This window comes from Phyllostomus hastatus, unplaced genomic scaffold (assembly GCF_019186645.2).
Source record: "Phyllostomus hastatus isolate PE091 unplaced genomic scaffold, TTU_PhHast_1.1 phas_scaffold_78, whole genome shotgun sequence".
Classification (NCBI taxonomy): Eukaryota; Metazoa; Chordata; class Mammalia; order Chiroptera; family Phyllostomidae; genus Phyllostomus; species Phyllostomus hastatus.
In genome coordinates, this window is record NW_025334041.1 from 97,850,065 (window position 1) to 97,922,153 (window position 72,089).

The 72,089-nt window shown below is 38.4% G+C and overlaps 1 long non-coding RNA gene across 2 annotated transcripts; it reads left to right on the forward strand.

Annotated features, from left to right (window-relative positions):
• Positions 1-949: 949 nt before the first annotated feature.
• Positions 950-53,514, forward strand: LOC123811747. 2 transcript variants are annotated; one of them, XR_006784431.1, is made up of 5 exons: positions 950-1,084; positions 11,912-12,013; positions 29,889-29,936; positions 35,716-35,810; positions 52,834-53,514. It is a non-coding gene; the product is annotated as an uncharacterized LOC123811747 (long non-coding RNA). The 2 variants fall into 2 exon arrangements; XR_006784430.1 differs by lacking the exon at positions 52,834-53,514 and adding an exon at positions 47,562-48,173.
• The last annotated feature ends 18,575 nt before the right edge of the window (positions 53,515-72,089 follow it).

Here is a 72,089-nt window from a genome sequence, read left to right on the forward strand (position 1 = left end):
TGCATTTCTCCTAGATTTGAAAATAGATCTAGGGCAGCAGAGTTTACTTTAGGTGAACTAAAGTCTTTACTAAAGGACTTTCAACACACTCATCTCTTTTAATGTAGTGAAAGGAGTGGAAGTTATGGTTAGGGTCATCATCCCAGATGTGGGATTCCCCCTCCCAGGCATCAGACTGTGTGTCCACTCTTTGGAGCAGTGAGCAGGGCAGGCCTCCCAGAGCTGCAAGAGACAGGCCACAGTGTCGCCTGTGAGCCAGGGTGGCAGGGCCCTTTGCTGAAGGCAGAGCTGCCCAGAGAATGCCTGGTGCTCCTGAGCCCAGGTTTTCAGCTCAGCTCAGCCTACAAGTGGATTTAGAAGGGTTTGCTACTCCACTGGCTGCACAAGAGACTGAGGGGAGAGGGAGGTAGAGGCGGCCTGCACAGCAGAAATGCCCTTTTTCCCTCACTGCCTTTATTAGTTAAATAGACTTCGTGTACCACCTGAAAGAAAAAGCTGTACTTTATATAAAGTATATATTCTTTCTTTCTTTATTCTCTTTATGCATCTGTTAATTAGAAAATAGTAATCTTCTCAAGTTATATTGCTAGGTAAAAGTAAAAACCAACACCAAAATCTGTCTTCTCTAAGACCCTAATTTGGTAAGAAAATCTTACCTTCTGGTAAATACAAGATCTGACTGAAAGACTTCTTACTCCTTCCTCTGCGCAATTAACAGCAAACACCTTGTCATAAACATTTTTGAAAGGTCAGAGATGGCAACAATTTGCTAAAGAGATAAATAGTCAAATAAAACACTGCCCTGGTAATTCCTGGCCTTCAAAGAACAGCATAAATCTGATCAATAATGAGACACACAAAAGGGATTGTGGGATAAAGGGTGGGTCCGATTTGAGATATTAAAAACTTGCCTAAGTCATTTTTTTCCTCCAACACGTCTTATGTTGCAGCAGGCACTGAAGCCGTTAATGGTAAATTCATACTTACAATGTTAGAAAAATAAGATTCTGATGAGGAAACAAAAGATTGTTTTAGATTGAAGAAGTAAATAATAGTAAGAATAAGGACTTTTGCAAAAGCCAAGGTAAGAACGTTTTCCCTCTGTAATAAATCAAGTATTGAGCTTGAATTCTGAATGTTACTTTCAGTTGTATTTCTCGACTTTTACCCTTATCCTAGCACAAATTACCAGAGTTCAAAGGACACTAATTTATTCTAAAATATACGTATATATTTTAAGTGTGCCTAAGAAAGAGCATGTTTATTTATATATTCCTATTTATTGCTGCTGTCTTAAGAATAAATTTAAGTTCATATACATTGAAAAGGTAAGTTTCTTTTTTAAGCTTTTCATTGTAAATTTTAATTTTTTAATGAAGGCTTTCACTTCCAGTTCTTACAGAAGATTTTGTATTCCTGGCAAAAGTATGTTATCACTTAAACTGCATTACACATTGATTATCTATTGTCTGCTCATATTAAAAAGCCTCTATTGTCACTTAATGTTTACTAAATAATCAATAAAAGTACAACTGAAACCAGAGTAAACTCAAACAAATAAGTGGGCTGAAATTCAAAGAAAATTGAGACCATACCCACTTTAGAAGGGCAGCCTTTGTGAGAACTCCTTTCTGCCTCACAAAGCTAATTTATCTTTTTTAATGCCATCAAATGTAATAATGGATGACATGTTTTACAGCTTCAGTGATGCAGCAACTTGTCAATAACACAGGGAATTTAGAAACCAATTCATCAATTCATGATTTTTTAATTGGACCATGGATGGTTAATTTTAAGTCATTAGACTCTCCAATAATAAAACCCTAGAAAGAGAGAGTTAATTAATACAGAATTGGGTAGCTCTCCCCTGTCTCTTCAATGAAAACCCAGAGTTCCTCTTCTGCCTCAATAACAGGTGGCACTTTTCACTTTGAGCACTTTTGGGGCAGGTTGGGGATTAGTTGAGTGGAGTGGGAGAAAATGAAGGAGAAAAAAAAAGAGGGACCTATATGTAAGTATATATAATTATATATGTGGGTTATTTATACTCATATTTATTTTATACTTTAAGTATATATAATTATATATTTGGGTTACTTACATTTGTATTTATTTTACACATTCTACATATTTACTTACATAAAAATATAGATTTTGTTATATGTATGCCCACTTCACAAATGCCTCTCCTTCAGACACTGCCCACAGTTTCCCTTACTTCTTTATTCGGATGGGAGTTAGGGTGGCTAAAAGATTTTCCCATGTCTCAGTTTTGCACTTATTGGTAAGGTTACACCCTTGCTCATATATTTGAGTATTGATATTCTATTATCCACTGAATGTCTTCACTGGAAGGGACCTTAGTGATTATCTGGTCTACTCCACTCCTTCACAGTTGGGGAACCAGAGGCTCGGGGACATTCAGAGACCTGTCCAGGGTCACACAGCCAGGTAGAAACAGAGTCAGCCATCCTCCCGACACCCACACCCAGCAAGCAGTCTACCCCACCACACTTCTCTGTCTCCTCTGCCCAATAATGTATCTTCTGACACTCACAACAGAGAAATTAATGAGTCTGCAAGTTAAAGATTCATTTTAAACAAATTGGTTCATTATTATTTAATTGAGACGGCTTCAGAGCAATAAAAGCCTTGCTTACCAAAACTAGATAAGCAGCTCATGAAACATTGAGCTCAAGAAATGGAAAAATTGTCACAAGTCAATATGTGCTGCCTTTCTGTTTGATAAATGCCACCCAATAGCTTCAGAAGTATCAGAAACTAATGGTGTCCCGGCCCTCTGTAGGCATACATTAATGGGATCAGGAGCATAAAATATAAACAATAATGTGTATATTGATTATTCCGGACACTTGAAGCCCAACAAACATTTGAAAGGTCAGTTATTCTGCTTGCATCAAATTACAGTTAAGTCATTTGCTTGAAGCTGGAAGCTTGGCTCTCCATGTAAATTTAGCTAGAGACCTATAAACTTAATCACGCCATACCTCTGGTAGCTCCCTTAGGTTGCCTGGCACGAAAAACATACGGTAAGTGCTTAACCCCACAAAGCATACACAAATAAAAAACAGCATACACACAGCCAGGAAAGATATTGTGTGGGTGAAATCCAGTCTATTGGCTGAATAAATATCATGAAACAGCATTTTACTCTGACAGAATATATTCAAAGGTTCCTGTAAGTCAGTTACTATGTGAGCTTACAAATGAAAATGTATGCTTTCAGGATGTTTCAAAAATATCCAAGTTTAGGAAATGCAATGTCATAATTATTTTTACTTTTACCTAAAAATTAAAATTTGGTTTGACCAGGTCACAATCCAATTTAGGTAATTTTTTCTACAATGAAAGATTTACTCCTTTTCAGAGCTCCTCTAAAACAAAAGTTTAAAATAGGCTATGTGGATTCTGTGTCGAGGAGTGGTCCCTTTGCTGGCGCTTTCATACCCAAAGGCTCCTCTCCTCCAGAGACAGGCTTTTACCCCTCAAGCTCGCTGGTGCTCCTACATCCGGACAAACTGGGTAGTAGGAGCCAGTTCACAATCCCACAGCCTCAGTTCCTTTCCTGGAGTAATAGGTCAGTCCCTCTGTAGAGTCCATATTCCCTTGCTGACTTTTTTTTTAAGATTTTATTTATTTATTTTTAGAGAGGAAGGGGAGAGAGAGAGAGAGAGAGAGAAACATCAATGTGCAGTTGCTGGGGGCCATGGCCTGTAACCTAGACATGTGCCCTGACTGGGAATTGAACCTGCGATGCCTGCTTCGTAGCCCGAGTTCAATCCACTGAGCTACTCCAGCCAGGGCCCTTGCTGACTTTTAAAAAGGACAAGAGGGACTTTGAGAGGTTGAAAGAAAGACTTGCAATTTATGGCCCCTTTACCAGAATAGACAAGGGTTGGAAGTATTCCCTCTCTCCTTTGACAAGGGCTCCAGTTATCCTAAGTGTGGAGAGCTCCCCCATTTGCTGCTAAAGATCATTGTCAGGGTAAGAACCAAGCTTTCAGAAAGTCTCCTCCTGAATAGGAGGTCAGAGTCGGTGGGGGGACTGAAGCAGGACAATGCTGTCTGTAGGAGGCCTTGCAAAAGAACTTATCCCATTTCCTCTGGCAGAAGATACTGCTGTGTCTGTCCAAGAGTGAAAATATACTTATCTTTAGGCTGACAGTTTTAACTCTAAGCATACTCAACTATTCCCTTTGAGTCAGGTCACCAGATTTGTTCTTAGACATTTTACATTATATGAATCTTTCACACTGATTCATCCCAGATTCTAAAACAGCCAAAAGCAGCCATTTTGAAAATCACATTTTCCTTACTCATGAATCATACCAGTTTTAAAAACACTTTTTAGACTCATATTACATTCATTAGCAATTGATAACCATTGTAAAATCATGTATTTGCAGTTTATATTAAAATATAATAATTATGATAATACAGCAGAATTAAAAACTCCAATGGAAAATAATGGTAATTTATCTGGGAGTCAAATGACTTGATTTTTTTTATCCTTACTAGATGATATTTTTTCATTGCCTTTAGAGAGAGAGGAAGGGAGAGAGAGAAATGTCGATGTGAGAGAGAAACATCGACTGGTTGTCTCCTAGACATGCCCAGACCAAGGATCATACTTGCCCTGCCCCAGGATCTTACATGTCCGGACCAGGGATCGAACTAGCAACCTAGGCATGTGCCTTGACCTGGAATTGAACCCACAAGCTTTCAGTTACAGGGCGACGCTCCAACCACCTGAACCACACTGGCCAGGGCCAAATGACCTGATTTTAATGTTAAAGACATCATTTTATAGCTTCCTAATAAAATAATTATCTATAAAAGAAATTGTTCTATTTTGAAATATACATAAAACCTTACATGAACCAAAGGAATTAATAAACACCAGTTTAACAAAAATCCAACTATTATACTTGGTTGAAAAGAAACAAATATCTCAAAGACTGACCTTTTGCTTCCTGCTTAAAGCAGATTTTCTGTGACAAGAGTTCCTGAGTGTACACTGTGTTCCATTACAGTAAAAAGCCTGCATTATTGTGCTCCTGCTATTTAAATTTTAAAAGACTCCAAAAACCTGATTAGCTTTAACATCTTTTATCATAATCAAAACTCAACTAAGTCAATCATACTAATATTTTGAGGGAAGAAAATTTATTATTTTCATTTTTGATAAGTAAGTTATATTCTGGAATTCAGGCCATAACTTCATTTTATTCTAAAGATATTGGATGCTAAAAAAAAGGCAGCAGCTTTTAATTGCATACACTATTTTAGCATTCAAGGTGTATCTCTTGCTGAGTAAACCTTTAATTACAAACATCTGCTGGCTAAGCATGCCCTAAAAAGTAGTTCTCTGTATTTCAAAAACTATTTTCTGCACTTTAACTTTTAAACCAAGACTTTGATGATCAATGAACAAGAGAGCTTTTAATTTGAGACACAAAATAAAAAAAATCCTACTTCCACACTACTTACAATAAATTCAAAGACTGTTCACACATCTGAAAATGGAGGATTATAATGACACTTTAGGACAGAGACCCATAAATTATTAAGTGACATAACTGCAAAATTCTACCAAGGAGATCTTCATATCAAAAATAAATAATAAAAGTACATTTATCATATTCTTTTTTTTAATGTTTCCTCAAAAGCTATGTTAACTTTTCAAAGCCCAGGTAATAAAGAGACAGACTACTTTTTCTCTACACCCAGACTAATTTTCTTTCTTGTGGAAGCCACACCGCAGGACCCAAGGCTGTGTGCCTCCAAGTACTCATCATGACGTTTCAGCTTCAGAAAAATGAAACTAGGCTATCGATGTTACCTGAGTTTCAAAGGACCATTCTCTGCCACAGAACCTAAACGCAAAGGATTTCTTTTTGACATGAGGCGTGTGGTGATGTGAAAGAGAAATGCAGTCCCTACTGGGACTGTGAACATGATCACATTTGTGCGACCAACTGCCACACTCCTGCTTTTCTTGTTCCCTGACAAGACTTGTTCCAGCCCTCTCTCCTGGGAAGCCTTTGACAGCAACTGCAAACAACAGAAGCCAGCAGGAACATGTAGGAGCAGGTGCTAGAGATTCCCAGGGCAGCCTGCATGCAGAGAAAGGCCCTCCTCAGGGCATCCCTGGGACATCCCACTTCGGAGATGCCCTCTTGCCCTCTACCACTGCAGGATCATGCGTCTTTTTATGCAGCACATGTTTGGAAAGATTTGTGACCATGCATTATGGCTTTTAAGTTGCTGCTGGTGAATTTTCTTTGTCAGCTTTTAAGGGGGCTTTGGTTGACTCTCCAAAAATATATAACAAGGATGGAAAAGGTTAGTCATTGGTTTCTGTTCAGATAAGGGATGTGGTAATAATGAAAGGCTAGAACATTTCCCTAGTACTCCATGATTCCGGGTTACTGCTTTCCACTTCCTACCACAGCTCAGGAAAGGGGACATTCCCAGGTTCAGGGGCTCTCCAGCACTGGATAGAAACACACCAGATAACACTTCCTGCACAAACAGGACAGGAATAGTCACGTGCTCCAGCATATTTGACCCCACGTCAGGAAAATTTGGCCCACTACTATTAATCCTTAATCTTTTCATTTATTAAACTCGCTTTGTGGTCAGGGCAAGAGTGCTCTGCACCATGGAGACAGTCACCTGTGCGAGTGAACAACCACACAGATGGCTGCTATGGCCTATTTCTCAAAGTGTGGTCCATGGGCCGCCAGCAGCAGCAGCAGCAGCAGCAGGAGTCACCTGGGAGCTTGCTAAAAAGTAAAATCCCAGGTCTACCCCAGACCTACTGAACAGAATTTAAAGAGCCACCCAGGTGATTGGCATGCAGATTAAAGTCTGAGAAGCACCGCACTACAGCTTCCTCCAGCAGCTCCATGCTCAGGGTTCAGTGAGGAAGAGGCTGCCCTATGCGACTGAGGGATTCGCTGCTCCAGGGGCACTCAGGTGCATTCTCTAAGCCTCAGACTCCTCACAAAGCACGGGCAAGAATCAATGAATCAATGCTGAGAACACCAAAGTCACGCTGCAGATGACTGGTGGGAGGAGGACTCAAACTCAGAACTCCTGAACCCTGCACTCTGCCCTTTCTGCTGCCTCACTTGGTCCCTAAGGAACGGCTGGCTCCCCCATGGCCATCTGGCCATGAGGTCTTTTCTTCCCACTGGCTTTATTGGTATAGTAGAAAGAAAACTTCCAATCTTCATTCTGCATTGCTCACTCCATAACCTTGAACACATCAACTTTTTTTAAACATAGGTTGGCAGCCAAAGGAAACAAAACATATTTTTAAAATAAAGTGAGTAAACTAAAAATAGAAAAGCAAGGCCATGGTTTACTAATAAGTAACAATACTACAAAAATATTCAAATTCTCATTTAATTTATAATCTAATTTCTGAAAATATATTCTAAGAACTTACTCCAAAGGAAGAAAATATTTCATGCACAAAAAATGACCATTAGGGTATTATCTGTAAACTACAGAAAAAAAAACAAAACAACCAAAGTGCTCTATGCTGAGAACATGGCTAACTAAATTATGAAATATTTAGCTATTTAAAATGACATTCATCAAGACTTGGCAACAACATGAAAAATCCTGGTATAATGTAAGAGAAAAAGCAGGTTATGAAATTATAATATATTATGATTCCAACTATGTAAAGATAGGTAGAGTTCTCCAAAAAAATATAAAACATTTGTGAAAACTAATAGTCTATCAAGATAATTGGTTATAGATGATTGTTTTCCAAACTTTCAATAGCTATTAAATAATTTTTTACTTTATTTTTAAAAAGTAAATATTATGAAAATAAAATTAAATGTAATAGCCATAAGACCTAACATAGTAAATATATATTACCATTAAATCTGGCTTTGAATTCCATGGATAATAATAACAAAAATAAACAATTTCTTGTTTAATTAGCTTGTTAACCTATATGGTTCCATGTAAAGATCACAAAGAGAGACAGAAACTAAAGTTGGGGTGTAGGGGCACACTCCACTTTTCTGTCAAGATGGGGACAGAAACAGCTCTCTGATGATGGTGGCCTTTACACACCGTCACCACACAAGGCTGCCCGCCTTATGCAAGGGTACAGATTCAGGTGGCACCCTCCAACAACCCTGAAGCAATAAGTTTTTCAGGGCACACACGCTAAGCAAGAGAAATCTGTATCCCATTTCAGGTCTAGGAATCAGAAGTTGAACCTGAACCCAATCCTGTCATTTCTCAGGTCTCAGCTACCCCATCAGTACAAAGGGGCATGTGTTAGTATCGCTCACCCAACGAGCAGGTCAGCCCCTCCTAGCCAAGAAGCCCCTCTCTTCCAGCCAATCCTGTTCCCACATTCGTGCCAAAGTGGTCATCTCAAAATCCAATTAAATCATGTCACCACATTACTATGCTGCTTCGAATAATCTATTTGCTTCCTTTTGCTCTTAGGATAAAGCCCAATTGTCCCTGCACAGTCCTCACTGCCCTGCAAGGTCTGGCCCTCCCACCACTCTCCACCGCAAATTCCACAGGGCCCTCACAAGAGCCTGTGAGCCCTTTGCCTTTGCCGGTGCTGCTCCCTCTGCCTGGGGATCTCTCTCCTCTCTGCCTTTCCCCAGCACACCTCAGCTCAGTCAGAACTTCCCCAGAGCACCTAGCAGGCCTGTCTGATAAAAGCTCACATTTCATAACTTCATATCTTTATTCCTCAGGCTTCTTACAGCAATTGTAATTTTACAATATTTCTGTGATTCTGCAACTAATGTCTCTGTTATGTCCCCCAACCTACTAAAATGCAGCCTCCATGAATTCAAGGGCTTTTTTTTTAGTCTCCCCAGTTGCTAGCCCATGACAGCCTTGAGAAATCTTTGCTGAATGACTGAATGAATATTATCCGTCCTCTCCTACCCCCAGACTACCACAGAGCCATGTAACTAGCAGATGCTCAATGAATCCAGCAGACTTGAATTGACTGCAAACATAACAATAAATATGACATTTAGATCCTTTTCCCCCACCAAAAAAAAGGTATTATGCCAGATCAACTAATAAAGAAAGTCAATGCAAAAGAATATTTTATAAATTCTAAATTACAGTATAAATATAAGGATCCACCTCCACCCTTTTTAGAAACAGTGACAGCATAAATATGTACAGAAGATACACAATACAGAGTGTAATTGTTACTGGCAAACTACAGAGCAAATTAGTAAGTTAAATTCTCTGGAAGGATTTAAACACAGTCAAATCCCATTGAAATATGGCTTTTTTTTTTTTAAACCAAGGTTTGGATAACTATAGAGTAGACCTGTCTGGGTCTCAGTTTCTTCATCACTAATGAAAGGATCCAGGAAAAGTCTTTAACACCCCTCAAACTCTGAGATTCTGAGGTCATGGCAACTAACAGCATAACAATGAAAATCAAGAAAGTCCACACATGCATGATGCAAAGCAAGTCTGGTCCATGGGCACTGACCAGCCCTCAGTAAAACCCTGAGGAAGCCCAAGTTTGTCTCCCTGGTCTATGCTCCTTCTCCCTCTGGAGGTACCTCCCTCCTCACCTCTGCCTCTCTTTGCTTTCTGAGTAACTGGCAGCAGGGTTAATTTAAGTCCATGTGCTCCTTTTCCCTCGAGCATTTGCCTTTGGATCATCTTTCTCAATGTGGTGAACGTTGTTTCCTGACCTTAGGAGAGAAGATTTCAGGCATGAACGAACTGTTGGAAGAAGTGTTTACAGACCAGGGACCCTGTCTGCCAGCAAAGCCTGCTTCCTTCCTCGACTTCTAAATGAGATCAGCACCTCTTAGGCCAAAGGGCAGGTGAGGGAAGAAGCTAAGAGAAGATGCAAAGCCCCAACTCAAATATTACCTCTTCTGACCTTGTTCAAATTCATTCATGCATATGATCACAAAAGTCCATATGGCCAAAATCTCTTGCAAAACTAAGGCACAAAAATACACTCTTGTAATATTAGAAACTATTTGTTATTAATTAACTCAAATTGACATTGCAACATAAATCATTTCTTGGTCACTTTAAACAATAAAATCATCTTCTGGGTATACAATTTATTAAAATTATTTTACATAAACTATTTCAAGCATTAACATGTAGGGCTGTCAAACCTCTGCAAAATGTACACTTACACTTAGCAAAATGTAAATGTAAAAAAGTACAGCTACATAAATAAAATCATCAATTACTTAAATACTTCATAATATCTTCTTGACAATTATATTATCCATTAAACAAGCAATAATTATGCTATAATTAAATAATAATATGCTGTAATATAGTATATTCAGTACATATAGTATATATTGCATTATCTTGACAACTAGTATCTTAAATAACTATTTTTTCAGCATTTGGGAAAATTGAAAGAAAAAGTAGATAAAACAAAGAATTAGTCAAAATAAAGCACAAATTTTAACTGATTTGTAATAATTTTGCTACAAAAGACTTCATCTTTTCAACTTTTAAATTCTAAACTATTATTTTATAATTCTGTGTTTATGAAACTTCTCCTAATTTCAGAATGAATTGTGTATACTAGAAATCATATCCTAAATATAAGATTTTAAATAGATACCTAAAAGTTTAAATGTAATGCAAAACAAGTTCATACTTCTAAAAACACGTAGCATTTTGATAGCACTCAATGAAAAGCAATGTCATTTCCAGCTCCTGAACTCCATCAATTGATACACTGTCTTCTATACAAGCGCAGTGTGAGCTCACTATACTACACTTAATTTATTTTATTATGATTAGACTTATTCATTTTTTAGGACTGATTATGCTATAGAGAGGGGAGAAAGAGTGTTCTGAATGAGATTTCTTTTTATAAAACAAGAGTTTAACTCATTAAATTCTCTATTTTGGGGGAAGAGGTAAATTTGTTGTTTTTATAATTGTTTAATTAAACCATATTTTTAAAAAATTCTGAGAGTTAAGAACTTCCTAAATCATTCAGCATTTTAGCTATGAAGTTGACAAAACTGTACCAAATGATATGCAATTTCCTTATTTTGTAGGATGAATTGTTTGGATTATAATTATAAAGTTCCTCAACCCACACTTTCTTCTATTGACTCAAGAATATCTCCTTCAGTTTATTTGTATTTGACAGACCACACAGTGTTTTTTACCCCAACATTAGTGTTCCACAAAAGTTTTAACGGTAGTTAGCGACTTTCATTCAGTGCTCTTTTCAGCATCTTACAGTAACGGGCGGGCGGATGAGAAGGAAAGGGAAGTAAAGCTTTGACAGATGGTACTCAGCGTTTGGCTCCTGCTGAGCTCAGCAGGACCTGTGGTTTCCAAGGTTAGGGCTGTCAAAATGGCTCTGTCTATCAAGTGAATAACAAAGTGTAGACTGCCTGTCTGTTTCCTATACAAAACTTAGATTTCATGTGCCATCACTGTCGGGCTTTCTGCTGATTTAATAACTTCCAAGGAGAGGAACTGAGGGTTCTGATGCAGACTCACTATTTAAGAAACTACTTGGAAAGGGAATTCTCAAGGGCTGAAAGAGGTAGGCTCAGATCTCATTTCTTTCTCTTCGGTTACTCTCTAAGATTTCACAGCTTGAAAAGAATTCAAAAGCCACCAAAGGTTCACTTTTGGCTAAAAGCTAAATGTGAAACTTTCAACATGAACTTAATGATGACTCCTTCTCAAAAGGGCAAAATGTTGTTATTAAGAATCCTCTGGGTGGTTATTCAACTAGAAATACTGACAATGAAAAGGAAAGTGTTTCTATTTGAAATACATTGATGTGTTAGAGCTTGTTTTCCCCCTTTCATAGCTCTTAATATTAACACCGCCTCCTCTCTTTCTTCACCTGCGTCAGAAGTCTTCAGATGATCAGAGAAGTGTCTGATACTGGAGAGAAAACTGAATTATGTCACCAAAATTTGCCTTTTGCCTTGTGCAGTTACAGCCATTTTTCTTGGTAAGTCTGCTTGTTTTTTTTTTATGCACATTTTGTGATTTCAAGATTGTGATTGACCTCCTGGGATTCTAATAAAAGGCCTAGTGGTGGATTTATAAACTCAGACTTTTTATTAATATGATGCTAAAATTAGGATGGTGGCAATGCCCCTAAATAAACTACTAATGATATTTCAATGTTTAACTTGTAATATAACATTTAAAGCAAAAACTCCTGATTATTATGTCAAAAAGACACAGTAAAATTAAGATGTGGCCATTTGAAAGGGAAAGAGTTGGCCACACTTTAAGCTTATCCTGTTACTAAGCACATTCGTTGCAATTTTGGACAAGCTGATATAAGTACACATCTTGTCTCTTTTTTGATGCTGGCATGAGAAGATACATCCACTCATGTGGTGATCATTCCCTGCAACATGCCAAGGGAAGACGTGTTTGCTGCCCCCTTTCTTCAGCTATCATTCCCACTAAATCTGAAGAATTTTCCTCTTCGAATACTTAGTTTATATAAGCCCCTTGGTGATAATGGAAAGGTTATTTGAAAGGATGACTATTTGTTATTCTTCCCAGTATATTTAGTTACTTTGAAGGTTTTTTTTTAGTTTTGAAGTATTTACCTTCTTTTAAAACTTTAAAAAATTTCAACCTAGATGTCTCCTCTCTGAGACACTACATAGCAGGTATTCAGTAAATGTTACTAAATTGAAATAAATAGGATATTAAATGTTTAAAAAGAAGAATTCTAAAATTGAAATAAAAGGGCACAACTTTTACATCAGATTATTATAAGAAATTATCAAATGCCAGTTTAGCATAAACCCTTTTCTAGTGTGCATTTTATCTTGGAAATGTGTAATGCTTTTAATCATCTCTGTAGACAATAATGATAATTAAACAGATATCTGAAAAAAGAAAAGTCCTAAATCAAGATCAAATTTTCTTTTTTCATTCTCTACCTCTCAGCTTGCTTTGTTCCATAAGGAAGTTTCTAACCTTCTTTCCAAAAGGCTATCCTATCTCCCCAAAGGAGTTTTTGTTAATAGTAGACTTGTTGAATTATATTTGCTTTTCATGTGTTTGCATTTTTTGAAGTCTCTGTGGGGTTTCTTCATGTGTCTCTGGGGAAACTATGTTTGTATAATTTCACTTGAATTTATAAACAATAAGGCCCTGAAAATTAAGTCCATGCTTGGCAGAAAGTCAGCAATCTTAGAGAAAGGAAACAGAACTAAAACAGATATGATGTTTGAGAACTGTTATCATACCCTTGCCCACCCATCAAAACCATTTTGGTTCTAACCCACAGCGCTGGCCCACAACTCTAGGGCCAAGAAGTCAAAATGTGCAGGGTTAATTAAGGTAACTGAAATGCTCTAATTACACTAGACCCTTCAGTTATTTCTTTTCACTTTTAAAAGTTTTTAATTGTGGTAAAATACACATAACCTAAAATTTACCATCTAAACCCTTTTAAATATGCAGGTCAGTTGTGTTAAGTACATTCCTATCATTGTACAGCCAATCTCCAAAACTCTTTTCATCTTGCAAAACTGAAAGTTTTCAAAAACCCCCCATTGTCCCCCTCCCCAACCCCTGTCAGCCACCATTCTACTTCTGTCTCTTTGAATTGGACCACCCTAGCTATCTCATACAGGTGAAATCATGCAGTAGTTGCTTTTTTGTGACAGCTTATTTCACTCAGCATAATGTCCTCAAGGTTTTTCCATGTTGCAATATGTGTCAGAATTTTCTTCTTTTCAAGGCTAAATAGTATTCCAATATATGTACATGCTGCATGTTACTTATCTACGCATCCACAGATGGACACTTGGGTTGCTCCCACCTTTTGGCAATTGTAAATAATGCTGCTATGAACCAACTTCAGCTGTTTTAAAATGTAATTGTTGCATGTTATAGACTAAATGAAGACTGCAGCACATGATGAATAAAAAATAGCATAAAATTACAATAATAAAAACAATAGCCAATGTTTATCCAGTGCTCATGCTCACTATGTGCCAGGCACCAAGCCATGCCCGTCATTGGTATTAACTCTTTGAGAGATGTACCATTGTTATCCGTATTCCAAAGAAGTGAAAACTGCAGCACAGGGCGGTTGGTTAACTAGTCCAAGGTCACTCAGCTAGCAAGTCACTGAGATGCAAATCTGAGAAACCGGAGGCAAGAGTCTGCCCCCTTGGCCTAGGAAAGAAATCACAGCCAAGTCGTGCAGAACTCCTTGACCACTGAAAATGGTGTGGCCTGGCCGAAAGGGCACTCGGGTACGAGCCAGAAAAAACATTTCTATCACCAGCACCTAACAAACAGACACTCTGGGCTCAGTGCTGTGAAAAGGAAGGTTGAACTGGGTGTCCTGTGATCTGTGGTTCCAACAACCCTCCATTTCAAATGAGACTCATATGTAATACTCTATTACTTGGAGTATTATTTTACCTACAAGTAGATAAGGATGTAATTTTATATTTTTAAACATGTGCTCAAGTCTCTAAGTTTTGATAATGAGTAGTTTTCTGATTCTCATTCCACTGTATCCACGTTGTTCCTTGTACCTCTCTCATGAAACTAAAAAGTAAGAATACAGTGACAGGGTACCAACAGAAATTATGAGGTTTCTCTTGCAGAGGGTCCCTAGGTGTGTCTACCCCAACAAAAGCAAAGTAGAGAACTGTGAACAGCATTCATTTGATACATATCCATCTAATGAGGGTCATATAATCGCCAACAGCCTGCCACTGAGGGGAGAATCTGAATGAATCCATGTTTCCCTCTTCATGGTCAAAATTTATGACTTCATCATGTCTCTAAAAGAAAGACTGTAGTATCCTCACCACCATAGTTTTATTGGCTCTTTTGGTTCTATGGTTATGAATTTAGGTTATAGATTCTTCTGTATTCATTTGCAGAGCACAACCCTAATTCTTGCTGTAGTGATTAAATTGGACCCAAGGAAACAAGGGAAAGAAATCTCTCAAAGAAAAAAATTGGAGCCTTTGAAAAATTCTAAGGTCCTAAAAAAGGGCACCTGAATGCCAATAATCTAATTTATAAAAAGTAGGTGCATGTTTGGAAACTCACAAAGAACACTTACTAGAAAAGGCCTTGCAAATCAGACTCAGGAGAAGTCTTGAGTTGTTGGAATTCAGTGCAAACCGAGAAACAAATCCTTACTTAGCCAAAGTCCATGCATTTCAGATACAGTTCAGATGAGCAATCAAGCAGATCTGCATTTTTTAAGTGACATCTCCAGGTAAAACACAATACTAACTTTTAAAAAGTGTTGTCATTTACTCACAGCCAGCATTTACAACAGGGTTGATGATTTTATTTTAAACAAAGTTATTACAACAGAAGCATCCTCCATATTCCAATTCATGAGTTGCTATTCGACAGACAGTAAACTTAGACACTAAATCTAGCTTCAGCCAACCTAGAGAATTCTGTGATACCCACTGACTACATCTTGCATCTGTGGTTTCAGAAGGTGCAAATTCTTTAAACCAGACAGAAGAGGGAGCTATCCATCTGGAAATTAACTGATCCTTTCAAATATGTGTCAAATAAATACAGAAGAAAATTCTAATATGACCTTAAGTCTTGTCTTGTTCGGTCTTGTATTTTATAGCAACACTATAAATTTTTTGGTGCATAAAAACAAAAAAAAAACTACCAGCAAAGACAAAAACATTAAACTAAATTAAAAAGAGGAAAAATATACAAAACATTAAAAGACCAACTAAAAAGACTCATATTTTGTGATTTGATCTCATGTTTTATAGCAAAATATAGAGCCAAAACACATTCCCAAAAAGGCCACAATAATATTCTTCTGCCATACATTTCACTACTATTTTCTTGTTATATCTCCTGATCATGAATGGAGCTCTCACTTTAAAATTGATAACATCTGGAAATAATGGCAAAATTGAAAAACGGTTGGGCTGCATCTGTCTTGAAAATGCTATGTAATAAGATTTACTTAATATATTTGAAAGGGAAAAATGTTTTGTTCCCCAATTTGTTGCAACATCTGAAAGTTCATGAGGTTATGACCCCTCTTTAAGAAATCATCTCCCACCACCTGCAAACACCCCAGGAAAAGCAGTTGGAAACAATAAAACACGTGCTAGTTAGCTGTTACCAAGGAAACGGTTCTGGTTCACCAATCTGAGCGCCTGCGCTTCCACAGCCTTTGTCCGAGGGAGACATACGCCAGCTGTTAGTGAATAGCCATTGTTATAGATCATCAGGAAATCACAGTCAGCAGGCAACCCAGCCCCACTGGAAATTTATTTCTCATATTTGTTCATCACCAGGGCAATCCTGTATCTTTAAAACATCCCCCTTAGGCTGGGTTAACTGAATAACACCCTATACCAGCAGGAGCATTTAAAGGAGGCCAGTTGCAAAATGGTCTTTTTGTGCAGCAAACAGGAATCTAACTTGGATTCCAATTGCATCACCCTCCTGTTCCGTTCACTTTCCACTGGGATTACAGAGCAAATATCTGAAGTCAGTACCCCTTGCTTTGATTGGCCATTTGCACACAGCTCCCCCTCCCTCGCCCCAAGAGCTTTCAGAGATCATTGGTTTGCCCCATGTTAATGGACTGTACAGAGGCAACCTGGAGCTGAGGGGATGAAACTCTGGGTCTTTGCCTCACCAACACACATACTTCAACCAACAGCACCACTTTTACCAATTTTATATTTTATGTTCTTTTATAATTTATAAATTCATAGATTTTTCTTTGAAACAAGATGGCATTGCCTTTTTAAAGTTTAAAAGGCAATGAGCTGCACATCCATCCAGTCATCAGACTCATCTTGATAGATTTCTAGACTTACGGTTTCCCAAGTGGCACATAAGGAGCTTACAGGTCACTATTGCATCTTAACAATAAGTAATAAGATGAATAAACTGAAAACTCATCTTGGATTCATCAGAGAAATGAGTGCACGGGATAAGATACCACCCCCAAATTGGAGAGACCGGTAAATACAGAGAACCACAACTTACTAGTGTAGAAACCCATGAGCAGAAACCTCCGCCAGGTGGAGGAAAACCTGAACTGCAACTGATGAATCGCTAGAGGCTCAGTGTGCACAAGTCTAAGAATTTAAAACTCCAGTCATAGAGGGGCCCCCACACTTGTGAGTGTTACTTCTGGGAGCTCAACCAGATCTTCACAGTGTATGTCAGAGAAAAATGTCCCCATGCTTCCAGCAAGACAGGGGGAAAGGAACCGTTTTCAAATACTCCAAAGCACTGTATTTTTCTTAACAAGGTGTACCCGCTGGTGAAGTTATTTTACCAGAGGTCTAAGCAACTGGGGTTTTATGAAAGCCCAAATGAACTGTGGGAAGTGAAATACTCAACTCTGGCTCCCTCTAGCCAACCTGTCCCACATAAAGTGTAGACGTGAGGGGGCAGAAGAGCACTGGTAAAGTTCACAGTCAAGGGAGACAGGCTCAGGCAAAGACTGAGGCCATACCATTCATGACTGTGGAACACTTCTCTCTCCCCACACCGTACCACCATATTACTAACGGCCTGTTTACCAGTTTCCTTTATCCAGTATATCACACCTAGCATTCAACAGCAGCAACAAAAAATGACAAAGCATACTAAAACGCAAAATACACAGTTTGAGGAGATGAAACAAACGTAAAAGTCAGATATTGCAATAATGTTGGAATTGTCAGACCAGGAATTAAAAAATAAATAAGCAAACAATCTATGATAAGGGCTTTACTGGAAAAAATAGACAATGTGCAAGAACATATGGTTAATGTAAGTAGAGAGATGGAAATTGTAGGAAAAAAAAACAAGAAGAAATATTAGAGTTAAAAAAACACTATAGCCTTTGCTGGGTTCATTAGTGACTGGCCACAGCAGAAGAAAGGATCTCTGAGCTTGAAGACATGACAATAGAAATTTCCAAAAATGAAAAGCAAAAAGAAAAATGACTGAAAAGATAAACAGAACAGAATACCCAAGAACTGTGGGATAACCACAAAAAGTATAACACACACGTAATAGGAATACCAGACATAGAAGAAAAGAATAAAAGCAATATTTGAAGCAGTAATGATGGAGTATTTCTGTAAAATTAATGACATTCCACCACAAAACTAGAAGCTCAGAGAATACCAGCAGGATACTTGAAAAACAAAAAACTATACCTAGGATATCATATTCAAAATTTAGAAAATCAATTATAAGAATATCTCCAAAAAGGAAGGAAAAAACTTCCTTACCTGTAAAGAAGCAAGGATAATAATTACATTAGGATTATCCTCAAAAACCATACATGCAAGAAGAGAGCATAGTAAAATGTTTCAAGTGTCGTGAGGAAAAAAAAACTGGAATTCTGTACCTGTAAAATTATCCTTCCTTCAACCATTAAGCATAGCATTATTTAAAAGTAGACTTGAATTAGTTGTAAATATATATTGCAAACCCCAGGGGAACCATAAAAAAGTTTTAAAAGAAGTATAATTGATATACTAATAAAGGAGAGAAAATGGATTGTACAAGATACTCAATTAAAACTACAAAGAGCATAAAAAGACTAGAAGAAAAAATAGGAACCAAAAAGGGCAAGAAATAAAAAAATAGCAAATATGGTAGATGTTATTCCAACTATACAGATAACCATTTTAAATATAGTTTAAATATATCAATTAAAAAAACAGACTATCAGAGTGTATCATAAATAAGACCCAAACATATATTATCTATAAGAAATTCACTTTAAACATAGAAATACATATAGATTAAAAGTAAAAGGGTGGAGAAAGATATATACCATGCTAACATCAATTAAAAGAAAGCAGGAGTAGTTATTTTAATTTTAGATAGAGCAGACTTCAGAGCAAAGAAAGTTATCATGGGTAAAGTGGGACAAAGGGGTGAATTCTCCAAGAAGTCATAACAATCCTTAATATCTATAGATCTAACAACAAAGCATTAAAACACATGAGGGAAAATCTAATAGAAATGCAAGGAGAAATAGATGCCTACACTATTGTAGCTGGAGACATCAGTGCTCTATCAGAAAGGGACAGATGCAGCAGCTGGAATCTGTAAGCATAGTTGAACACAACATCACCATCAATCAACTGTAAATAATTGACATCTGAATACCACTTCATCCAAAAACAGCAAATCACACATTCTTCTCAAGCTCACATGGATTATTCACCAAGATAGACCATATTGTGGGCCATAAAACACATCTTATCAAACTTAAAATAATAAAAATGTACTCTTGGACCACAATGGAATTAAACTAGAAATCAATCACAGAAAGATCATTGGAAAATCACAAAATACATGGAGATTAAATAACATACTTCTTAATAATACATGGGCCAAAGAATAAATCTCAAAAGAAATCTAAAAATATTTTGAACGTAAAATGAAAATACAACTTATTAAAAATTTTGGGATGCAATGAAAGCAGTGCTTATAGCATTGAATGCATATTCAGTTGACCCTCAAACAACAGCGGGGTTAAGGGTGCCAACTCCAACCTAAACAACTGAAAATCCAAGTGTAACCTAAGTTGACCCTTCACATTTGGGAATTCCCAACCTCAAATCAAAAATACAGTTGCCCCTTGAACAACCTGATCTGAACTGCATGGGACAGTTCAAACCCATGTTGTGCGAGGGTCAACTGTATTAGGGAAGAAATTCCAAAAACAGTCATCTAAGCTTCCACCATCAAAAACTAGATAAAGAAAAATAAATCTAAAGTAAGCAGAAAAAGGAAAAGAAATAAAAATTAGAGCAGAAATCAATGAAATTGAAAACAGGAAATCAATAGAGAAAATCAACAAAACCAAAAGGTGATTCTTTGAAAATATCAATAAAATTGATAAGCCTCATGAGACTAGTGGAGAAAAAAAGAAGATACAAATTACTAATAACAGAAATGAAAGGAAGGACATCATTACAGATCCAAAGGAAAATTTTTAACAACTCCATGCCCACAAATCTGACAGCTTAGATGAAATGGACTGATCTTCCAAAACTTACAAAAGAGGAAATAGATTACCTGAATGACCTATAACTATCAAAGAAATTAAATCAATAATTAACAACTTTCCAAACAGTATTCACCAGACTTTGATAGGTTCACTGGTAAATTCTACAGAACATCTAAGGAAGGAATTACACCAATTCTCTACCATCTCTTCCAGAAAATAGAAGGAATACTTTCTAACTTATTCCATGAGGTCAGCATTATCCTAATACTAAAAGCAGACAGACTTACAAGAAAATAAAACAATAGACCAATATCTCTCATGAACATAGATGCTAAAATAGTCATCAAAATATTAGCAAATTGAATAAACAAGGTATAAAAAGAATTAAACACCATAATCATTGAGATTTATCCCAGGAATTCAAGGCTGGTTCAACATTCAGAACATCAATTAATGTCATTCATCACATCAACAGACTATGGGGGGAATCACACAATCATATCAGTTGATGCAGAAAATCATTTGAAAGAATTTAATACTTATTCATGATAAAAATTCTTAGCAAACAGGAATAGAGAGGAAGTCCCCCAACTCTATTAAAAAAATCTACAGCTAATATCATATGTATTGATGAGAAACTTGAAGCTTTCCTCTAAGATCAGAAACAAGGCAAAGATGATCCCTCTCACCACTCTTTTGAGTCTTGTGCAGTAACATAAGAAAAGGAAATAACAATATACAGGGTGGGGGAAGAAATAAAATTGCCTTTGTTTTCATATGACATGATCATCTATATAGGAAAACTGAAAGAACCAACAAAATAACTTTTGGAACTAATAAGCAATAATAGCAAGGTTGAAGGATACAAGGTTAATATGCAAAAGTCAAACACTTTCCTATATACCAGCAATGAACAAATGGAATTTGCAATTAAAAATACATTGCAATTTACAATAAAAACCCCAAAAGTGAATACTTAAGTATAAATGAACAAAAGACGTACAAGCTCTATATGGGGAAAACTAAAAACTCTGATAACAGAGATCTAGAAAGAACTAAATAAATGGAAAGATATTCTGTGTTCAAGGATAAAAAGACTCAATATTGTCAAGACGTTAGTTCTTACCAACTTGATCTGTAGATTTAATGTAATCCCAATCAAAATCCCAGCAAGTTATTTCACGGGTATTGACAGATTCTAACGTTTATCTGTAGAGGCAAAACACCCAAAATAGCCAAATCAATACTGAAAAAGAACAAAGTCAGCAGACTCACACTACTCAACTTGGACTTACCATTAAGCTACAGTAATAAAGACAGGTGGTACTGATGAAAGAAAAGACAAAGTGAAAAATGGAATGAAACACAGAGCCCATAAATAGCTCCACATAAAATAGTGAACTGATCTTTAACAAAGAAGCAAAGGCAATACAATAGAAGCAAAAACAATCTTTTCCACAACTGGTGCTGGAACTGAACATCCACATAAAAAAAAAATTAATCTATATACAAACCTACACACTTTACAAATTAACTAAAAATGAATCACAGATGTAAATGTAAAATATACAGCTATAAAAACTCCTAGAAGGTAACAGGAGAAAACCTAAATGATTTGGGGTATGACTTTTAAGACACAATACCAAAAGTACAATCCATGAAATAAATAAGTGAACTTCATTAAAATTAAAAACTTCTGCTCTTCAAAAGACAATGTCAAGAGAATAAGAAGACAAGCCACAGACTAGGAGAAAATATTTGCAAAAGACACATCTGATAAAGCACCAATAACCAAAATATGTGAAGGACTCCTAAAACTCAACAATAAGAAAATGTCTGGAATATAAAAAAATGGATTGTTTTTAATCTCACCAAAGACACTTCGCCAAAGAAGAATTACAGATGGCAAGGAAGCATATGAAAACATATTCAACATCATATGACATTAGGGAATTGCTACTTAAAACAATGGGAGACCACTACACGCCTATTAAAATTACCACAATCCAAAACACTGACAACCCTAAATGCTGGTGAGGATTTAGAGCAACCCAAACTCTTGTTCATTGCTGGAGGAAATGCAAAATGGTACATCTACTTGGGAAGACAGTTCCGCAGTTTCTTAGAAAACTGAATATACTCCTACCATATAATCCAGCAATCATGCTCTTTGATATTTATCAAAATGAATCAAAAGGTTCTGTTCACACAAAAGCCTGCATATGGTTATAGCAGCTTTATTCGTAAGTTGGATAAGACTTGCCAAAACTTAGAAGCAACCACAATTTATCCATTTAGCTATACTTATCAGATAAATGGATAAGCAAACTGTGGCACCTTCAGACAGTGGGATATTATTCAGTGCCAGTAAAAAATGAGTTACGCTATAAACAAACGTGTTAGTGCATATTACTAAATGAAAGAAGCCAATCTGAAAGGCAATAATACTGTATGGTTCCAACCTTATGACTTTTTGGAAAACACAAAATTATGAAGAGAGTAAAAAGATCAGGGATTCAGGAGAGATGGATGAGTAGGTGGAGGACAGACAATTTTGGGGGTAGTTAAACTATTCTGTATAACACCCAAATGGCAGATGCTTGGCATCATATACATGCCAAAACCCATCCAACACTAAGAATAACCCTGATTTAAACTATGGACTTTGAGTGGTAATGATGTGCCGATGTAACTTCATAGACTGTAACAAATGTATCACTGTGATGCATGATGCCCATGATGGGTGACATTGTAGGTATGTAGGAATAGAGAATACAGCAGGTCCCTCCAATAACCGTGTTTCAATACAACATGGATGAGATACATTGGAACCTAACTCTCTGGTTTCCTTACACATTTGCTTAAAGTCACAGAACCTATCAACACCAAGTACAGACTTACTGTGCATGGAAACTCTGTATATGTTCATTCAATTTTGCTGTGAACCTACAACTTCTCCAAAAAAATTAAGTGCACTAATTTTTTAAAAATAGAGACTTCTAAAATTTACACCTTGGAAGTTCAGATTCAGGAGGTCTCAGTTGGAGCAAGAGAACCCACCTGTTCTATCAATTCCGAGATTATTCTGATGTGCAGTTAAGGAGGGTCAGGAACGACTGGGCAGATCTCAGCCTCTGGATCTTTCAAAATGTAACTGTACTGTTCAGTTTTTTAAGATCTTACTTGTCTTCTGGGCATAATCTTATAAATTTATCTGTTCTCATATATTGCTGTCAAATAATACTTATATATCAAATATTTGCATTTATAAAGGAGTCTCTTTTTACAAGAGTGATTTTTAACTGGTGTGCTGCAACACATTTTTAAAACATGCAATACCTGACTATATACTCAGGGGCACCAACCTCTTTTTCTGTAGATTGTCAAATTTTTTAAAAAAATGACAACAGCCAACACAGTTATAGCTATCCAGCGTGAATGAATCAACATTATACACATTTTTTGTTAGATCAGCAAAAAATACACTTTTTGGTGTGCCACAGAATTTTAATGAATCAGTTTATGTGCTCTGTGAGATAAAAAGGGTTGAAAATGATGCTGTACATAAGTGCTTCCACTAACAAGAGCCCTGTGCTACAGGCTGGCCATCTCTAAGAGCCTAGTCATAGAGCTAAGATGACCGGGCTGGTCCAAAGCTCTGTTCCATTCATTCCTTCCTGTAGAGCAAAGACACAAACAAGGCATCAACAATCAAAGACATAGCAAATATGAGTCCATCAATCACTAGTTTAACTTTCCTTCAAAAGAACACACAATGCTATTAACACAGCCCTGCAAGCACATATAAGACAAAAATCACAATTGGAAAAGAGGAAATGAAAAATGGAATAAGAAGCCTTCATTTCTCCCATAACCAAAGTACACTAGTCCCACCCTTTGGAGTTTAGAAGAACGCAAGGAGGATTATGGAGTTCCTAACACTAGCCCCTTTTTTCTACATAGCCCACAATGATGCAGCTGTCTATTTAAAAAGCAGTAAAAAGGATGAAAATGTTCTCCCTTGAAGCCCAGATGTTTCCTATCTTTCTAAGCTCCAATTATTTCAACACATTATTTAGCTCCACTCACATCAGATCAGGGCCACCTGTTATGTGCTCCACACACTTAAGAGAGATTTAATGCTAAGTTTGTGTTTGTAGTAGAAAGTCAGAATGCAATTGAGAGAATGCTTTTAAAGTCATCTTGCGGTCAAAGGATGTGTATATGGCAAATTAACAGATAATCAAGACACTGTATTGTGTAGTATAAACATAATCAAACCTAATTTTATTATTCATTATTACATAAATTTGGATATAATCCAGGACTAAAAAACTCATCTGAAATAAAACTACATGCAAGAAAGGGATAACACTGTAAGACTATAAGGAAATTATTTTTTAAAGTTGCATTACAATGTATTTTCTTTTTTTTTAATCATCACCCAAGGACATTTTCCATTGCTTTTAGAGAGACAGAAGGTGGGAGAGAGAGAAAGAAGGAGAGGGAAAGGGGGAGAGAGAGGCATCAATATGACAGAGAGACAAGTGTTGATGCAAGAGAAAATTATCAGTTGACTGTCTCTCCTAGGCTAGGTTCCCAGACTAAGATTGAACCCACAACCTAGGCATGTGACCTGACTGGGAATCGAACCCACAACCTTTTGATATATGGGATGATGCTCCAACCAACTGAGCCACACCCGCCAGGACCCATTACAATTATTTTCATATAGGAATATTATTCTTCATTATGAAGATGGGTTTTTCATATTTAAATACTTTGTTTTTATCTCTCTAAAATCAAATATATGTCAATAAAATGTGACTTGATGTATATATACTGCCATTCTAATGGTAAATAAGCATTTGCAAAACAATAAGTCTTAAGTAAATTGATGTCTATTCAGTAAATAAATGTTATTTACTGTACCTATTATTTGCCAGGAACTGTTCTCTATACTGGGATACACAAATAAGAAAATACACAAAGTTCTTGCTGTAGTCAAATGTTGAAAAAAACTACAGTTAATACTGGGGAAAAAATTTGTTCTGGTAAATGAACAAAAAAATCCAGCATAAAGTTAATGATATCACAATACTCATGAATTAGACTATTCTTTTTTTTTAAGATTTTTTATTTATTTATTTTTAGAGAGGGAAGGGAGGGAGACAGAGAGAGAGAGAGAGAGAGAGAGAGAGAGAGAGAGAGACATCAATGTACAGTTGCTGGGGGTCATGGCCTACAACCCAGGCATGTGCCCTGACTGGGAGTTGAACCTGCGACACTAAATTAGACTATTCTTGAGCTTCTGAAATAAAGATGCTGATTCTTCATTATTCCAGCACATCAAATATTAGTGACAAGTGATGTTATATATTCCAAGTCAGCAACTAGGTAGAAGAGAGTGGGTGGAGAGGCACACCTCCTCACTCATCTTGTGATTAGTTGGGCATAGCTGTAAAACAAGAAAGAAACCGAGAAACCCAATTGCAAAGTCCAACATTTAGATAAAATTGCTTGAAACTCAAGGATATTTACTCGAATTGACTATAAAGCTTTCACTGTTCCAAATGAAGTTGGCTATGGTTTGGGAGAGTTTACTTTTCCCATTTTTCCTTTATTTTCCATGGGATGTGTGGCAGAATTAGAGAGTATCCATTCTTTGAGTCTCCTATCTGAACTCCAACTCTAACTCCTTTTTCCCATTCAGTTTTAACCTTCAATAAGTATAGTTTTAAAATTTAGCAGTCCTGGAAAGATCACTGTAGAAGGAAGACAACGTTTTTCCATCTTAAACACAACTTCCAAGTGGCAGACTGGAAAATCTCTGCAGGCAAATGTGATGTCACTAAAGAAACCACACACTTACCCGTAGAGATTCTACAGTCTGACATCTTCCAGCATCGAGCCACTTCATCAGCCATGCTTTTCTGCATGCAGTTCTCGGACTCGAAATAAATTTGAATTGGCCAAATAACCAAGCCATAGCTAACATATTGAACGTCTAAACCAAGGTGACAGATGTGCCTCCTGATGATTGAATCCTGCTAAGTTAAACTGTAAAAAAGGAGGTTAAAATGGCGAACAGCAGTTGTTATCCAAGGGTGATCCCCATTTAGCATATCAGCATCACCAGGGACCCTATTAGACATGCAAATTCTCATTCCCACCCCAGGTCTCCAGGATCAAAATCTCTGAGAATGAGCCCCAGCAATCCGTGTTTAACAAGCTTCCCAGATGATTCTTACTACACTCACATTTAAGAGTCACTGGTTTACAGAATGCAAAAAATTATCACTGGAACACGGAGCCCAGAGGTCTTCTGATGCTCAATAATAGACAAAAATCAGACAAAATAATATGTATTCTTAAAAATATTGCCTAGTATACATTACTTTTCTAAAGTGATTATCTTAATAATAAGCATAAGAATTAATAAGGAAATGAAACCTATTCCTTTAACTCTTACTTTGCCAAAGAATTTGCAGAGCTTTACTTATTTCCTCAGAAACAGAGAGCTAAGAAATCTAATTTAGGAGGAGAAAACGTTTTCATGTTTGGGAGGATGAAAAGGGTACTGACGTCATTCAAGTCATGAGCCATAATTCTTATTAGATTTTATTGCTACATTCTTCACACAGCTTTGGAAAGTTATTCCTAAGAGCACAAAATATGTACTGAGACTGCACACGGAGAAAGAAAATGCTCTCACAATGAAATTATTTAAGCCTGACCCAGTAATATTTGAAAAGCTCACAATTTGTTCTCTATGTACCATATCATTTCAAAATAAGAGGAGTTTAGATCAATTTGTCTTTTTCAATACCTTTTATGATTTTCCCTCTTAACACTAAATTTGGAAATGAAAGATCTAATTTCTGTATATAATACTAAAAAATCCATTTTATTTTCCTCTCTGATATTATAAATATTGCATGGATGAAGGGCTAAAAAATAAAAATTATTAAAAATTATCATTTAACTTGGCCCTCAGTGACAATGAATAAAATACACAATTAAGTTATTCTATAGTAGTATCTAAAATGATGGTATGCTTGTTAATTAATAACTTCTGGTAGCATGTTATAAAATCATCTTCAGTTTCATTCTTAATGAATTCATTTTTATTATTTCTGGACCACACCAATTTCCCATGATGTGATGGAAAAAAATTGTAACATTCATAAATTGAATTAGATCACACACAAAATGTCAACTCACTCAGATTATAATAATAAGGTTTGGCTTATTCGCCGAAAAGTGAGAGCTCAACTACGTCCAGATTCTGCAACGACAGTGCTAGAGATCAGTGAGATGTTTCAGAAACTTCAAACAACCTGAAGGAAGTATATTTACTCAGAAGAGCCTCTCTAAATATCAGGTTTCTTTGCTTTTATTGCAATTAAACCAAGTCATGCAATTGCTGATCAGAATCTTCAACTGGCAGCCTTAAATCTTTTGATATTAACAAAAAAAATTAACCAATTATGCAATTTGATACACAAAATCTTTCAAAACATGGAATTCATTGCAGGAAACAATAAAAAGTGATTCTAGCAATTTAGCATCCTCCCGGGCAGTAAGGGAGCAACAACTATCCAATAGCAGCAATGAATAGCTACTACTGCATGAAACACTATATACACATTTATCTCATTTAGCCTTTGCACAAAACTGGTAAGGAAGGTATTATTAACAATTAATTCCACTTTACAAATGAAGAGACTGAAGCTCAGAAAGATATAAATGGGAAGGAAATGGGAAGATATAAATGGGAAGTATTATCTGAGTCTACATAACTATACATCTGAGACAAAATGATATGGAGGAAGAAGCATGGAACTATAGGAAACCTGTGTTTTGAATATTCAATTTCCCCCACCCAAGACTCCCTGGGTCTCAATATCCTCATCTTTAAACCAAGCAAAGATGTTTTGTTTATCGTTTAGTTTCCATGGCTAGGAAAGCACTCACCAGTGTTAAAGAACTGGGAAGAGAGAGGATGCTGATATTATGCTTGGGATGAAATAAGCAAGCTTTAGGGATGGCCTGGTCTCCTGCTATACCCTCCCCCCCACAAAAAGAACTGTATTCGCTGCTATGGAAAATGCAAGAGAGAGGATGCTGATGGAAGGATTCATTTGCCCCCATCATTAGCCCCACCGAAGGACACTGGCCTTCTCTTTTTGTTGATCCTCCTTCCCAGGTCTAGCCATGCTCCTTTATTCCAGCTTGGTGACCCCATGGCCACTCTTCCTTGAACAGGCAAATGGCTTCTCTTAAAGGACTATGCCAGACAAGGCCACATGCTCTTTCCTCTCTTGGGGTAGCAGATTTCCTCCTCTTTCTTTCAAGGGACATCAGGGTTTTCAATAAATGTGTAACTGAAATATACCAATGCCCAAGGGTCTATGCCCAAGTGGAGCTTGGCCACCACGTGCCACACCTCAGCAAATTGAAGTTCCTAACTGGACACACTCCTGACAGGCACTCCAGAAGCTCTGCCATTCACAGAATCGTAACATTTCAGATCTGCAAAGGAAAGGAGTGACTACTTAAACAAGCTCGATTATTTATGGAGCAGTGACTGTGTATGGGCTTCATTGCACGCGCGCTGTCGCATTGGATCCTCTCACAACCTTCTATGAAGTGGGACTATTCATAGCCCCATTTTGCATATGAGAAAACTGAAGCTCCTAGAGGTTTAATAAGGGTCTTAGACCAGATCTGTTTGATTCCAAAGCCCATCTTCATAAACACCATCCAGTTTTAGGATCCAGAAGTTGAGTGATCGGTCACATGTCATACAACTAGTTAATGATAAACCTGAAAGTAAACCTTAAACCATATGATGTTTATTTGTAATAATTTACTTCAATAGTCTATATTCTTATAAAAGTGCCTGAAAGAATTATTCAGTTTATCATATAACCCAAGTGGCTGACTCAAAAGCAAAACTGATCACTTATAATCTACTGGCTAGAGTGGATACCAAGGAAGAAAGGTTCATATAAATTCTGCATTTATTTATATTTTAACCTCCCCCCTACAACAAGTAAATGCTAAAATCATACCTTTCTATAGCTGAGAACATGACAAACCATCACATTCACACATTCTTATAAAATAGGTGCCTCATCCTTTCCTAACTTCTGGAGTAACCTAAATATCAAGGCAAAACAAATCATTAATATATTTGTAGCACAGCGGGGACCATTCTGGGGGTTTTGTAATACCAGGCTTGGATTAGCACTTAGAACAGGTAAATGTTACCAAATCCATTACTCGGGGTCAAATTTACACATCCCTTGTCCACTCTGTCTCCTGTAAAGTTTCCACTGAAAGGCCCATTAAGGATATTACAGCCTGTAAAAAGTAGATCATCTTTCCACTTGATAAATGTCTTTTCATTTTCTAAGTGGTCACCCACCATGGTGGCTGCCATGGAGAACTTCCATCAGCTCACAATCATTATCTACCAAAGTAAAATGGCACATAATGAAATCTAATCCAATAAAAAGTGTGATTACTTGCTATGGTAAATTGTCCTATTAATAACTCAAAAGAAAATACAAAGGTACCTTTCCTGAGTGGCTGTAACTCGCATTTGTTTTCCCTTCCCATACTTCTGTTCCTCATCACCTTGCCTCTTATTTTCTTTCCCTCCTTCTCCCCTCTCCCTCACCTCTGCAAAACTCAAAGCTGTGTTTGGTTGTGGAAGGGGAAGAGGTGAAAGGCAAAATAATTTCAAGTAATGCATAAAACACATCACTAGTCACTCATATATATTATTCTCTCTCCCTCAGACCCCAACCAGGAGCTTCAGAAGAACTAAAAGTCATTATTTTTTTTTGTGCAGGTTATTGCTTTAGGGAAACCAGGAATCTCTGTGTTTTCTACAAAAAAGGTAACTTATCACCATTATTGTTACTGACAACTATTTGCTGGTCACACCACAGGCTGGGAACAGTGCCAAATGCTATATGTTCTTTAGGGTGCTAGGCAATGAAGACAAGGTATTCCTTTTTTAGTGGGGATTCCCCTCTGAGCCTTAATTTTCAATGGCCTAATGGGTTTACAAGTGCATTAAATTATCCCTTACTTCAAGATTCAATTATAATTTATTCATATTTTAGTATCTCACTTTTATGGAATTTTAAGTGTTTTCTCCAACTCATTTTTAGAACAAACTCTCTTCTCTCACTTTATGTAGAATACATCCTAACTGGCCACATTTGATTTCAAATATTTATATTAGAAGGACACAAATTCATTTAAGAAACTAATCATGTGAAAGCTATGTGTAGTATTTATAAAGATGGCAATGTTCTTTTTCTTGACATGGGTGGTGGTTACATGGGTGTGTTCATTTTGTGATAATTCACCAAGCTGTACACTTATGATTTGTACATTTTTATGTAAGTGCACTTACCTCAATAAAATAATGTAAACATTTGTATTTATGAAGAGCCTCGACATCCCCTCCCCAAACACATGCAAACCCACACCAAAATAACTGATTTGACGAGAGAATATTTATTCTCCCTCTCCCAGAGCCCTTATTTCTTGCCCTAGGGACTTTAATTCTTCAACCACAATACTAAGAGATTGTTTTTAGAGCCTTCCTCTCTTTGGGCTCTCCTCCCCACTGTGGGCTTTCTTCTACAGACTGGGGCCTCATCTTCTCTAATAGGTCCCAATCTTTTCTTAATATCTAAAATACAATGTAAAAGGTCTTTCCTTCCTTTTTTCTCACAGTACTATCTCTAGCTACTCTTGCTGCTGCCCACAAAGCTTTAGGTGTCCTTTCACGGGTGTGGGCTGGGTAGTTTTCTCAGGCTCTTCTTCAAGAAAGGCTCATCAAATTAGAAAATGACAATGCCTCCTTCTCTTTCACTCTCTCTCTCCCTCCTTCCCTTCTTTTCTCACTGTATTTCTGGAACTTATATTTCTAGAAAATGATTCCCAAGTTGCTTAATAACTGCATGAAAAAATTACTATTGAACATTTTCCCATTTTTAGTTTGATATCTATAAGAGCCCTCTCGGAAGGGTTGTTGTCAAGATGAAATGAAATAATCTACATAAAGTACTTAGTACACGGCTGGGCATATGGTAATCACTCTTTAAATAGCAGCTGTTGTTATTATTAGCAGTAGTATGATTAGCTAAGTTTATCTGTTTGTTTGCCAATAGTATCCACTCAAAATTTTAACTTAAGCAAATTATTATGTTGAGAGAATAATCAAATAGCAGCTATTATTTACTAAGTCTTTTATACCAGGCATCATCAGCTACTTTACATGAATAGCCTATTTAAGCCCCTAGCAGTCCCATGAAATAGAAATTGGGATCCCATTTTAAAGTGAGAAACCCGCACACTTGTAAGAGTTAAGCTATTTTGCTGGGTCACTAGTTAATTAAATTGACCATAGGGATGCATTTTCTTCTGAGATAACCACCTTCTTGCAGGATGTGCATCCTGCCAGATTGTAGCACAGCACTCTACCCCTCAGTGGGAAGCTGTTGGGCCTCATTGGGCACTGTGAGCATTAGAGAAGAAATCTCAAACTGGGCCCTCTTCAAGAAGCTGACAGTGGGTAAGTCAGCCCTGTCGCAACCTTGCCCAACATTTTGTCATTAAGACTTAAAGGTTTGCAAGCTTCAAGTACCTGATTATCTTCCACTGTTTTATGTTTGTTGCTTTTAGCATGTCCTCCATCAGCCCAAACCAAGTATGTTCTTAAAACACTGTGACAAGTGTACAGACTAAAGTTTATTCTCTAGTGCAAGAATTTTCAGAGGTCTGGGATTCTAGACATGTTCTCCTAAAGATTTCCAGGATAACTTCCCTCCTCTTACTGCAGGTGTATTCACAAAAGAAGTTAGGTTTAAGCTGACTCAGCTGCTGTAATGACAACCCTGTCGGCCATGATCAATGCTTTATGTCATGGGAACTACTTGGTGCTACGTCTCTGATGTCCTCAAAATATTCTTTTATTTTAAGAAAGGGAATGTGGCGTAAACCAAGTTTTAGGGATTGTCACCCAGTTACACACAAGCAACCTCTAATGACTGTTCTAATAGCAACTGCTTCACATATTTCTCTTGGGTTACTCACACCAGTATTATTATCCAACCTGTTAATGGCTTTCCTTGAAAACATTATTTATTCATCTACTTGGCTCTAGTTACAAAGGACACACAATGTCTCTTGAAGTAGAGCTGGCTTCTTTTAAAGGGTTTGGAAAAACTTGAACAGAGAAGGATAAAGCCTTTTTTATGGGAACTGTCCTTTATATCAATTACACTTCTGCCCTGTCATGAATTGTGACTAGCCATTCAGGAATGTCTCCACCATCAGAATGTGGAAAACATGCCATTGGGAAGGTTAGTTCAATGGCAGTTCTGGCTTTGGCCTTGGGCTGGACACCACTAATGCACAGTATGACTCAGACTTCCTTCTCGAAACGCCTTATCTCTAGACACCATACTCCATGAATCTCTTTCTCTATTTGTAATCCTTGTAATCCTCATGCTCCTCTGTCTGACCTTCCCTTCCCACAAAAATTCAGAAAATATGCACTTAATAAACAAACAAATCCATTGACAAAGATAGATGTATTCAAGACAGCTTTACCAAAATTCAGCTTCAAACTTGTATTTAACAAAATTCCAGCAAAAATGCTCATTTCAAACTCCAGCCAACTATTTTATTGAAACCAATTCAAAGCCAAACATTTTCTGAATACCTACAAGGCAACAAAAATAATAAACAATGTTTGGCTATCTTTCACACCATGGGAGATTCAGAGTCCCAATTCCAAAAGAACAGGAAGACGAGGTAAAAGGAGGCAGACTTGACAAAGTGATTGTGTGGAGAGTGGCTCTCACTCTGAAATCAAAGACAGAAGTTTGTTCCAGGGAACCTTCAGGTCAACACCACAATTGCTAAGAAATCAGGATACAGGGGACAGTCATGTTAACTAGGTTCTTATAGGTCTTCTCACCGTCCCACCTACCTTTTCTGTTGGCTTTTGTAGATTTTCTGTCTCTGTTTTGAGTTAATTTCCACAAGGTGACTGTAAAAGACATCCATATGTGACCAGATCAGTACTATTCAAGTGCCTGTGTGAGTTTAAATGCCCAAAGATCTGAGACATTTCAGAATTTAGACTTCAAGTCTAAGAGAAGACATAATTTCTAAACAACATGTCTCAAATGATAGTGTTCATATCCATAAAGAAGAGAAAACTATATTATAAATATAGCTATATCGACTCAAGGCACCATGTAGTTCTGAGAACCCATAAATGTCATGTAAACTCAAGCCCATAATGTACAAACAGAGACACCTCTCGACCTACACCTAGTATGCCCAGGTACATGAATAAAAAAAAAAATCACTAACCCAAGCAAGGTATAGAAGTAGATGTGAAAAACTTCTAGGATGGAGAAAAATACTAAAGAAGACATAAGCTTGAAAAGTAAGAGTAGAATTTGGGTACCTTTTCTAAAATCTAGAGGTTGGAAATTTGAAGAAAAGGAAACATAATTGAGTTAACCAAAGCAGATGGTAGTAAAATTAAAACTAAATTAGAGTGTATTGAGTACCTATCTATCAGATTCTGTTCTAAGAAATATTATCACATTTAGTTCTTAACAATCTCATGCACAAGTATTAACAATGCAGAAACTGAAGCTCCAGTAAACAAACTAAATTTGCTGTAAAGCCCACAGCTAGTAAGTGGTACAATGAAGAGTCACATCATGTCTACCTTACTCCAAATCTCACATGCTATGTCCACAGTCAAGTTTACAGCAGGAAGGATAACCCTTCCAAGTTTTCAGAAGGTATCTAGATAATTCAAGCTTTGAATAAGTAACACTGGTTTTCAAGGAAATACTACAAATTGCCACCATCTGGACAAATCCAATGGCCCATTTTCATTACATTCAAATACAAATCTATAGAAAGTCCCAATAGAATCAAGATCACAAATGCATACATCGCCATGTCCCCAAATATGACTGCAGAAACATCCTATTATGGATGTAGAAGTTCCTTTCCTTTGGTAAAATCCTGAAAACATTTATACAGATGTGTAGATAGTGTTAGAAATAGCTTACTTCTTGATGCTTCACTCTGCTACTATTTTTTCAGTTTATCTACCTCTACTATCTAGCATATTAGCATTGTTACCACTTCCCATCAGTTTCCTCCTTTTTCCTTTTAAATGCCCATCATAACAACCCAGTAAGGTGGGCAAGGCAGCAAAGTATGTGTCTATGCTCACCCCTCAGAGCCCTCCCCACTGCAGTTGTGGGCATGACACGCCCTATGTCTTGGGTTCACCCACAGCTATCTCATCTTCCCCATTAACATACAGTATTTCCATGTTTTATCTTTTTCTAATGTTTTCCAGTAGAGGGAAGAAGAACTACATCCTTTTTCTGCCTATCTCTTTATGGTCACTTTTCAGTATTAAACTTTCTAGGGAGAAAGAAAAATCATATCTAAGGTTAAGAGAAAAGAAAAAATGAACCACCATGCATTTGAAGTGGAATTTGACTCATACTAACCCCCTAAGAGAAAAGACATGAGAAATGACAGGCCTTTGTTTTTTATATTAGGATAAAATCTATTCATTTTTGATCCTGAGCAATTTGACCCCAGAAACAAACTTAGAACTATAGTTTAAATGTTAAATTCCAGTGAACAGACAGTTTCATTTTTCAAAAAGCAGCCTTTTACTTAGGAGCTTATATGGAAAACAAGATTATATCCACTTGTTCTTTCTCAGTTGTTCTGTGACTTTATATTTGCCTGTGTTTTATTTTTGTTTTTTTCACAAAAAGACATTTTTCTAACTCAGCAAATTATCACTATCCTAATTCTGTTAAGTCTCAGTTATTTAAGGACAAGTTATGAACTGGAATACATAATTCTTTGCATCAACAAACATTTGATTTAGTTCAATAAATTTTTATTAGTACTTATTAAATACCAGATGCTATGCTGAGAATTTTATGGGTGAGACTATAAAGATGAATAGACATGGTCCTTACATTTAGAAGTTCACAATCTAATGAGGGAAACAGCATGTAAGCAAGAAAAGAGCATATGTATAACAGGTGCCAAAACAGAGAGAGTACAGGTTGAACGTAATCACAGAGAAAGGGGACTGAAGAGTGGATGTAATGTCTGATATTATCTTAGATTCAGCATGTGTGTCAGTCACACAAGGTATGTATGAGTGCCTGTGTACATGTGTGTGTTAGATGAGGGAGAGAGGGGCAGAAACCGTTCCAAATTTGAGCAAAGGCATAACGTGGCTCATTGGATTCTTGCAACTTCAAGTTAGCTGGAATGTACGATGTAGGAGATGACATGGCCTAGTGTGAAATGAAGCTAGGAAGTCAGGGGGAGTCCCTGGCAAAGTTCAAATCCTGGTCCCTAAACCAGACCTACTGAATCAAAACCTGAATGTGGGTTCTGGGGATCTGCATTTGTAACAAGCACCCCTGGTTCTTCTCATGCTCACTGGAGTTAAATTCCTGCAGCAGAGGATGGAGAACCTCTGCAGACATCTCCTCCTCCTTCCTTTCTTGATCTTTGTTCCTACCATTGATTACCAACACCCAGTGCACTGAAGGGGCTAAGACTCATGGCTCAATTCCACATAGGTGTGGAAAAGCAGCATGAGCAAAAGGAAGGACATGGAAGCTACCATCCAAAAAAAGGTGGAGACCTGGACCCTGTTATCACACCTACTTCTTTGGTGAGTGTATGGTCGTTACTTTTTTACTTATATAATTGTTGGTTTTCTTGCAATTAGGAAGTATTTGAGTGTTTGGCTTTAGTATTCCTAAATTCTTCATAATGTATGTTTTAAAATGGTTTTCAAGTACTTGCTTTTACATTTATCTATACTCCTACCTGATGGTGTTTCTTATTATGTAAAGATTAAATAGAAAAAAATCCTTTCTAAATGTGAAAATTATACTTTTACAACATTACATGCAGTGATGCATGTGCCAGAAATGTGTGAAAATAAGGTTTTAATTCAGCAAGAGGCATAGTGTGATCACGTCTCACAATACTTCCTATGCCACGTCTTCCTTCAGCTGGTGCATTCAGTGAACAACATGCTTCTGATCAAGACACTTGTGCACCTCCACTCACATGCTTTTCTCCTTGCAGGTCTAACTAACCTGGATGGCTGTGAGTTGGCTTAATCTCAGCTGGCAACTGTGAGATGTTCATACAATCCCCACAGTGGTCTCTGGGATTATGCTAAACAGAGCAATTTCCTTGTCCTAATGGATCAAAAGACTTGCATGGCCACCAAAATTAGTGTATCAAATATTTGTTTCATGACCAAGAGGGGAAAAGCTGCTATTGTTTCGTGCTTGACCTCTTTTGATCTTACTAAAGTCTTTTTCTGAAGCCCTGTTGTCCTGGAAAGGCAACCGGTCTTGGGAATTAATTTGCCTTTATTGGATTCACATGCTATTTAAAGTGCTCCTTCAATGCTACTTGGATTTTTAAAAATTGCAACCAAGGAAGCTTGAGTGTTAGAAGCTGGACTTAAAATGCTTTCCTTCTGAAAGCTTCTCGCACATTTTTTGTGGGTACTAGTAGGTTAAATTCTAAGCAGTCCGAAAGAGGATGATCTCCTGACAGGCCCTCCTCAAACTTCAACTGCCCAGCACATCACATGGAATGGCTTTTCCTTATTGCTTCTGTTGAGGGTTTCAATTCCGACTGCCCTCCCTCATTGACACTGAAACTTAGAATCAACTCTGGCTCAAGCTAAGGTCGCCCCAAGACTTGAGCTCTACCTCGTTCTAATTCTTGGTGACTCCTGGAAACAGGAGCAGGGAATTGCATTCTGCAAAAACAAGGAGAACAAATGTAATTCCTTGGGGTAAAAAAATCAAGGCATGTTCTCTTCTTCATTCACCCAGCAGCACAAAACAGATTAGATGGTGCAAATTTATAATTAAATGTAAGTTTAACAAAAAAAATTATTAAAGATGCAGTTTCAAAGATCTTGAATGGCACATAGCTTTTAGAGTATCTTTAGGAAAACAAGAAGCCTATGTTTCTATCTGATTAAACAACATTTTTCCAGATTAGTATAATATTATGTATTAGGTTTTCCTGTCAGAAATTGATGCTGGGTGGTAGGAAGTCAGTTTGAGAACTAGTTATTCCCAGACCAACAGGATAAATACTAAATTATAAGCCAAAAAATAACTTACCTCTGGTAAGAAGAGGGCTTCATATTAATTCTCAGGGTTCATTGGGCCCTTTTAAAGCCACTGAAACTTTCCAAATGCCATCTATATCTTCCTGCTAGTTGAAATAACCATTTTTTTCAAACATTAAAAAATTCACCATTTCAGTTCTTGATGACAATTTTTCAAACAAGTTGGGAAATTCTTCTTTTTCAATAGGTAAGAAAATGAATGCAGTTTGAGAGGGTAGGAGATGTTTTTTAAATAGCTGAGTGTACAGTGTGTGTCAGGAACTCTGCCTGTAGCCCTGATTGTACAAGCAGTAGGTATATTGTTCTGTCTATAAATGTTTGTAGTACTCTCTACACATACACAAACCAGGGGAGCTTCTAGAAATGCCAATGTCAAGGATTGCATCCATCATGGATGAATGAAATCAGAATGCCTGGGGTGGGCCCAGCATCACTATTTAAGAGCTACCCAGGGGATTCTAATGTGCAGCCAGAAGTGAGAATCATTGTATCTGAGCCCCACAAGAAGACTGAGGATGGAATAGAGTGAGAAAAACTGGTGGGAAATGAGGTTGGAAGGGTAGCTGGGTGGACCATGGTAAGGATTTAGGGTTTTAATGTGAATGGCTTGAGAAACAAGTGGAAAGTTTTAATTACAGAAGTGACAAGACTTATTGACATGTAACATAGGTTAACTAAATTTTCCTCAGAAACTAATCATTTATAAACTTCCTCCAAGGAAAAATAGCTATTAGGGGTTTTGAGTAACTTCCTTGCAAGTAAACTTTAGGAGTGTAGACCACAAAATAGGTGGGTTCCTACCAAGAAGAACACTGGTATGCAAGACCAAAAAGGAAGCTGGCTGCTGAGGAATCAGGAGCCCCAACGTTTGGCAACTAATTAGTTGTGTTGTTGTTTTAAGGAAAAAATCACCCACGTTTTCAGCCACATAGAATCTAAAATTCTGGATCTGCATTCTGGTAGTAATTAGCATCAAACCAAAGGAAGGATTTTACACCTCTGCCAATGAGACACTCAAAATATTGTTAGATGGGGTTGGTTTATGCCACCCCTCACTGAAGGTAGAGTGCACCAGGGTCCCCAGCCTTTTAGTAGTTAGTCTCCGTCTTGCTCACTATCTGAGCCCTTGTTTGGGCTGCAGAGAACTAAGTCCTTGTCTCAGTCACCAGCACCAGCAGTGTGGCACTTGTTACCCCTTCTCCTCCCAGAGCAAGCAAGCAGAGCCTATTACCAGTCCTCAGGCCTGCACCTTCAGTGTGTGCTGAATCTGTGATCCTGAGCTATTGTTGAAAATATGAAATCTATTTCTTCTCAGTACTGGTAGCCATGTTCACTTTATCTTCCAGCCTGTATGTTCCTGTCTGACTATAGATTGCAACTCACTAAGGCTCTGAGCATGGCTCATGTCAGACCTCATCTCTAGGCTTGGACTTGGCTTTGCGCTTAGGAGACACAGTGATCATGTACTTCCCATAGCCCTTGGCTATCTACAGTCCCATACAAAGGGTGCCCCAAAACTGCTTCTTTACATGCACCCTGATTCTTCCCTCACCTGGTATGCTAGCATGTACTTCAGCTGTGGTGCTCAAAGCTTTCACTGAGTATTTTCTTAGCATCCCAGGTTTCCTCCCCTGGTATAGACCTCCAGCCCCAAAATGTCCCACCACCACACAGCACTGGTGCCTACCAGAGTGGCAGAAGTCCAGAGGTCAAATGATTTCTCTGCTGATTTTCTGGCTTTCCATACTACCTGTAAGTTCCCAAAAAGAGCAAAGGTCTATTTTGAGCTCATGTCCCACGATAACTCTTGAATGAGCCTCCTTGGTGCTAGAAATCAACATTTCAGTCATGGCCTAAAAATCAAGAAAGATCTTCAGCCCCATTAGACAGCTAGAGTAGGGGACTCAGCTGGCTCAGGAGGCTGACTCAGACCTTTAGTTGCTGCAAGAAGCCTTGCGCTGTGAGGAAGTCTCAACCTGAGAGCAACTAGATGATCATTCTTGTGTCACCAAAGGACTTTATTATCCTCTACATCTGAATGGATGTGATAAGGAATGTGGACAAGTTCAAAGCAGGCCAAGGTTCCATTTGCCACCAGGAAAGCCTGTGAAGTCATTGAGAGTCAAAGCAGCTGGAGACATTCTAGCAGCATCCCTATAAAAGCTGTAAAATAGCCCCAGGCTCACAATGTCTCTGGACACCCAAATAATAACTTTCTGTGGCCTTCCTCATGCTGTACTACCAGAAGATGAATAATTAGTTGTTAAATGCTCAGAGAGTACCATCGTTGTCTTCCTTTGGCAAATACCCTTTCCCCTACCCCTTCCCAAAGTCAAAACAGCAGCAAAACAAAAATAAAACTAAAGTGGGTTATGCCTTCAGCAATCATTACAAAGTCTCCATGAACTCTAAAGCTACCCATCCTACCCAAGCCAGAACTGTCTTCTGTTAAGGTAGAGCAAAGTTAAAGAAAAATTTCCTGGTCACAGACTCAATCATATATTAGCTAGAGCCTCTCAGCAGGTACCCAATTTTCTAGGTAATCCTTATAGGCTGAACTTCTAAACATATATCATTGTTTAACTCACATTCTCAAAACTTGCTGCACTTGTGCCACTGACTCTACTAGCAATGAACCTGGTGGTCTGAAGAGGGAAATGATGGGGAAGGTGCTATGCTCAGCCAACCTGCTTGATCAAGAAGAAACTCCAGCTTCAAGTTCCTCTCCCCCTAAATTACAGCTGCTTTCCATTTTCCACTCAATAAGAACTTAATGCCAATGAGGTACCAGGTTCTGTATTAGGCATGTAGCTTTAAACAAACCATCCCTGCCCTCAGTCAAGTGGAGGAGTTGGTTTTTAAGTCAATCATGTAAATATCTTCAATGTAATTATAGATGGTTAAGTGCTGTAAGCAAAGAATAGGGAAACCTCATCTAGACTAAACTGAGGTAGGGATTTGAAGAATGAGTAGGAGTTATGGAAACAGTATGGTGAAAATCTTGGGAGAAGAAAGGAGTTCAAATCAACTCTAGGAACACATAAGACTGCCCCCTGTCTGACAGTCTTGTGACCTGGAATGGACATGCTAGAAAGATCTGTCTGGAAAAAACCTGAGGAGATACTGTGACCACAGATAAGAATTCTACTAAAAAAGAGAGAATAAGCTAGAAATTGTGTCCCTGAAATACTTTAATGTATTCTAAAATTTCACCATCTGTAAAATAGAAATATGAAGAAAACAACTCTTAGTCCTATTTGGAATCCAGATAAATAAAGACAGAGAGATAGCAATCAGGGAGTGGACTTCCAGTCTCCATTTTCTGATCCCCCACACTCAGCTCCACCTTCCACTTTTTAGTTCTATAATGGGCATCTCAGTTACTGGAAGATGCCCTTAGCCTGTGCACTGCTCCAAAGATTAAGACTGTGGATTTTAGGATTCCCCTCTTTTATGATGGCCTATTATTGCGGCCACTGGCCTGCAGTGACCGTGGAACACTGCAGATGGCTCGTCAAAACACGAAAAAAACATACACATGAACAACCGAGTCCTGTGGAGAAATAGGGACTAAATGGCCACTCTCTCTAGTGGAGAGAGCCATGGCCATCCTCTCTAGTGGAAAACATCCCGTTTTCCTGCCCAAGCAGGCTTTTATTAAGAATACAGATACAGTTTGTGGATTACAGTCTGGCAGGGAAGATCAAAAGGAATAGGTAGTTTTCAAAGGGACTGACAGAACTCCCGCTGGGATTCTGGGCTGAGAGTTTGTGTTTTATCACTTAAAAAGACTACAGGACCTAAAAGGCTAGTCTTGTTTCCTGCCCATGTCTCCATATTCTAATTCAATAGTATTCTCCAGCAAGCAGATCTCACAGGATCTTGCATATTCTATGTCCCAGGCCTGATTACCCCAGGGGTCCGCCGACTCTGGTCTAGACTGCACCGCCCCTGTTATTTCTGCAGGCCTGAGTAGGGCAGAGGAGACAAAGGCAGCCAGGAGACTTGGATTTCTCACAACTAAGAACAAGGACTCAGGTTTTGACAAAGCTGAGGGGGTAGGGGTCAATGTCAATCACCCCTTCATTTCCACAGCCCCCTGAGGCCTTCACATGATCATGCCTGTCTTAGGCAATTCCCCTTGTGGGAAATCTCACCCATCATTGGCTAACTGATCAAGCATTGGAGGCCAGGCACAGAACAGTCAGCGTTTATGCCAGGGAAATAAGTTTTGTCTCCTTGGTGGCTCCTGGTTTGGAGGTTTTTTACTCAGCCTAAGTCACAGGGGGTTACAGCTTCCTGAGACCAGGCAGGGCAGACTCCAGCAGCCTATCTCTGAGTTGTCTTCCCTTACTAACATTTTGCACTGTTAATAAGCATACTAGCTATATTTGCAAACTGATGTAATCCAGAGAACTACAGAGTTTCTATTTTATGATTTTTCTGGGGTGAAGGAAAATGAAAAGAGGAAGTTGCAAACGTACTCCTAAAAGACCTATAGTAATCTAATGATGTCTAACAAACAACATTCCTGTGTTTCAGTAAGTGGTAGGACATGAATTTCTCTAGGTGCTTGCTTCTGGCCTTTTCCTTCTAGATCACGACACTCACTTATCACAGTTCCATTTAAGATCACTAGTTTCCAATAGCCCAAGTAGCCTCAGAACAGGCTAGAGCAGTAGTTCTCAAATTATAGTTAGTTCTTCCCTGCCAGACTGTAATCCAGTAGTTCTCAAATTATATATAGTTACTGGACTATATCATCAAGGAACTTGTTAAAAATATAGATTCTTGGGCCCCATCCCAGATCTCCTAATTAGAAACTCTGGGTGTGTATGTCAGCAATCTGCATTTTAACAAGCCCTCTGCGTAATTCAGCTGCATGCACGAGTTTGCATAACCACTGGCCTATGTGGGACCTTTCATCCATCTTCATGAACCCATCTTCCCTGCAGTACTTTGTAATGAAAGATGGCATTCCATATCTAACCACCCCAGCCACCATATTCCAGTCCCCAGGAGTTTCAAAACTTGTTGTAGCCTTATTCTAGGCACTCCAAATAGTCAATAAAAGCCTAGAATCTTGACATGTGGACAACTGGGCTCCTGTCCTATTTCTTTCGATAAATCATGCTACTTAGAGATCACACAGGACTTATGTGCAACAATCAACCCTTAGAGGATCCTGTTATTTACCTATTTTTATTTCCTTATCACATTCCTCCTGCTCAATAAAATGACACACTACCAAAGGTATTCTCAGCCACTGTTAGAGTTGTTCCCTCTAACCCTAATTTGTCAAATGTAACTGTAAAAACTAGAACTGTAGCTACTAGAGAGACTATGGGAGCTATAGGAGAACATCAGACAGGCTGAATTTTGGAGTTCTCCTGGTGTTCCTTCTCTAACAGAGGTCTTTAGGGTCCCCAATACCATTTTGCTTACAAGTCCTTTGGCTTACCTAAATATTCTGCATGAAAACCATATAAACCTTAAGGAAATATCTGTTAAACAACTGAGATAACATACTTGACCACAGATAAGAATGCTACTAAAAAAGAAAATAAGCTAGAAATTGTGTCCCTGAAATACTTTAATGTATTCCAAAATTTCACCATCTGTAAAACAAAAATATGAAGAAAACAACTCTCAGTTGCATTTGGGATCCAGAAAGATGGACAGAGTGATGGTAATCAGGGAATGGACTGTCCAGTCCCCATTTTCTGATCCCCACTCTCAGCTCCACCTCTATTCTACTTCCAAATCTCCCACCCAATTACTTCCTACTGTTTATATCTGAAATGCCCCATATAAGTTCCCCAGAAGTTTCACTGGACAGAAGAATGGATTTGCTAAGTAATACTAGAGACCCTCATTCATCCTATATTTGGGGGAATGCTAGAGGATTAATTAAAATTATCTAATAAGGTCATCAAAACCAACATGATCAATAAAGTAGGAAACCAATAACATTCTTGGGGTTGTATGTTTGGCCATTACATCTCCTTTGTGTCATATACCTCCTATATCTGCTAATTCTAATTCTAACCTTATCAGTTCAGTGAGCTAGAATTCTAGTGTCGTTAAAAAGGTATGATAAATGTATCTTGAAAGTGTATGTGCAGTTTATCCTAGTTAATGAATCTGAAATTAAATGATCATCAGATTGTCTCATTTATATATACCTTAGGACTTTAATATTTTTAAAATTATCATTAAAAACAGGAATGAGTGGCTAAAGGAAAACTATTTTTCAAATATCCTCTCTAAAAAAGACTTATCCACACTAGTTTTCTATGAAATAAATAATTACACTAAACGAGCATGGCACACATTATTGGGGAAATTATCCATTAGTGTGACTTCAAATTGATTTATTACACAACATGTTAAAGAGTTACTTAACTGAAAATTTTATATATAGGAACAAAATGGAACAAAGTTGCCACATTTGGAAATAAATGAGACTTAATATAATGATTACAGAGTTTTTGATGTCGCAGATACTGCATCAGGAACTGATTGGATAAGAATTGTTCACCATCAGTTCCTAATGCATTGCCTTCAGCATCTAAACAAGCACCTGTAAAAAATAAGCAAAAAACAAACAAACAAACAAACAACAAACTTATAGATACGTGCAACAGTATGGTGATTACCAGAGGGGAAGGGGCTGAAGGAGGTAGAAGAGGGCATGGGGTGGATAAGTGCTGATGGAAGGAGACTTGACTTAGAGTGGGAAACACACAGTACAACCTACAGATGATGTGTTGTAGAACTGTACACCTGAAACCCATATAATTTCATTAACCAGTGGCACACCAATAAATTCAGTAAAAAAAAAAATAGAATACTACCAATATTTTAGAACCATAAACATACAAACAAGACTCAGTGAGCACCTCAAGTTAGATTTGCTGTGCTGTGTTTATGGTTAAATAATAAAATAAGCACTCTTAACTTAACCCTGAAGAGAAATTTTCTGAGATAGATGGTCCTAATCTGCTGAAATACCTACCATTAACCTACCACTCATAGACTTACCACTGAAACCAGAGAAGTTAATTTATTCCTATAATACACTTGTACCTTCCTTGCTAAACTTATTACTAAATAAAACAACCAAAAGTTGCTGGTGATTTTTATAATTTGGGGGGGACAATGAGTATATATATATATATAGACTTTTTACCATCTTTGCTTATCTGTTTTTTTAACTTCAGAGTTCATGGAGTTTGAACAGGTATTCTTTTCAAATAGGGATTATTTCCCACTATTACCACTAAAACTGAAGTTATAAGAGAAGAACTCTGTAAAACAATTACTATAAAAGATAACATGTTAGTTAAATTCAACTTTCAACTAGCCTAAATTCATTTGTATTTTCAGCATGTTCTAGTTGAAGGGTCACAGTGTGTTGATGAGCAAGCTCATTTTACTTCACTTACTAATTCATTTCTCAAACATTTATTGAACACTTATTATGTACCAGCTATTTTCTAGGCACTTGTGATACAGCAGTGAGCAAAATCGCTACCTCAGTGGAGCTTACATACTAGTTAGGAGAGCAGATCAAAACCCAGTTTATAGTATTCTGTGTGAAATCAAGAGTTTTCAGAGGAGCAACAGTCCTAAAATAAATGTTCTTTAACATGGGTTGAACATTATCATATACAAGCAATAACACAGCTTTTGCAGATACTTGTAAAATAAATTAATAAACAATGTTACCATATTATATACTATACATAGAATATTTTTTCATATTCTCAGCTGAACACATTCCCCACAGGGAGAAAAGATTTAGCCCCTCACTCCCTCTCTCCTTCCATGTCCTTAAGACCCTACAGAACGAGACCCCTAGCTTCCCTTTCAGTCAGTTGCCGACATTCTTCCTTGCTTTGCATACTCAGCACTGCTCCATTCTCCAGACATTCAATAGCTAGCATGCTCACTTCAAGTCCCTATTCCTTTTCAGAAACACCCTCCCCAACTACCGCATGTGAAACTGCACCTTCAACTCATCACTTTCTGTCCCCTTACCCAGCTTTTTTTTCTTCATAGTACCTATCACTACTCGATATTTCATTGCATACTTGGTTGGTTTTTTTATTATATCTCATCCTCACCAGTGTGTAGACACCTTGGGGGCTAGGACTGTGCAGTGTTCACTGTGGTATCCCTAGCACCTAGAAGATTTCCTGGCACATAGTTGGCTCTTAGTAATTGAATAAATGAGTTGTTTGTACTGGAAATCATCATTTCATTCTTATTATTTCCAGAGTAAGGGCGCATACCTGAATATGATGGTTTAGAAACTTTCCTGATTAGGTCCTCAGGCCTTTATCTGTAGCCTCTCCTGAGGTGGTGGGGTTTCCATTTTGCATCCCTTACCTTTAAATACCATCTCTATGCTAATGAGTCACAAATTCATATCTCTAACCCTGACTATTCACTGAGCTCTAGATCAGTATACCCAAGTCTGGGACTGGATTGATTGGAATAGGATCCTGAAAGTTGGAAAGGGGGTGTGTGGGAAGACCCTGATGAAGCTGGGGATATTGAGCCTCTAATTTCTGAGGAGACAATTCTTTGCAGTGGGAGTGGCCTCCCCACTTTGCTGCCACCCCCATTGAGGTGATCAACCCTGCCCTGCCTGAAGAAACTCTAAAGGCCTCCACTGTGGCAGTTTCCATGCAAGACAATGCTGAGTCTCCTCAGGACCTGCCCTTACCTCTTCTTTTTGCTTCTAGATCTATAACTTTTTGCTTCTAGATCTATAACTTTTTGTGTCTAGATCTAGACACAAGTCCCAATAAGCTCCTAAGAGTGAGGCACCAAGTGCAATTCATTCATGAAGAGATGCACTACACAAAGAATTACTTCCATTTTCCAATGTAAACATACAGAACTATATGGAATATGTTTGGAATGGATAGTAAGAGTGAGGGATAATGGGGAAAGAAACATGAGTTGAATCAGGCCAAATTTATTGATATGGGTTCACTAAGTAGAGATTCTACATTTTTTGTTACAGCTCAGGGAGTTAGAAAGGGCTCTAACAGTCTGTTAGGTTAGTTGGCTGAAACATGGACCAAAGGTGGCTCACAGTGAGTGAGCTAGGAATGCCAGGCTCACTTTGCTTTACTGCAGAGGAAAGGATTCAAAAACTTACGGAGATTGGAATGTTAGAGTAGATTTGTCACATAAGACCTACTCAGCCACCCTGGGAAGTCCCAGACACATACTTTTCACTGTGACTATGAGAAATAAATTCATGAGGGAACCTAGGATCCTTGAAGAATTCTGTGATCACTCCTCCCTATAGGCCAAATTTAACAGTGGGGACTGCATCACTTGAATTGGGAAACCTAAATGTGATGGGGTAATCTGATCCCCAGGTGGTGGGCCAAGTGGTAGCACTCAACCACCAAAGCCAGGGTGGGCCTGGTTATTATTTGGAACAGCAGAGTCCACATGGTATTCAGGTAGTCTGCCTCCTGCAGACCTATGGTGTTGGCTAGTTAATTATGTTAATCCTAAAAGCAAAATAGATAGGAAGGCTACTAAATTCTTACTTACCTGTATAAGCAGAAAATTTCTAAGTCAAATGAGCAAAAGTCTAAACTGAATGATAAATACAGAGAGTTGTGGCCCTCAGGCAGCACCCAGACCTGAGCCTTGAAGAAGGACCCCAGTACACTGTCAAAAATCTACCCTGTTAATCTTTCTCCCAGCCATCCCCAACCACTTATATAGCCTTTTTCTAGGGTAACTGTGCATTGGGGAAAATAAATAATCAGACCTTTTGGAGATGACTGGACACTGGCTCTGAATTAACACTATTTCCAAAATGTCACTGCAGTCTACCTACCAGAGTAGGAGCTTATGGAGGTCATGTGATCAGTGGAGTTTTTTAGTTCAGATCAGTCTCACAGTGGGCCATGGACCTGTGCTGGGGTTATTGCTTCAGGTGCAGAATGCATAATTGAAATAGATGTACTCAGTAGCTGGCAGAATTCTCACACTGGTTCCCTGACCACAACTGGGTATAATAGTGGGAAAGGCTAAATGGAAGCCACTAGAACTGCCTCTACCCAGAAAAAACAAAACAAAACAAAACAAAAATGCAAACCAAAAGCCATGCCTTGTCCTGGAGGGAATGCAGAGATTTGTGCCTTCATGAAAGACCTGAAAGAAGTGGGAATAGTGCTTCCCATCGCATCCCCATTCACATCCCCTATTTGGTCTTTGCAGAGCACACATGGGTCTTGAAGAATAACAATGGATTATCATAAACTCACCAGGCAGTGACTCCAACTGCAGCTGCTGCATCCGATGTGATCTCGTTGCTTGAGTAAATTAACACAACCTCTGGTACCTGGTATGCAGCTACTGATCTGGCAAAGCCTTTTTTTTCTCCATACGTGTCAATAGGGGTCACCAGGAGCAGTTTGCTTTCAGCTGGTACAGCCAGTAAATTCACCTTCACTGTCCTACCTGGGGAGGTATACTGACTGTCTACTGTATGTCACAATACAGTTTTGAAGATCTTAAATAACCTTTCCCCTCCACAAAATATCACACTGGTCTATTGCATTGATACCATTATGCTGATTGAACCTAGTGAGCAAGAGGTAGAAATTCAGGATTCTTCTACCTCAATAAAATTTATAGAGGGCCCTACTGGTATGGGGCATGTCAAGAAAGCTCTTGTGTGGGCTGGGATGGGAGTAAAAGACAGGAAACTGTACTTGAACAACAATTAAAATAAAATTTTTTTAAAAAAAGAAAGCTTTTGTAAAGTGGAAGATAAGTTTTTGATTCTGGCCCCCTCCTATAATAATAAAATAAAGATATAATACCTAAGGACCTTTTTGAATTGTCAAAGCAACCTATTCTTCATTTGGGTGTGTTATCCCAGCCCATTTACTAAGTTCCCTGAAAGGCTCATTTTGAGTGGGATCGGAACAAAACAAGGCTGTACAACAGGACTAGGCTGCTGTGCAAGCTGCTCTGCCACTTGGGTCATATTATCCAGCAGATCCAATGGTGCTTGAAGTGTCAGTAGCAGATGGGGATGCTGTGTGGAGTCTTTGGTAGGCCCCACAGGGAAAACACAGCATGGGGCCTTCGGATTTTGGAGCAGGCTCTGCTATCCTCCACAAATAATGACTCTCCTTTGAGAACAACTTCTTGTCCTGCTACTGAGCCTTAATGCTTAACCATGGACCACCAAGTTAATATTTGACATGAACTTCCCATCAAGAACTGAGTGTTACCTGATCCACCAAGGCATAAAGTTGGACATACATGGGAGTACTTTATCATCATAGGACATATCCTGAAGGTATAAGTAAGTTATATGAAAAAGCAGCCCAGATACCCATGGGCCATCCTCTTGCTATACTGCCCTCTCCTCCCAGCCTGTACCTGTGGTTTCATGGAGAGTTCCCTGTAATCAGCTAATAGAGTAACAGAATACTCAGACCGATTTATACAATAGATGGTTCTGCAGGATATGCAGGCACCACCTGTTGCACAATTACAGTGCAACAGCCTCTTTCTGGGACATTTTGAAGGAAAGTAGTGAAGGGAAATCCTCCTGGTGGGCAGAACTTCAAGCATTGTACCTGGTTGCTCACTTTGGTTGAAAAGAGAAATGACCAGAAATGAAATTATATATCCTGATTCATGGGCTATGGCCAATGATTTGGCTGGATAGTCAGGAATTTGGAAGGAACATGATTAGAAAACTAGTGACAAGGAAATGGGAAAAAGAAAAAAACCAAACATGAAGATATTTTTGTCCCAGGCTAATGTTTACCAAAAGGTGACCTCACAGGAGAGGATTTTAATAACCAAGTGAATAAGATGATTCATTCTGTGGGTATCAGTCAGCCTCTTTTCCCAGCCACTCTTCCTGATGCCCAATGGACTCATAAACAAAGTAGCCATGGCAGCAAGGAGGAAGGGTTTGCATGGGCTCAGCAATATGGATTTCCATTCATCAAGACTGACCTGGCTACAGCCACTTCTGATTGCCCAATCTGCCAGCAGCAGAGACCAACTCTGAGTCCCTGATTTAGCACCATTCCCTAGGGTGATGAGCCAGCCACCTGGTGACAGCTTGATTACATTGGACAGCTTTCATAACAGAAGGGGCAGTGTTTTGTCCTTACTGGAATAGATACTTACTCTGGATGTGGATTTGCCTTCACTGGATGCAGTGCTTTTGCCAAAACTATCATCTATGGACTTACAGAATGCCTTATCCATACTCATGGTATTCATACCATGTTCATTATGATTGAGGAACTCACCTCACAGCAATAGAAGTGCAACAATAGGCCCATGCTCATGTGATTCTTACCATGCCCCCCACCATCCTATAACAACTATCCTGATGAATGGTGGAATAACCATTTGAAGACTCATTTACAGCACCAGCTAGATGAAAATATCTTGTAGGGCTAAGGCAATGTTCTCCAGCAGGCTGTATATGCTCTGAATCAGGATCCAATATATGGTGCTATTTCTCAGTTACCTAGGATGCATGGATTTAAAAATTGGGAGTGGAAATGAGAGTAGCACCACTCACTATTACCCTTAGTTACCCACCAGTAACACTTCTGCTTCCTGTTCCCATTACTTCTGCTCTGCTGGCCTTGAGCTATTAGTTCCAAAGGCAGGGATGCTTCCTTCAAGAGAACTGGAAGTTAAGATCATTGCCTAGCTACTTTGCACTCCTCATGCCTCTAAATCAACAGGTAAAGGAGCGATTTGCTGCACTGGCTAGGGTGATTGATCCTGACTATAAGGGGAAAGTTGGACCCCTTAAACCTGAAGAGTTTAGTGTCTGATGAATAAGCAACCTGCTCTAGAATGTTCTTCCCTCAATCTTTACATGGCTGGCTTCTTATTTATGGACTCAGCTCAAATGTGACCTCTTCAGGAAGTCTTCCATGACCACCTGTGTAAAGTAACGCATTATTTCTACAAGTGCAATCACTCTATTTTATTTATTCCTATTTCCTTCTTGGCATTTCACATGCTCTAACATTATTTTTTATTTCCTTATTTATTCTATCCCCCACTCCATGAAGCCCTTTGTCTTATTTCTTCAGTACCGAGAACAGTGCCTGGTATATAGATGTTCCAAAAATACTTTTGAACAACATAAGAACTGATGGCATCCAAGGAAATTAGGCAAGAAGGAACCATGTGCCAAAGTTCAAGTGTGAGCCAAAAGATTACTGGAGAAGGATTCATTTTGCTACAAGGAAGATCTCAAAAGTATATTTCTAGATCTGACAAGAACACTCTAAAATATTCCATAGTAATTATATTCTCTGTCTCAAAGTAATAAAGATAGTGTACAAATTCAGAAGGGGAATCTTTAAGCCTAGTATTTTCATTTAATTATGGAGACAAAATGAACATATGGACTTTATTTTTTAGAGAAATAGCACTAGAAGTGCCCCGTATTGGCCCCAGGATAGTCCCTTTTTAAAAGAGGCGAAATGTACTTTGGTATGAGTGGTTCGAAAAAGACTTGCTCTCATTGTAAGGACTGTGAGGACACACGCGAGGTCCGATGGCTGTCACCCAGCAAATCTCCTGGCAGTGAGGATGGGAGGCAGGGGGATTTGAGGAACTATGTAGATGCTTTGGAATCCGTATCACAGAAGTGATGTCAGGCCACACCCAGCACCTAACTGCCACCATCTGAGGTAACTTTCAGGAGGCAAGTGACAAACCACAACACTGTAACTTCTCACCCATTTGACTAAACAATCCCAATCTTGTGTTTATTTGGACCAGAGGCATAGAGCGGGCCTGTCTGTTCCCCATTACTAACTCACTTAACTGTACTTAGAAACTATTTGGGAATGGGAAACATGGCCCATATCACATCAGTCACAGATAAACACATACACAAAACACACACATACCCTTAGTTTATAAATAATAGGCCCTCCGAGAACCCACATGACATCCCAAGTGCTGGATGGTACTTCTGAAAGTTCTGAGAGAGTTGAAAATCGCACACAGGCAAGCAAGTCCCTGCTGAATACACATCTAAGGAGTTGTGCATGCATTGTTTATTCCAGCGACTTTATGGAAGAAATTACACACAACAAATTAGTTTCAGATGGTAGGATATGAATAGCTCATGTGCAGTATAAAGGAAAATGAACTCCCACTTTTGACCCAACTACTTCCCATCTCAAGCATCTCAGAATCAGAAGCCAGATGCAATTCATTTTTGAAAACGCAAAGAAGATCAGAAAGTTAGTAAGTGGTGAAGATTAGAGATTTCAAAAAGCAATTTGTCAGTATTATTAACTCATTATATGGTCCTATGATTTTTGGTGTTTGTTGTATGTAAAATCATGGCTAAAATGGAACTCATCTTCCTCCTTCCCTTCATTTTACAACAGTAAAAAATAAACCTCTTCCTGATACTTCCTCCCTGTATAGAAATTCTATAATAGATTGAAACCAACATACATTTTAAAACCTCATGGCATACTGCTGTGGGACAATCATTTATATTCTTGGAAGAGACATAACGTCTTATTTTACCCAACCAACCTTTTATTTTTGATTAATGCAGTAAAACTGACTTCTTTTGGTATATAGTTCTTGAATTTTACTACATGTATAGAGTCATAGAACTGCCACTACAATTAGGACACAGAATAATTCTATCACCACCCCCCATCCAAATACTCTGATGCTATTACTTTAACCCCTGTGAAACCCCTGGTCTATTCTCTGTCACTGTGGTTTCATCTTTTCAAGAATGTCATATAACCTTTGCAAATGCCTTTAAGATTCATCCAAATTGTTACTTAATAGTTTGTTCCTTTTCCCTGCCCATTAGTATTCCGTTGTATGTGTGTTTCACAGTTTGTTTATCCACTTACCCACAGAAGGATACTGGAGTTGTTTCCAGTTTGAGGCAATTGTGAACAGAGCTGCTATAAACAGTTGTGTACAAGTTTGTTGTGAACACAAGCTTTCATTTCTCTAGGAGTGGGATGACTGGGTCACATGGTAAATGTATGTTTAACTTCATAATAAATTTCCAAGCCTTTTCCAGAGTGGCCATATAAAATGTCTTTCACATAAGTAAAATAATAAACTATTAAAAGTGATCCCCAATAACTTGTTCACTTGTGTTTAGGTGACTCCAAAATGTTATTCACCAGGATAAAATATTGTCCCTAAAATAATCAGAAACATTTGACTTCTTCCTTTTTTCTTTTTAATTTTAAAGCTTCAATCAAGTATTCAGTATTTTAACATGATATTTAAAACAAAATTAGACATTTGGACATTATAAAAATGTGAAGCCTGATGAATCTACTTATACAGACATTTTAATGAGAGAGGGAGAACCAGGGGAAAGTTTTCATCACAACTAAGTTTAAGCCATTTAACCCAGTGTTATATGCATCAGGTCCAATTTTCAATTCATAAATAAGCCTCTGCTCCTTTCCTCCAAAAACTTCCACCCCAGGCTAATTACAGAAGAAGAAATCAGAACATGAGAACCAGCCAAAAAAGATTCACAGTTGCCACTCTTTAGTTGCTACTTTAATGGGAAACACATGTGCAAGATACCACCCAGGAGACAGCTGACCAGTGTGCTCTGCAAGAAGGAACATCACCAGAAAATGATGAGATGTGCAACCACAGGAGATGGCGTATTCTCTTGGACAGGCTGAACCCAGAATGAAGGGTGATGGAATTTTTGTTCTTATACAAATATGTGCTGGGACAAAGATGAAATGCTTGGACAGAAATTAATCTATAGCAACAAAGTTAAAAGACAGTGACGAGAATTGGTCCTTACTACTTATCATCTCAGCCACATGCTCTGCAACCAGTTTACCATCAGATTTGGGAAGTTCTTAGCAAAGTTACCATGAGTAAAAATCCTGCAAAGGAATTGGTAAAAAAGGGCACAGTAATGAATGTAATTATTAAGTAATAATGCTAATACTCATTAGTTACTTCCAACTAGAAGTAACCAGCACTGTTCCAAGAGCTATACACGCAACATCTCATTATATCCCTAATTTACAGGGTAGGGATTACCTCTACTGTACTAGCTCAAACTGCCATAGCAAAATACATATACTAGTGACTTAAACAATGGGAATTGAATTCTCAGAGTTCTGGAGAAGAACAAGATCAAGATACCAGACAATTAGGTTCTTTGTGAGAGTTCTCTTCCTAGCTTGCAGATGGCCACCTTCTCGCTGTGTCCTCAAGGGAGAGAGAAGAGAGGGGAAGGGAAGGGAAGGGAAGGGAAGGGAAGGGAAGGGAAGGGAAGGGAAAGGAAGGGAAGGGAAGGGAAGGGAAGGGAAGGGAAGGGAAGGGAAGGGAAGGGAAGGGAAAGGAAGGGAAGGGAAGGGAAGGGAAGGGAAGGGAAGGGAAGGGAAGGGAAGGGAAGGGAAAGAAAAGGAGAGAAAACTATTTGATCTCTTCTTACAAGACTAATCACATCATGAGGCTATCAACCTCAAAACATTATAAAACCTAATTAGCTTCTAAAGGCCCCACCTCTCATCTCCAAATACCATTACATTGGAGGTTAGGGCTTCAACTTACGAATTTGGGAGAAACAATTCAGACCATAGCTTCCATTTTTCAAAATTTTTTTCAAACTATAAGAGAAAGTTTAGTTAGAGAATTACAGAGGTAGAAGAAGTGAGCTGTAGAAGGAATGCACTCAGAAAACAAGTTACAGAGGCAAAAAAAGGGGCTCTTGGAGCTTAGGAGAAAGAGATGCAAGGAAAGGCACCTGGCGGGAAGGGTGGGGAAACCCATGGGCATGCTCCATAGAGAGGGTTGCCAACAACCACTTTACAAATAATGTTTCAAGAGGGTACAGAATTTACAATGGATCATTTAATCAGCAATCAGCACAGCTTGAACTTGAATGCAGGGCTATCTAACTCTAAAGAATAATATCTACTATTTATTGACTGCCCAATACGGTCTGGGCATATCTACACAATATTGTTAGTCCTCATAGAAAATCTTCCAAGTCGATATTCTTTATGGACACTCTGGCCCAACTTTGGAATCATCTGAACCTAATTTATTGCACACAATGTATCCTAGAGGTTCTGAAAGTATGGTCCTCGGATCAGCAGCATCATCATCTTCAGTTGGAAACCTGTTTGAAATTCCAATTCTTGGGCTAAACAACAGATCTACTGAATCAGAAACTCTGGCAGAGAACTGTGGGATCCATAAATTTATCAGAATAATTAATATATTCAAAACTCAATAATAAGTAGTATACCCAAGAATCAACTACAGGTCTTTTGGTGCCACAGCCTGTGCCCTTTTGCTATACTGTACTGTCCTGACCCAACTTCACCAGGGGAAGATCTTGGGGATGGAACTTCTTTTAAATGAAGTGTGATTGTTGAACAATTCTGAGTTCTGCTTTGCCACTAGAATGCTTATCATTTCTCCGGCCTACAGTAATGTGGTACAGAGAAATACCTGCAGGACAGTCCCCGAGAATTGACAATGGTACTTTGCACTGACCAAAAAATACCTTGTGGTATGAACTGATTTTTTTTATTTGGGCCTAACAATTATGTATCCCACTTAGTGAAAATGAGAAATGACCTAGAATATGGAAACAGTAAGTATGGAACAAAGTTGCTTCTTTAAAAGAGCAAATCTACTTAATCACTGCTTTATCTACATATGTAGTTGCTGTATAGTTACACAATTTTTCCCCTCAAAGAAAAAGTACAATAATACATGCCATTTTGGAAGTCTGGGTAATTTAAAGAAAGTATAGAAGTCTTCCTATAATAGAAGTATATTTGTTTGGGAGAGTGATGAAGATTCCTGATCTCATACCAAGAACTTCTAAAAATAATTTACAAAGTCAAAGCACTTTGGAAGTTAAAAGTGATTTGACTCTGTAAAATTGCATCATTTGCAATGCAAATGTGATCACCTGCTCTTGAAAAATATCACCATCACCTCTAAAACATTTTTTTAATATTAACTACTAAGAACATGTGTTAGCCACTGCGCTAAGACTTTTATATGTGGTAAAACTCTTTTAATCATCACAAATATGTAAGGTAGGTCCGGTGATTATTTCCATTTCACAGATAAAAAAATTGAGACTCAGGTTAAGTAACAGATCCTGACAGATCCTCAGTCAGGAAGTATAGGACTCCAAGATTAAACCTCTTAAAGAGCACTAGCTAAACTTTCATTCAGATAGAGACGCTTGGCTCTGGATGTATGGGCTCAGTGTTGCTCTGTACCTGGATTAGTTCCAAGGGTCCCTCTGGGAGCCTGCCCGACCTTCAGGTGGGACAGTGCAGCCTACATAGCATTGCCCTCCATCTGGATAGAACAAAGAAGGGCAGCGGAGTGATGACGCAAAGGACCTGATAGGACTCTCGGTCTAGCGGGAGACGCAGATCAAGGTGACAGAGACAGAGTGGGAACTGTGGTTCTATTGCTTGTTGATTTTCACTTGATTTTTGAAAACAGACCTTTTAATCATTTATTTTGTGGCTTTGTTAATTCCAGTGACTCCTCACACATTTAAGTCAATGAGGCAAGGATTAGCATGACCTCTGGATGTTCAAACTTCTCATATGGAAGAGGAATTTAAAAGCCTTTGAAAACATCATAAGCCAGCAGAATGATTTTCATATTTTTCTGCCTCAGAGTTGTAGATGGATGTGACTTAAGCCCCAATTAGGAAAGACTTTGTGTGATTTATAATAGCAGTTACTCTTTCAAGTAAAGTTCTCATACTCTTTTATCCTATCTACCAAAAACAAACAACTGTTGAAAACAGATCTAACAAACAGAACATGTTGAGGTGAAAAGGCTTTTTCCAAGGAAATGGTTGTGTGTGATTTTTTTATGCTGTCCTGATCTGGGAAGTTCATCTGAGCCCGAGATCATTTCGTGCAGCTGACAGGAAGTTTGCCCAATAGCTTTTGCCTTTCCCACCCCCCACACTCCTCTCTACAGGCAGATTTCCCACTCTCATTCTTTTCTCCCTTCCTTTTCCTTCCCTTCACACATGCCTCCACTCCTCCCATCCCCTTTGATTCTATCTATTGACACCACTGTTAGGAAAGGAGGCAAAATTTTTTAAATAACATCTGTGGGGCTCTTAGTGCAGTATTTAAGAGCTTGGTTAGACTTGTCATCATCACATGCTGTGCCCTGACTCTCCAAAACAATGTAGATTGAGAGTGTCTTATTTTCATTCCCTCTTTCATTCCTTTGTAAGCGTGTGAGCTTGTTGAATATGCTGGGAGCTTCAAACAGAGCAAAGACAGTCCCTGCACTCAGGGAGCTCATGCTTGCTTGGGCAGGGGGGTCGCAGGGGGGTTACAGTGTGTTTATGGGTAACAAAGCTCTCTCTAATTAATCTGGACCCAAGGTGATACATTTAAGGCAATTTTCCTTAAACCGCTTCTTTGAAAGACATCCTGTCAGGCACCCAATTCAAAACAAATCTCCCTGGGTCAAGGATGGTAAGCTTTCTGGTAGAAATGTGGGTTTTGGAATCAGATCCACTTAAGTCCAAATTCCAACTTCGCCTTGGATAAGTTACTAAATCTCATAGTCTCAGCTCTCTTTACTGTAAAATAGAAATGACACCTACCTCGAGAGCCTGGTGAGGAAAACGGAGCACAAAGCACCTGACCTAGCTCCTGGCACACAGGGGATGCTCAACAAATGTGTGTTCCCCGCCTCCCCTCATTGTGCCCCTCTTCTCTTCTCAGGCCTTCCAGGCTTCTTAGCGATAGGACACAAAGGAGACTGTGATAACATTAAACACTTCAATTTCCCCTACTATGTCCCAGGCACTATTTTAAGCACTTTATATATTTAACTCATTTGGTTCTCCTAAAAACACTGTGAGATTAGTACTATTATTATCATCTCCATTTCATAGAGGAGGAAACGAAGGCACAGAGATCCCAAGTAACTTGCCAGGGTCACACAACTAGTACATGGTGGGGCTGTGATTTATACCCAAGTTGTCCAGCTCCAAACCATAGCACTATTAGGACACAGATGGAGAGAGACGAGAGACCACAGCTGGAATCAGAGTGCACAAACTGGCCATCCTCTGCTAGGGAGCTTTGTTTGGTAGGTATGGTGTTTTAAAAATCAAGAGAGTTCACGATGAAACCTATATTTCTGACATTTTCAAAAGAAGTTGGAAAATCCTCACATGGCCAACAAGACGCTGACTGAGTGAGTGTTCTCTAACTTATTGCAGCTGCCATTAGGTAGGGTCTGCTTCACCTCCGACCCACACACACATTTGAGTTTGTGATCCAGAATTAGGCGGTGCTCTACATGTGGTCTTGTCCATAAAGATGTAAGCACTATGTCCAATGGACACCCGATGGTTGAAACATGTAAATGACAAAAGGCCAATGAACAGAGGACAGAGGTCTCAGAAAAGAGCAATCAACAACCAGGCTCAAATTACAACCATTTGTTTTAGCTTGGATAAGCCTTTGAGCCACATGTGTAGGAATTGTAAGCCCTGCTCTCCACATCCTCACACTTCAGCAAAAAGCCAAAAATCCAGGTTTCCTTACAGGTTCTGGGGCTAAGGCCCATTTCCCTTCAATGTTAAAAAAAAAAGCCCTTCATTGTTTGGCATAGCTAAAAGAGTTCATTTAAATTTTCATGTACTGTTTAACCCAAACAACAGCATTGAAACAATTTTTTCTTCTTTTAGCTTTTTAGGATTCGCTGATTGGCATAATCTTGGAAAGCAAACAGGCATTCAGATAGTCCCTGACTTACCATGGTTTGACTTACATTTTTTAAAATTTGTGATGATGCAAAATGCATTCAGCAAAAACCATATTTCAGTTTTCAAATTCTGACCTGTTCCTGGGTTAGTGATGCATGGCACGGTACTCTTTCATGGCATTTGGCAGTGACAGTGGGCAACAGCACCCAGTCAGACACGAGATCACGAGGGCAGACAACCGAGTGTACTGTGTTGTCGATGTTTTTTGGAAATTGTGTCCTGAGCACATGGAAGGTGCTCAGAGCCTAAGCTGTGATGTTTGGTAGGTTAACGATATTTTCAACTTAATGATGTGTTTGATACAAAACCCCATTGTAAGTTGAGGAGCATTTGCATACCCAAACTCTCCTCATAGCCTGGAAACTGTGGGGAGGGGAAGGCATGGAGTCTTCTCTGCCCAAGCCTTTAAGAGAACAGGAATCATCCAAATTTACAAGTAATGTTTCTTTATCAAACTTAAAAAGTTACCCAAAACCATACAACCAGCTGACCCAGCATATTCCGAACCTTGTCTGAGCTCTTTCCGAGACTTCAGACTACTTTCCTCAGAGCCTATCTACCTGGTAATCATATTTAAATAAGTAATCTATGACATCACCATTTGCACCAAAATGATATCACACGCCCTGCATTTAAAAGTCTTCCTAGTAGATGTCTTTGGTGAAGAGGGAGCTCTGACGTTACTCATTAATGACCCTTTGTAAATGTGAATTGCTTTTTTGTTTTACCTTCTCAGTTTCATTATACTGAAATTAGAAAAAGCCTCATCTTTTTATCAGTTCATAATCATTTTATTATGAACCTGCAGTAATGCTTGTTATGCTTACAAATCTCTAAGTGAAATTTTAAAAAATCATTTTCCTTTTCTAATCTGTCTCATCCTTCCTTCCATAGAAGTACACAAAGCATTTCAACCACTCCCAAATTTCCTCTTGTAATACCCTTAATGATTCTGAAATATTTTGTTATTCCCCAAACACCGCCCTAAAGACAAATCACTGGACTCCAGGCTCTTTACACTGCCAAGTTGAATCGAATTCAAATGTTCTATCTAACCAAACTCTAACTTACAACAGACACATATAGTAGATGATGTACAAGATATTCCGAAAATACCAAGGCAACAGGGAAGAAAACCTATGTCATCAGGACATCTTCCCAGTATTTCTTATAATCTGGAATAATTATTTTTATCAAGATCCTGTAACTAATTATAGCACACATGTGTGCATCCATATAACTAATAACATAAGTCAACTTTCATTTTAGAAATGTATAACAAGATTTCTCACATCCAAACTAATTAATGTTTCAAAGTTTATTATTGTTTCTCTATTTTACACATTGGAGTATGTACTAGGACTTGAGAAGAAAACAAAACAAGAAAAATGAGCTTAGTATGATAAAATTTAAAAAGTAAATAAAAGTACAAATCATTTAAAATGAAATCTTGCTTTTTGAATGAACTCTTTCACATCATGGTGTGAATGTGAGAACAGAACAGGGAAAAGTCATTTTCCAAAGAGATGTGGGACCTACTACTAGGATTTCCTTTTAGTGAAGAAATGGCCCTTGAAAAAACAGTTTTCAGAATGACAACAACATAGCCAGATGTTTAGCAACACTCCTTCCACTAGAAGCTCACCAAAGGGCACACTTCCCCTGACCTCGAAGTTTTGATTCCAGGCCCAGTTCTTGCCCAAGTTTATTGAGAGTTTTGCCAAGCTTCAAGTCAATCCCATCTAGAAGACCTTCAGAGACATTTAAAGTTTAAGGTAAGTGCTTCTTATCATTTTCAAAATCATACGAATGTAAAACCAAACTGCATGAAGCCACATAAAAATAATTAAATTTAATTTTTTAAAAAACTGTGTCTTTAAGACAAGGATTCTTTTTCTCCATCACTATTGTTATTACTTGCACCTTGAATAATGTATAGCATATAGTAGATATTTAGCAAATTCAGTACTTGTATGAATAAACTGAAAAAAATCTCACACGAGCAATGGGGCAATTCTACAAATCTTTTTACGACCCTGCAATTTTCAAAAGTTTCATCACACAACTCCCCTCCTGGTTCACTAGTCGTAAAGCCACATAACAAGAAAGGGAAGAAATCCCAGCAACACAAAGCAGTTTGCCCTGTCCATCCACTCCCATACTTACAGCTTTAGAGCTAAAAGGGGTCCCAGAAGTCACCTGTGAATTCTCTCATCTTACATATGAACACAACGAAGTCCATGCTCACAGGCTAGGGATTTAGCTTTGATGATCCAGCTGAGCTTTGGCAATGGCCTTCCTATTGTCATTTCCTATATGTCCCTGCAGTGAATTCCCACTGCTTCCCCTCGAAAAAATATTTGTAGACCTGAGGATTTCATTCTTAAAATCTTCCCAGAAATCTCAGATGACTTCTCTTGGGGTATGGTGGAAGGGCCACAATTTCAATAGCAAAAGCTTTTGCTCAACTGAAAAGTACTTGTTGACTAACCTACGAGATCCTTGCTTTGGAGGAAGTTCTTTTAGCCCATCTGAAAACTTGAAATGTTCTAATACTCTACATTATCGCATTAATAGCTCCAGGTGGGAAAAAAGAACATTTTTCCTGCAAGCACTGAGACGGAGAGGGAAAAAATCTTAATTCGGCCACAAGAGGGCAGCCACATTTCCTCCTTGATTTTTGCGGTTCTGAACCATCCTGAGCTGGGCATTTCAGGACTCAGCCTGCCATAAAAATCACTAATAGCACCTTTCAGCTGAATCCTCACTATGTCACAAAACATTCTCTCATGGTGTTTCTTGGAATTTTTTTGTTTAGTTATCAAACAAGTTATTTTGTAACTTCTTTCCAAATCTAGAGAGCCCTCTTTTAGAACTCTAGCCAAGATTACCATCTACAAAGATCTTTGGAGACCAATAAATCATTAGGTTAATTGGAAACGCGCAGAAACTATTTTAATTATGTTTGACCCCAGATAAAAATAAATACAGTATTGATCATCTGCTTCTGCCACACTTAATAAAACTTGTTCTAAGTGCTTTACAGGATTTGCCAAATATTTTCCTCATCTCGTAGCCTTCATTTGTCTTTCCCATTTTCGTGATATCCTGACATTTTTCAAGTCAAAACTTATTGTAGAGTTTTACCACTGAGATAAACAGTGGGAGGTCTGCAAACAAACAAACAAAAAAAAGCAGAGATTAGTGAGAGCTACATTCCATATCCACACAGTTCTACAGCAAAATAAGATCAAATGTATGTATGTATGAATGTATGTATGTATGTATGTATTTTAGGTAAATAGAGTTGGGAGTTCATTTTCAAAGTAAAATGCTAAGTTGTGTGTGTACTCACTAATTGATATCTAGTTTGAATGTTTTCTCATTTTTTCTGTAGTTTTAAAATATTTATGTCTTTTCTTCAAGTTTTTCATGAACCTTTCCCTAAATATCCTACTTAAAATTGCTACCCCTTCTCACCCCCATGTATCCTGTCCCCTTTCCCTGCATTTTTCTCTGTTGCACTTATAAATAAATGAAATACTTCAAATTTTACTTGGTTTCTTTTAGTCTCATCCACAAACACTTCCTCCCCAAGCAGAACAAAAGCCCTATGACAAAGAGAATTTTTTTCTGTTTTTTTTTTTATTGCCATGTTCTCAGAGCTTAGAAAACTACTTAGCACATCATAAGAACTCAATTCAACTTGGTGAAAACACAAAAACTGGACCATTTTTACTGGAAACTAATATTTTTAAAATAATATTGCTCAATTACTTTAGTACATTTAAGGAACCTCCTTAAAGTAGATAATAACCCACACAATCAGAACTCGAACATATTTTTATTGATTGATTTTAGAAAGAGAGAGGGAGAGGGGGAGAGACAGAAAAACATCAAATTTTTTATTGTTGCATTTATTTATGCATTCATTGGTTGCTTGTTGTACGTGCCATGACCGGAGATCAAACCTGCAACCTTGGTGTTATCAGGACAATGGCCTAATCAACTGAGCTACCCGGCCAGGGACAAAGCATATTTCTTAAAGCAAGTATCATAAACAATACTTGAGTTCATTACTATTACTGAGAGTATCCTCTTGAATGTTCAGGCCCAACTGGGTTCTGTTTCGCAGAAGTCAATCAAACCCAAACTAAATTCTCAATGAATGCAGTCTTCCAAAAGTTGTCACAGCATCACAAGAGCAAAGCAGCAGCATGAGGAAAAGAGCAAGGACTAGGCAATAAGGAGTTCAAAGTTCTAGTTCTGCCTCAGCCACTAGCTAACCAGGAGTTAGACAATCCACTTAAACTGCTACTGCCTAATGTATGCATTTAAAAACATGGGTATAACACCACCCCTGCCTTTATGAAAGCCTTTGCTTCAATACACAGTACTGGGAAAACTGGAAAGCAACATGCAAAAGAATGAAACTAGATTACAGTCTGTCCCCATGTATAAAAATTAATTCAAATGGATTAATAGACCTAAATGTAAGGTCTGAAACAATAATTTATAAATTGTTCTTAGAGAATATTTTATAAATTTGACCCCAAGGGCAATGGAAGTAAAGGCAAAAATAAATGAATGGGACTATATGAAATGAAAAAACTTCTGCACAGCAAAAAAACACACAAAAAAAGAGTAAAACAAAAAGACAACCAACTGAATGGGAAATGATACTTGCAAACAACAGCTCTGACAAGGGGTTAATATCCAAAATATATGAAGAACTCATACAACCCAATGCCAAACAAACAAACTTCCCAATTTAAAAAGTGGGCAGAGGACACGAACAGACATCTCTTCCAAGCAGACACACAAAAATGGCCAACAAATACTATGAAAAGATGCTCGACTTCACCACCTATTAAGGAAATGCAAATTAAAACTGCAACATTTTACCACCTGACACCTGTTAGAATGGCTATTACCAACAAAATAGGCATTAAGTGTCGGGAGAGGTTGTGGAAGAAAAGAAACCCATATTCACTGCTGGTGGGAATGTAGACTGGTACAGTATGGCAGTTCCTCAAAAAAAATTAAGAACAGAGTTACCACATGAACTAGCAATTCATTTTCTGGGTATCTACTTGAAAAACTAGAAAACATTTATCTATTTACAAAGATACACACACCCCTGTGTTCACTGCAGCATTATTCACGGCAGCCAAACCTGGAGACAACCAAAGTGTCCTTCGATAAATGATGGGATAAAGATGTGGTACAGCCCTGGCCGACATGGCTGCATTGGTTGGGCATTGTTCCAGAGGGAAGGGGGTGGGAAGTAGTGAACATAAAGGGGTCAAATATATGGTGTTAGAAGATGATTTGACTATGGGTGGTGAGCACACAACCAATATACAAGTCTTATATCATAGAAATGTATACTTGAAACCTGTATGACCTTATTAACCAACATTACCCCAATAAATTTAATTGTAAAAAAGGATGAGAAAATTTTTAATTTGTCAAAAAGAAGATTTTGGAATCCCATGAAATAGTAAAATGTGAAAGTATTTTGGTACATATGGAGCATTTTTCAAGTGCAAGATACTATTGAAATCAATGTTTGTTTGTGTTTTTTCTCTTTTTTATTGTTCAAGTACAGTTGTCTCCATTTCCCCCCACTCCCACCTCCTACCCTCAATCGTACCTCCTTTTGGCTTTGTCCATGGGCCCTTTATACATGTTCCTTGATGATCCTTCCCCATTTTCCCCATGTTATCCCCTCTCACCTCCCCTCTGGTTACTGTCAGTTTGTTCTTTATTTCAATGTCTCTGGTTATATTTTGCTTGCTTGTTTGTTTTGTTGATTAGGCTCCACTTATAGGTGAGACCATATGGTATTTCTCTTTCACCACCTGGCTTGTTTCACTTCGCATAATGCTCTCCAGATTCACCCATGCTGTCAAGAAGGGTAGGAGCTCCTTCTTTCTGCTGCGCAGTATTCCATTGTGTAAATGTACCATAGTTTTTTGATCCACTCATTTGCCGATGGGTACTTAGGTTGCTTCCAGCACTTGGCTATTGTAAATTGTGTTGCTATGAACAGTGGGGTGCATAAGTTTTTTTGACTTGGTGTTTCAGGATTCTTAGGGTATAATCCCAGCAGTGGAATTGCCGAGTCAAAAGGCAGTTCCATTTTTAGTTTTCTGAGGAAATTCCATACTGTTTTCCACAGTAGCTGCACCAGTCTGCATTCCTACCAATATTGTACTAGGGTTCCCTTTTCTCCATAACCTCACCAGCACTTGTTGTTTGTTGATTTGTTTTTGATGGCCATTCTGACTGGTGTGAAGTGGTATCTCATTGTTGTTTTAATTTGCATCTCTCTGATGGTTAGTGATGCTGAACATCCTTTCATATGCCCCTGAGCCCTCTGTATGTCCTCCTTGAAGAAGTGCCTGTTTAGGTCCTTTGTCCATTTTTTAATTGGGTTGTTTGTCTTCCTGGAGTGGAGTTGTGTGAGTTCTTTATATATTTTGGAGATCAAACCCTTGTCTGAAATCAATGTTTCTTGTTCTCTGCTATGTAGTGCCACCATTTGGCATGGCCAGTCAACCATAATTAATGGTTTAATGGACAGTCATAGGACAGATGCAGTCCTGTCAGTCAAGATACGTTTGTCAGACTCCTCTTAGAACCCAGTCCCCAGGCCTTCCTCTCATCACAGCTGGGTTTATTTGACCCTGGAAGCTCTGCTCCATCCTGTCTCCAGGATAAATCCTAATTGGAAACAGAAGGCATTTGGGGGAGTTCTAGCCCCATGACAAGGAATTCACATCATGTCTCAGTCATTACTCCATCCCTGATCATGCACACCAATGCTTGTAACTAGGTTCCTTCCTTCTTTTCCTACTAAAAATCAGATCAAGAATTCACCTCCTCTTGGAAGCATTTTCACAATAGGTATCTGTCTTAGTCTGCTCAGGCTGCTATAACAAAATAGTTTAGTCTGGGTGGCTTAAAAACAATGAAAGTTAACTTTCATACTTCTAGAAGCTGGAAAGCCCAAGGTAAAAGTGCTGGCAGATTTAGTATCTGGTAAGAGCCTGATTCTGGGTTCATAGACGGCTGTCTTTTCCTTGTGTCCTCAACATGGGGTCTCTTTTTTAAACTAATCCTATTCATAAAGGCTTTCCCTTCAAAACCTAAGCACCTCCCAAAGGCTCCACCTTCAAATAAAATACCATCACATTGGGGATTACATTTCAACATATTAATTTAGGAGACACAAATATTCAATCCATAGCAATAGCCAATAAATATTTGTTGAACAAATGAATGATAAAAGGCTTTGTGCCAGCGTCCCTGTAGGTGTGGCTCTCTGCCAGGCCCTTGCCAGTACTCCCTTCACATAAATCCTCTCATCTGCTGACAGGTTTTCTGCTATAGGCTGACCAATTAGTAGCCTACACTTCTGAGGATCACCTCTTCCTCAATTTCTGCCACTAAATCCAACCACCAGTGGACTTCTCACTTATTCCATTAGACTCTGTAAAGCCCACTGCTTGCCTGATCTGGTTTTGGTTGCTGTACCCAGTGGATACCATGCCCTGCTTGCTACTCTATACCACCCTAGAATACCTAAGGCAGGTCTAAATCCTCAGGGCCTCCCTCACTTGGTCCCTATTCCAGCTCATGGCTTATTCCAGACCACATGACCCTAACTATAGTTAATTGAAAAGATGCTGCTTAGTCATGCCTGTCTTGGGCAGAGCCCTGAGAGCGTACAAAATAGTGTCAGCAATCCTCAACTTCAAAAAATGTTATGTTCCAAAAGTTTCTTTGTAAATAGGTTCTCTAGCACTTGGGAATGCATTTCCCAAGCCATCACAAACAACTAATCTATTTTAATAGTCATTCCTTCAAAAATATTCATTGAGTTATCTCTCTCCTTTGTACTAGTCACTGATGTTGGCACAAGGGCAAAAAAGAGAAATAAGACTCACCCCCCCCCCAGAAGTTCACAGAATAACAAAGGAGATAGTGGTAGAAGTAAATAATATGTATGCAATGTAACATGTATAAAAATAGAACACTGTCCACAGTACAGCAAGGACAAGAAAGAAGAGGTGATCCCTCTGCCTGGGAGGATCAGGAAGGTTCCACAAACAGACATTCCTGCTGAGGCCTGAAGAATGAGGAAGTACACACCAGGCAGATGAGTGGAGAAGGGTGTTCCTGGTATGTGATTGTCAGGCTGCCAAACCAACACCCAAGTGTTGCTTTAACCCCTGAGGTAGCTCTACCAATGCTGCAGTACTGTCAGAGATGGAAAAGGAGCAGGTTTTTGTAGGCTGGCCTGGAAAACTTGTGCTAGGAGACTAGTTCTAAAACCTTCCAAAAAATAGAATTGACCTTGGGTCCATGCCAACATTCATGTACCACCAATACCAACACTCATCATTGGGGTCAAAGAAGAAAAGCAATTCAGTGACAGAAGGAGCAATTCTTGCACTTTTGCTTCTTTGAAAAACACTAGTTGATCCTGTGAATGCAAGGTCATGAGTAAGGCTTATTAGGGACTGCACACATTAGACAGGTCCACACCTGAGGAGCTTCACAACTAGCTGTATAGCCAAGACTCATGCATATAAAGAAACTAACAGGCCAAGGTGGTAGCTTCCAAAAGAATGCTATAAGCACCATACTCCTGGCCATCACTGCTTTCTTCAGAGAATAATTCAATTTTTTAGTTGCACATGTGTTTTATATGAAATGCCCACTACTGGTCTGTTGATATAAGGCTGCATTTTGAATTTCACAGGGCAACATCCACCAAGTTCTGTAAATGCAAATATATTTTTCTCTCAAAGGTATTAGGTTAAGTCAACTGTGGAAAGACTCTGGGGAGCCTAATTAATAGGAATTTTGTTTTACTCAATACGGGAAACACATCAACACTGAATAGGTATTAGAAAGAATTTCCCACCAGTCAGAGCTGTCCAAATTAGAAAGAACCGCCTTGGGAGGTAATAAGTTTCCCGTCAGGCTAGATAATTATTTGGCAGTGATTTTGTAGGGGTGACTCAAGCATTCAATGACCAGTAGGCTCCCTTCCAAGCCTGTGATTGTGTGAACTTCTACAGCTCACCCTTGATAGCACAATAGATGAATCTGGAAATCCACACTACAGAACTGTCACATGTTGAAGGTTAGCCATTAGTTAAGCTCATTCAGGATACCAGAGCCCAATCTGAATGGTGGTGAGAAAACAGGGAGAATGGGAACATATAACTTCTACCAAAAGCCTGACCAAACAATCCAGGGTCAGAGTGTCATAATGCCAAAATTCATTAGTACTCAAAGAGGACTGTGGATTCCCCAAGACAAAGATCAACTAAAGAACTAAAAATGTACCCCCTTGAAAAGGAGGTATTAGGATTCTAGGATATTTTGAAAGGCCCATAGAATGCTGACTATCCTAGACCCCATTCTGAGGAGACCTGCTAGTCATTAAAACATTAAAATCCTTGAGAACCTCCAAGCAAAGGTGTTATCAAAACTGTACCCAAAAAGACAGCATCTCCAAAGTGAAACAAGCAAAGGGTAGACGAAGTAAAGTTATACAGAAGTCCTAAGTAAAATATGTAGTTGCAGGATGGTGACTGTAAAAGAGAGGCAACAGTATGAAGATCCTGGGCAACTAAGGAACAAGCTGTTTAAAATGCTGGCACCACACAGTGCATCAGAACAGATTGCAAAGGATGTAATTCACTGAGCTCCAGCTCTCCTGTATCAGAAACAAGGTTGCTGTGTTGATGCAGACATGTTGGCTAACACACTGTCAAGTAAGAAAGAGCCCACATTTGGATCCCCATTTAACCAATTCCGGACTCTGTAACTGAAACAGTTTACTCCTATGAGGTTCTGAATTAGAAAATTCTCAGCAAGTCCCTTCCCACTCTAATGTCCATAATTCCAATGCACAAAGGAAAACATCCTAACATGGAAGAAAATAGCTATCAAACGGGGCATCCCAAAACGGGCTGGAAGAAACTAAATAAAGCAAAAGCCTTGATTCCTGATTTTTCATCTGTGGCTTCTCTTTTTTTTATCCTTTTTGGACTAAATTGTAATTTAAATAGTTAAGCCAAATGAATGAAAGTGAAACCAATACACCACACACCAGCAGCATTCTTATTTTTGTGAGAAAATATAACAAATATGTGCTATTTGATCATATAGGAAAAGTTCACTCTACAAAGCTTCCATAGACAAAGCCCCATTAATCAGTAGGGGTTCTGCCCAGTACCCAGGGAAACCCATCAAGGAAAGCCAAATTATTTCTTTTTAAAAAAGCTATCAACTTAGCATTACAAATCATTTGCTAGTCTCAAGAGAATTGCCTAGTATTGCAAAACTTGATAATTACTGATTCATGACTGATTTAGGGAAAACATCGGCTTAAGTAATCAGGCCAGAGTACTGCTGCTGACCGCAATGCTGGCAGGAAACCTGCCCTTTCTTTCATCGTTCCTTTCATGAGTGTTTAACATTCTACAACATTTAGCTTTCAGCATATTAACAGTGGTCTGGTTTTTCCAAAAGTTGGGGATTCGGAACAAACCAGTTACATGTTATCAAGCACCAATATTTTCTGTGACTTTTATTCAAGTATCCCTAACTGGAAACCCAGGAAGTTATAAGGAAGTGATCCCAGAAGTCAAACTTGGTAAGATGTAGATTTTTTTTTTCTGTAAGATATCAGATCTCAGATTCTTTGAAGGGACTTTATAAACACAAAAATATCTCTTCTATACATTGACAGTATGTTCTACATAAACTAGCAGGAATAATTTAATTAATGTTTTGAGCAGACCCTACACACCACAAGCTGCATGTACCGCATTAGGGTAATGCACATTTCACTCATAATAAACTTTACTAAACAATCACTTTATTTGGCAAATGGATAACAAGCACATCAGAACATATATATTCATCTGTATATGCCTCAGGCAAGACATTTTCTATGAGGATATGTGACTCTCATATCTGCAGAGAGAAAGTATTCCCTCTCTGTTGGAATTGTTTTTCTGCTTAAAATTAAGAAATTAAGAATATTTTCCTTTCTGCAGAAGAATTACAGAGAAATTCAAGCCAAAATACTGTCCCACAGATTCAAAGAGACTGGCTTTAAAACCATATCATATTTTCTTTTCAGATCTTTTCTAAGATTCTGCTTTCCAAGTAAACATGCTTTTGTTAGTGAAAGGCAAACCCTTGTCATCAACTTAGTTTCTACTACAATCCTTTAATGCATGTATCACAAAAATATCTGAATTGGAGATCTATTCACTAAGATACACCATCAGTGTTTTTGGAGTAAAAAAGTCAAGTATTTAAAGAGTGAAGCATTTCTCCTGGTCAAGATGGCTGAGTGGATAAACACAGCTCACCTCCTTGCACAACCACATCAACATTACAACTAAGCTATAGAACAACCAGAATTCAGAAATATCAGAAATTGAGCTGAAAGGAAGTCCTACAACTATGGAATTAAAGGAGAAACCACATCAAGATTGGTAGGAGGGGTGGAGATGCAGAATGGGCTAGCCTCACACTCACTTGTAGTGGATAAAAATTAGGAGGGATATCTAAGGAGCAAGGGGTGCCAATCCCACACCAGACTCCACACCCCAGGGTTCCAGGGCCAGAAAGATAAGTCTCCATAAATTCTGGCTATAAAAACCAGTGAGGATTGAGGCTGTGGAAGACAGAAACTTCTGGAATCCCAAGCAGTTCCTCCTAAAGGGCCCACACACAGATCTAGACTCACTCTTCTGAGCTCCAGCAGCATGGGGGCAGCAGATTGAAAGGCGCCAGAGACATACAGGGAGGAACTGAATTGTCCAGCATCAGGGCAGGAGCTGGGGGTCAGCTTTTTCCCAGACAGAAGTGCTGGCAGAGGCATTTTTCCTTTTTTGAACGGCCCCCCCCCCACAAAGAACTAGCAGGAAGGCACCATATCTGAGACTCTGTTTGGATTACACTGTTTTCCCTACCCTGGTGATTTCCTGAGGCCTGCCTTTGAATAGGCCCAACTTTCAGGCCCACCAAAGCTATTTCCAAAGGATTTTCCATACAAATCACTTGTCTTGGTCAGGCTTCATATTTACCTAATTCTCTCAGGGAAGTAGCACCTGGCTTCAGTGAGCCCCATATTTCTTGCTAAGTTGGCCCAAAGCCTGGCACTAGCAGTAACCAGCCTTGGTTCACAGCTTTGACTCTCCTGGGAAACTCAAAGCCCAGCACAAGTAGCAGCCATCTGCAGATTGCTTTGTAGCTAATGCTGTGTGACCCTGGACAGAACAGAGGTGGTGGCTTACCTTGGACATGCCAAGAGCAATCAAGGCTCAACTACAAGAAGAAGGTGTACACAGCCCACACCTTGAGTACCCAGCTGGGGTAATAGAAAAGGCTGTGCCACTGGGCCATACAGGACACCTACTACATTAGGCTACTCTACCAAGATATGGAGTCAAAGCAGCTCTACTTAATACATAGGAACAAATACAAGGAAGCTGACAAAACAAGGAGACAAAGAAACATGGCCCAAATGAAAGAACAGATCAAAACTCCAGAAAAAGAACCAAACCAAATAGAGAAAAGCAATATATCACATGCAGAGATCAAAACAGTGGTTATAAGGCTGCTCAAGAAACTTAGTGAGGATATCAAAAGCATAAAAAAGATCTAGTCAGAAATTAAGGATACAATAATTGAAATTAAGAACAATTTGTGGGGAATTGGCAGTAGAGTGGATAAAGCCAAGAATCAAATCAGGAAACTGGAATATAAGGAAGCATAAAACAACCAATCAGGACAGCAAGAAGACAAAAGAATCCAAAAACAGTGAGGATATTGTAGAGCCTCTGGGACAACTTCAAGTACACCAACATTTGCATCATGGGGGTGCCAAAAGGAGAAGAGAGAGCAAGAAATGGGAAACTTATCTGAAAAAATAGTGAAAAATTTCCTTAGCTTGGTGAAGGAAATAGACATACAAGTCCAGGGAGCACAGAGTCCCAGACAAGATAATCCCAAAGAGGCCCACTCCAAGACAAATAACTAAAACACCAAAGATTGAATACAAAGAAAGGATCTTAAAAGCAGCTAGGGAAAGGCAGGTAGTTACCTACAAGGGAGCTCCAATAACACTGTCAGCTGATTTCTCAAAAGAAACTTTGTAGGCTAGAAGGGATTGGCAAGAAATATTTAAAATGATGAAAAGCAAGTAACTACAACCAAGCTTACTCTACCCAGTAAAGCTATCATCTTCCCAAATAAGAAAAAGGTAAAGGGGTTCATCATCACCAAACTAGAGTTATACGAAATGTTAAAGGGTCTTCTTTAAGAATAATAATAAGATGAAAATCAAAACTATGAGTAATAAATACATATCTATCAAAAATCAAATCTAAAAGACAAAATAAACAAAGCAGAACAGAAACAGAATCATAGATACAGAGAACGTTTTGATGATTGTCAAATAGAAGGGAAGTGAAGGGATTTGAAAAAAAGGTGAAGGGATTAAGAAGTACCAATTGGTAGTTACTGACTAGTCATGGGGATGTAAAGTACAGCATAGGGAACAGAGTAGCCAGTGAACACCTGTGCATGACCCATGGACATGGACAATGGTGTGGAGTTTGCCTGAGAGAGTTGCGGGAAGGGTGGAGGGGGACAAAGGACAATAATTTGGGACAACTGTAATAGCATAAACAATAAAATATAATTTAAAAGAAAAAATAGAGTGGACAATTTAAACATTTTTATCAGGGCTGTTGTAAATAGGCAGTTTTATAGATTGCTGATAGGCAAGTTGGTAGAATTCTGTTGCAAGCAATTTGACAATATATATAAAAGTTTTAAATGTTTATACCCTAGATCCAAAATCCCCATTTTAGGGATGT